General features: G+C 38.6%; 4 protein-coding genes and 1 long non-coding RNA gene across 11 annotated transcripts; 3 read left to right on the plus strand and 2 right to left on the minus strand.

Moving 5' to 3' along the window:
* The first annotated feature begins 13,842 nt into the window (after positions 1–13,842).
* On the plus strand, positions 13,843–23,065 carry LOC122014789 (serine/threonine-protein kinase STY46-like). 3 transcript variants are annotated; one of them, XM_042571218.1, is made up of 16 exons: positions 13,843–14,333; positions 14,867–14,981; positions 17,205–17,302; positions 17,453–17,569; positions 17,658–17,712; positions 18,824–18,934; positions 19,761–19,811; positions 20,700–20,878; positions 20,979–21,086; positions 21,232–21,302; positions 21,380–21,555; positions 21,962–22,057; positions 22,193–22,273; positions 22,367–22,420; positions 22,641–22,772; positions 22,850–23,065. In XM_042571218.1, exons 1-16 carry the CDS (start codon positions 14,122–14,124, stop codon positions 22,946–22,948), a joined length of 1,755 nt encoding a protein of 584 aa, XP_042427152.1. In that variant the 5' UTR covers positions 13,843–14,121; the 3' UTR covers positions 22,949–23,065. The 3 variants fall into 3 exon arrangements, with proteins under 3 accessions (XP_042427152.1, XP_042427154.1, XP_042427153.1); XM_042571220.1 differs by lacking the exon at positions 17,205–17,302 and having other exon boundaries at positions 14,194–14,333; XM_042571219.1 differs by lacking the exon at positions 13,843–14,333 and having other exon boundaries at positions 17,194–17,302.
* A 161-nt stretch (positions 23,066–23,226) lies between these two features.
* On the minus strand, positions 23,227–24,795 carry LOC122014791. 3 transcript variants are annotated; one of them, XR_006120769.1, is made up of 3 exons: positions 23,987–24,795; positions 23,392–23,920; positions 23,227–23,289 (listed from the first exon to the last, which is right to left on the minus strand). It is a non-coding gene; the product is annotated as an uncharacterized LOC122014791 (long non-coding RNA). The 3 variants fall into 3 exon arrangements; XR_006120767.1 differs by having other exon boundaries at positions 23,255–23,920; positions 23,987–24,153; positions 24,228–24,795; XR_006120768.1 differs by having other exon boundaries at positions 23,255–23,708; positions 23,799–23,920.
* Positions 24,796–24,991: 196 nt separating this feature from the next.
* On the plus strand, positions 24,992–26,905 carry LOC122014790. The gene is made up of 3 exons (XM_042571221.1): positions 24,992–25,136; positions 25,297–25,355; positions 25,656–26,905. Exon 3 carries the CDS (start codon positions 25,811–25,813, stop codon positions 26,642–26,644), a length of 834 nt encoding a protein of 277 aa, XP_042427155.1. The 5' UTR covers positions 24,992–25,136; positions 25,297–25,355; positions 25,656–25,810; the 3' UTR covers positions 26,645–26,905.
* Positions 26,906–31,441: 4,536 nt separating this feature from the next.
* Positions 31,442–35,668, plus strand: LOC122016434 (plant UBX domain-containing protein 7-like). Of its 2 annotated transcripts, none has more exons than XM_042573733.1 (10): positions 31,442–31,675; positions 31,908–32,014; positions 32,106–32,222; positions 32,375–32,546; positions 33,419–33,496; positions 33,573–33,641; positions 33,779–33,922; positions 34,335–34,437; positions 34,937–35,196; positions 35,275–35,668. In XM_042573733.1, exons 1-10 carry the CDS (start codon positions 31,574–31,576, stop codon positions 35,437–35,439), a joined length of 1,317 nt encoding a protein of 438 aa, XP_042429667.1. In that variant the 5' UTR covers positions 31,442–31,573; the 3' UTR covers positions 35,440–35,668. The 2 variants fall into 2 exon arrangements, with proteins under 2 accessions (XP_042429667.1, XP_042429668.1); XM_042573734.1 differs by having other exon boundaries at positions 34,937–35,076.
* Positions 35,669–37,356: 1,688 nt separating this feature from the next.
* Positions 37,357–47,386, minus strand: LOC122015343 (uncharacterized protein At2g02148-like). Of its 2 annotated transcripts, none has more exons than XM_042572181.1 (9): positions 47,226–47,386; positions 46,846–47,095; positions 46,646–46,772; positions 46,216–46,554; positions 45,964–46,126; positions 44,426–44,549; positions 44,128–44,193; positions 42,794–43,051; positions 37,357–37,657 (listed from the first exon to the last, which is right to left on the minus strand). In XM_042572181.1, the coding sequence occupies exons 2-9, from the start codon at positions 47,008–47,010 to the stop codon at positions 37,556–37,558; spliced, it is 1,344 nt and encodes a 447-aa protein (XP_042428115.1). In that variant the 5' UTR covers positions 47,011–47,095; positions 47,226–47,386; the 3' UTR covers positions 37,357–37,555. The 2 variants fall into 2 exon arrangements, with proteins under 2 accessions (XP_042428115.1, XP_042428114.1); XM_042572180.1 differs by having other exon boundaries at positions 46,843–47,095.
* Between the last annotated feature and the right edge of the window lie 23,897 nt (positions 47,387–71,283).

Consider the following 71,283-nt stretch of genomic DNA (forward strand, 5'->3'; position numbering starts at 1 on the left):
GAACTACCGTACCAATTCCAAATTACATTTTGGGCTCCTTCTTATCGTGAGTGTGTTAATCTCCCTGTGTTTAAGATACCGAATGTCTACTAATTAAATGAGTTACTGACAACCCACTTGATTAATATCTAGCTCCAAGAGTAGTATCACTCAACCTTATCGTCATGTCGGACTAAGTCCACCTGCAGGGTTTACATGACAATCCTTATGAGCTCCTCTTGGGGACATTATCAACCTAGATTCCTAGGACACAGTTTCCTTCTATAATCAACAATACACACTATAAATAATATCATTTCCCAACTTATTGAGCCTCTTGATTTATCGAGCTAAATATCACCCTTTGATAAGTCAAAGAAATAAATACTAAGTACACGTGCTTGTTACTATATCGGGATTAGAAGCACACACTTCCATAATAGCAAAGGTCTAGTTCTTTTATTAAGTCAGTATAAAAAGAACTTACCTTAAATGGTCCTGCTCAATATACTCAGAGTGTACTAGTGTAATTATATAGTTAAGATAAACTAATACCAAATTACACTACGACTATTACAATGGTTTATTCATTTCCATCTTAGTCGTGAGCTACTGTTTATAATTTATAAGGAATTGATAACATGATATTCTGTGTGTGACACCATACACCATATTATCTACAATATAAATTAATTTAACAACTACACTTAGCATATAAATGTAGACATATGACCAATGTGATTCTTTATTTCAAAATAAATGTTTCCAAAAAGCTAGGCTTTTAGTATACATTCTAACAACATCGACATGACTCTAATACCACTTTATTGGAAAAAAGAATTATGGGAGAATGATGTGGATATGACTTAGGGCAGAAGAGCAATTAAAGGAAACATGAAAGGCAAGATGGTCTTTTCACTGAATAGGGTTTTAAGGAGGAAGTGGGAGCACTGTAGATGGAGGCTGCTTCGGGTTTTTCTGCCGCCGCCGAGGAACTTCACGAGGATTCCGATCCTCACCGGTGCCGGTGACCGTTCCTCTCTTTCTCTTCTCCTCGACGCCATCTCCCCCTCCCCATCTAGTTTTTTCGCTGGCAGCCACCCAGAACGGACATGTTTCTATCGTCGTCGCCCTCTCCAGCGTCGCCGAGGACGCCTACGCAACTGTCGCCACCAGGGAGCTTGGGGGTTGGCTGGTTTTCTTCTCCGCCATCACCACAAAGCAGGAGATGCATAGCCGTCGCCGCTTTCTTTCTTGTCACCGGCGTGCCACCTCCCTCCTCTCTCCTCCTTCTCCTGTCGGCAACAACCTCTAGACACCACCACCCCCTCTTCTCCATGCTATCGCAACCAAGGAGACGACCAGCAGCCTTCTCTCCTCTCCCCGGCTAACGTCGCTGGACTCGTGCCGCTATCGGCGCCAGGCACGCCCGGCCATATCCCCTTCGTCGTGCCAACACTATCGACACCTTGGCGCCGCTGCCGCTGCCCCCTCCACATGATGGCTGGTTGTTGCCATCTTTGAGAGTCCGGCGCTGCTCCGGAGTGGATTTCTCGTCGTCTTATGATTCCGACCTACGGGCTACTATGGTGTCTCCGGCCTTCGTGCCATTATTGTGTTCGGGCATTCCGCCTATCTAGCTTGTGCATTGTGTTCCAGTTTATGTGTTGATCTCGTTTGTGTGTCATGTCCTGGTCTGCGTGCCAAGATCCTATTCCGGCCTGCGCGCCAATGTCCTATCCCGATCTGTGGGCTAGTGTCCTATTCCGGCCTGCGCCGATGTCCTATCCCAATCTGTGAGCTAGTGTCCTATTCCGGTCTGCTCGCCGATGTTCTATTTTCTATCCCAGTCTACGTGCCAATATTATATCCTGGCCTACGTGCCGATAGTGCCTCCCGACCTGCGTGCCGCTATTATCTCCTGACCTGCAGCTCATCTTCCGGCTCTGTGTCTCGTCCGGCTCCACGTCGTCAGATCCAGTTCTTCAGCCGACTCATAGTTATCTACTCTTCCAGATAACGACAACTCGAGCAGCATCCCATCCGAGGGCGCCCCCTGGGCCAGGGTACGTTCTTCGTACTCATCCCTTATTTATTTCATTATTATATTATTAACATGTTACTCATATATTCGTTGGGTCTGCCTCAAGCCTCGAGGTACTAGGGACCGGGGGGACCCGGTCACTAGCTGCAGGTAGCGTTGACCAAAGGACTTTTGAAGACTTAGTCAACACAGAAGTCATCTCAGCATACCCTCCTCTGGGACATCGCGACTCCGTCAACATTCCATCCACCTCACCTGACAGTCCGTCTGACTCAGATTCCATACAGGATCAGAGAAGAAATAAAAGGATTATAGAAAAAAATGTGGAAGAAGAGGAGAATTTTTACGTGAAAGAGGAGGAGAATAAAATAAAAAATTCAATTTACTTTATTCATGAAAAAAAAATATATTTATAGATTTATTGAATAAACATCCATCTCAAATATTATTTCCACAAAACTTTTGTTTTTAATCTCATTCATTCTATCTCTATTCACGATCATCCTATATATTCTATTCTACCTATAATTAAATTTACTTTTCAACATCATCAAGAAAACATTAAAAAAAAACTAAGAACGAAGAAAAGATAAAAGGGAGGTTAAGACGGTCGAGGTGTGGATCTAGGAGAGTAAGGAATCTATGTGGAAATAACGTCTTTCGAATGAAAGAAAAAACAAAGAAAAAAAAAAAAGCGACACCTTCCGCTCCAGTAATCTCCGGGATGATGTGCCCACCTTAATCAAAACCCCTCTCCCATCAACGCTCAATTAGAAATGACGAAGACGAAAATAGACAACAATCAAGTAGATCACGCGCACGTTACTTGAGATGTCGGCAGGTCCTCTCCATTGCCACCTCTTTCGACATCTCATATCTTCTCCTTGATTCTAAGCTCTCGCTAGCGATAATAAAGGTTCTGCAGGCGGGGTCCGACTGCTGAGTGCGCTAGACCTTCTTCCGGCGCTTGCAGCCTCGCCTGCTCAAGGTCCGTGAAGGTGCCGTGGCTGCTGCCCTGGGTCGGCCGTGCTGCATTTGCGCAGGGACAGGGAGGGTGGAACCGTGAATGGGAGCTAGTTGATTCACATGAAAATGAGACGCAGTCGATACAATGAAGAAATGCTTAATTGCAGGGAAGGAGAAGAGGAAGGGAGCTAATTGATTAACTAACATCAACGATGGTGGAGTGGATCAGAGGCGTGGAGACTCTTCGCTCGCTTTCGTGAAGTCAAGACTTTGCCGGAGCATCCGCGCCGCCGCACGCTGGAAGCCTGCAAGTTGAGTTTGGCTACATTCTCCTCCTCTCCGGCGGCCGCAGAGGGCGAGGAGAGAAGGAAGAGGAGGAGCAGAAACAGCGGAAGGGGAGCGGTAGGTGGAGAGGCGGTGGGCGCAGGTGAAGTAGCGGTGCTGCCCGTGTCATGGTGGCATGGTGCCGGTGGAGAGGTGGTCGTGTGTGCCGCGACAGAGGAAAAAGAGGAAGAGAAATGCTTTCCATCTGATTGAGCGTACGAAAATAAAATCCAAAAAGTGATCTGTAGATGGAAGAATGGATGATAAGTAAACAACAGAATGGAAGAATAGATGAGTAATTAATTATTCCTTCTTCAAAGGTAAACAGTTAGAAATTTTTTTAATTTCCTTAATTTGTTCAGTCCGTCTTTTCAAGTAAACGGATTCCCCCTCTATTGTTCAAATTAAGCCCCACAAGGCCACAAAGAAAAGATGACAAAATACAAAACACTCTGTATAAAAAAATATATCGTGCGCATATCTACGCTACAAGTACTTTTTTTATATAATAATAATTTAGGAGAGTGGGGTGACATACATCTTCAAAACACACGATTTCTCCCCATTTGCTTCCTCATTTGACCGAATCACCAGTAGAGCTTAACTCAAGTCTCTCCATCCTTTGGTCTGCCAGCTGGATCCGAGCTCGATTTTAAGTCGAGTTAACTTGAATTGAGCTTGGTCATATGTCCGATGATTTATAATATCTTTCAAATATCCCTTCCAAATAAATAAGTGAGATCATTCAATCCACTTGTCACTAAATTAGATCAAGGTCCTGACCCGTTAAATACGAACTAAAGGGCTTTTACTTCTCTGAATAGATGGGATCCTCTAGTTCTACCTGTCTTAATCCATACCTAGACCAAAGGTAATTATAAAGATGATTTAATGACCCTATTTGCAAGGCCGTCTCAAGATTCCTTGAGACCCTAGGTCAAAAAAATAAAAAAAACAAAATTTTTTAATATATTTTTAATTTTCTTTAACATGTTTCATTTAGATTTGGGACCGAAAATAATAATTTTAAAAATATTTTTAAAATTATTTATTAAAAAGAATTAAATATTATTTTTTTAAAAAATTAATTTTTGATATAAAATTTAATTTTCTGATCGCTATTTTGATAATAATTTTATTTTTTATTAATAAAATTATTAAATTATTTAATCTTTTTAAGTAGAATGTCAAATAGATTTTATTAATTTTAATTTTAAAAAATTTATTTTTGCTAATGCATTTTACTTTGTATTTTATGATAAAAAAATCTCTAATTCATATTATTATCGAGAAATAAAAAGAAAGAGCGAGAAAGAAATATTATCGGCAAAGGAAGAGAAAGACGTTCTCTCCGAGTATCATCGATGAGGAAGGAGAAACAAAATCGCTGATGAAAAAAAAAGAAAATGACACAATACATTGATGAGAGAACTATTAGGATTTTTAAGAAATATTGAGGAGAAAAGAATTCATTAGGTTTTATAAGAATAGTATTACTAATTGCAAAATAAAATGGGAATCGAGTAATAATAAAAAAAATAAAGAAATATGTCAATTTAAAAATGAATTATATTTAAGGCAGAATAAAATCTCATATAAAATTATAGTAGGCAATTAATGAGGAAATAAAGATAACTATAAGGTATAAATAGGAAGTGGAATGGATAATAAATTAATTGACAATGTGTCATTAATGAATTAGCAATACATTTATAATTAATTAATATTAATGATGCTAATTTAGTTTTTTTTAATATCTTTAATTAATTAATCAATGGGCCCCAATAAAATTGGGGCCCTAGGCATAGCCTTGAGCCGGGCTTGCCTATTTGTTAAATAGATGGAGACCATTGAATCTACTTATTATTATATTGGACTAGAGTCCTAATTCATTAAATACAGATCAAAAGATCTCTACTCTAAATAGATGGGATCGTCTAGTATGTTGGTGCAACATCCCTCAGGTCAAGGTTGACCTGGTTAACCAAGCTGAGTCTTGGTTTGGGTTTAGATGTTTGACAATAAGATATTGATCGAAGAAGAGTCGAGTAGGTCAAGGTTGACCGGATACTTGACTGGGAAGTCCTAACTGGCATGTTAGGCAGAAGGAAGTCCTAGTGAGTGAAGCTAGGCAGAAGGAAATCCTGGTGAGTGAAGCCAGGTGAAGAAAGTCCTAGTGAGTGAAGCTAGGGAGAAGGAAATCCTGGTGAGTGAAGCCAGGTGAAAGTCCTAGTGAGTGAAGCTAGGCAGATGGAAAACCCTAGTGAGTGAAGCTAGGTGAAAGTCCTGGTGAGTGAAGCCAGGCAAGGAAGGAAATCCAGATGGATCAAGGATGATCGGACATCTGGTGTTGGGAAGTCCAAGTAGGTCAAAGGATTGACTGGATACTTGGCAAGGAAGGAAGTCCAGATGGGTCAAGGTTGACCAGACATCTGGTGGAAGTCCAAGTAGGTCAATGGAGTGACCGGATACTTGGCACGACGAGTAAAAGTCCAAGTGGGTCAAAGGGATTGACCGGACACTTGGTGGGGAGTCCTAGCAGGTCAAGGGAGTGACCAGATGCGAGGCATGATGTACCAACAGGTCAAGGTTGACCGGATGTTGGTTAGGGAGGTTTGGGACTTGGTTTTGGGCAAAAACCAAGTTCTGGATCGATCCGTGGATCGATCCAGACTGTGGATCGATCCAGATTCTTCCCAGCGAACAGAAAGCTTCTGGATCGATCCGTGGATCGATCCAGAGGTCCCGATCGATCAGCCGATCGATCGGGACGATGCTGCTTCGCGCGATAAGCTCTGGATCGATCCGTGGATCGATCCAGGCGCGTTTCCTGAGCACAGAGGCGCTCTGGATCGATCCGTGGATCGATCCAAAGCCTCCCCGATCGATTCGGAACATTCGAATCGATCGGGATCCGACCGTTGCGTCGGGTTTAAAGCCGCAGGCGAGCATGGTCTTCGGCATAGTTTTACGAGCTCTTCTCAGATTCATTCCAGCTCCTCCACAGCTCTCTACAAGCACGTGATCGCCAGTTCTTGAAGGTTCTTGGAGGCTTTCCAAGTCAAGAGGCGGATCTATTGCAAGAGGAAGAAGTTAGGGTTAGGGTTTTTACTGCACATCTTGTAAGCTTTTGCTTAACTTGTATTTCCCTTTCTTCTTCTTGTACTGAGAGTCTTGTAGGGCTTCTCCGCCCTCGGTAGTTACCGAAAAGGAGTGTTTCATAGTGGAGGGTGCGTGCGTGGTGTGGATCCTTGGACTAGTCACCTCTTGTGAGGTGGATACCAAGTAAACCAACCTTGTTAGCGTTGTGTGATTTGTTTCTGTATTTTCCGCTGCATATCCTTGAAGAAACAAGCAACGCCAAGCGACGAGCTATTCACCCCCCCTCTAGCTATTTTTGGTCCTAACAAGTGGTATCAGAGCGAGGCCGCTCTTCACCGGAATCATCGCCGGAAGGGTCAAGCATATCAAGAAAAGCTAGAGGGTGAAGAAGTTGGAGCAAATTCTTCAAGTTCAAGACTTTATCAAGCTCAACTTTAAGATGCAATTCCAAGATGGGCTTGGATTTGACACAAGGGTGGCTCCACCATACACTTCTACGAGTTTCGATTCTTGGAAATCAAGAATCGAAAATTTTCTTATGATGGAGATAGAGCAATGGTTTGCTCTAATGGAAGGCTTCAAGGCTCCAAGAAATTCAAAGGGTAAAGTTCTCAAGAGGAGCAAGTGGAGCCAAGAGCAAGTCCAAAGGTGCGAGGCTAATGACAAAGTGACCAAGCTTTTGGTCAATTTATTGCCAAGCACCATCCTTTGCAAAATTGGAGAATTTGAAGATGCAAAGGAATTATGGAGCAAATTGGACAAGCTTCATAAAGAGATCCCCTCCACTGTACAAGATCATGAAGAATCCAGAGAGGGTGACTCTTTGGAGCAAGATCAAGAGGAGGACTCCGAGGTTGAGAGATGCTCAACCTCCGAAGAAGAGGAAATCCAAGAAGCTTCATCCTCAAGGGAATGCAACGAAGGGAACAAGGAGGGAGCATACTCCTTGTTTCATGTTCAAGATGATGAAGCCTCCACCTCTAGGATTGAGGGGGAGCAATCCTTGGTGACGCCGGATCAAGAAGAAGGAGAAGCTTCTACATCCGGGTCAAGTGAAGAAGAAGAAGATGGTGCCACCTCCGAAATTCAAGAAATATCAAATGGAGGAGCAAGTGCCATCCCTACACAAGAAGGTATAAACATTTCAATTAATAATAAAAATCATATCATATGTTTTGAGTGTAGGGAAAGTGGGCACTACAAGAGCAAGTGTCCCAACTTGGCCAAGAAGAAGGGTCAAGTGACGCAAAAGGGCAAGGAGAAGCCCGAGGAGACCATTCCCGGAACAAAGAAGAGCAAGGAGCATATCATATGCTTCTCTTGCAATCAAAAGGGGCATTATCGGAGTCAATGCCCTAAGGGGAAGAAGATGGTCAAGGCTCAAGGAGGAAGCTCAAGTCAAGGGGGAGCCTCTAAGGTAAAAAGGAAGGTAACATTTATTGAGCCTACCCCTTTACATTATGGTAAAAAGCATGATAGTTCTAACTTTTATCATTTTAATGCAATTTACCATAAGAATAGGAAGCATGAGGGCTTTAAGGAAAAGCATGTGGCCCTACATGCCAAAACTACTACATCTAAGGCTAGGAATGTAGGTAAAAGTCTAGGCAAGAACTCTAAGGATTGTAGCTACAAGCCTAGAAACAAAAATGCTCATGAACTTAATGGAAAAACAAAAACTAAGGACTTAGTGACGGAAAATCAAGTCTTGAGGTCAAGACTTGATAAAATGGAAAAGACCCTAAAAAGGATGGAAAATATTCTATTAGGGCAAAAAGAGCATAACCTAGGTTTAGGGGTACAAAAGCCATCCAATGGCCATAGAGGTTTGGGATACAAACCAAAGGCTAAGAAGGATGTGCCCTCTTACCATAGAGTTCCATATAGTTATGGAACAAACCCTAGGTCTAGTGGTCAAGCCAAAAATACTAGGGAAGTCATCCCTAAGAGTATTTTTGCAATAAATGTGACTAAGGCTTCTAAGAAGTCTAAGAAAGTCACAAACAAGGTCACAAGGGAGGCTATCCCTAGAGTTGACCTAGAAAGTGTGACCAAGGCCTCCAAGAAGCCAAACAAGGTCACTAGGAAGGTATCTAGGGAAGTTATCCCTAGTGAGTATCTAGAGCATCCAAGGAGCACCAATAGGTGTTGGGTTCCTAGGAGCATCTTCTCTACCCCATAGATGGGTTAGAGAGTGTCAACTCCGCTTAGAAGGGTAGTTAACCCAACTTTGAGGAAATTGACACTCAAGGAGCATTTTCAAGGTTTTTGTTAACCTTTGAAAATGAAATGGAACTATTATTTACTCCTTGAAAGAGTAAAATGTGCCTAGTGGTGAAAATTTGATTTTAATCTTAAAAGGCACATATTGGGAAATTCATAAGAGCTACCAAGTTGGGATTTTGGTATGTTCTTAGGAAATTTAAGGCAATCCGGGCCTTAACTTTAAAGTGCTACTCTTGTGGAAAAATGAAATATGCCAACATTTGAGGAATATGCTTAATTTCAATAGGCATAAATTAATCAAGGGAATTAGAAATGCCAATTTAGGTTTTGGCGTTTTCGTGACGCACTTAAGGGCAATCTAGGATTAAGTTGTAAGTTTAGCTAAGGTTTTAAGGATACTTAGATAGTTAATCTAGGTATATTTTATTTATGCTAAATCTTGCCATGATTGTTTGCCCATCATATGCCATGACATCATGTCTACTTTTGCATTCATGACTTATTATGAAAAATATAAAAATACCATGTCATGACATTCATACATCATGTAATTATAGGATATTTTCTTTTGAAAATTATTTCTTTTTGATGTATGTCATAACATTATCATGCATTAAGTTTAATTCCTTGTAATTAAGGACAAAAGGCATTTAACAACACTTATTAACAAGTGACATCCTAGGTGGGTGTCTAATATCTCCAAAATGCCTAGATAGATATGCATGATCCCTAGATTAGGGCAAAACCAAAATCTACATCTCACAAAGACCTATAAGATGACTTGTATGTGTTTTAGTGCACATTAGATACAAGTGAGATGTTAGGATGATGAACAAAACTCAAGATGTTGATTTAGTGCATTCTTTTGAGTTTTAGTTTCATCAAAACACATAGATATGTGTTTTCCCATCATTGGGAAAGCTAATGTACAAGTCATGTGCATTATGCCCAAGGAACATGGTGGGATATTGGTTTTGAAAAAGTTTTCAAAATGATTTTGGAAAACCTTGGTGAAGGCTATCTTTTGATAGTAATCACCATTGAATAGTTAGACACAAACTTGAAGAAAACACTAAAGTTTTTGCAAGTTTTCAAGTTTGTGTCGATCTTTGAAAAGATGATGTATTTTCATAGAAAACTATTTTTCCTTGATAATATATGCCCTAAACAATGTCTACACGAAATTTCATAATTTTTGGATTTTTGTAGAATTTTCTAGGGGTTTCTGAAGTTGACTGAAATGGAATTTCAGCAACTATCAGAGCTCCGATCGATCCATGGATCGATTGGAGTTCCTGAATCGATCCATGGATTGATTCAGAAGGCAAATCTCGCGAGCAGTAGCTCGCTGGATCGATCAGCCGATCGATCCAGGTATTCTGAATCGATCAGTGGATCGATTCAGAAAGGTTCAATCGATTGGAACCCAACTCCAATCGATCCAAGTTGCTGATTTTGGCTGGGAAAGCCTGATTTCAGCACTTTGAACCTATTTTAGTCTAGGTAACCATTCCAAACCCTTAAAATACATTTGTATACATAAAAAGGGTGTTTTCGTGTTGAAAACAAGGATGAAATGGTTAAGGAAGACTTCATTGAAGTTTAGGTTGAGGTTTGTTTCAAATTTTGAACATTTGAACCTCAAAACTTCTAAATCTGGGTTTCCTAAAGGTTTAGGGATTCCGGATCATTGTTGGTGCAATGACAGAAGTTACCACCATGTCTTTAGGGGGAGGGACTCTTTAAAGACATGAAAATTATTTTTCATAAACCTTGGAAGGTGGTTAACCTTCTGTTAAGAGAATGCTCATGGATGAGCAGTTGAACTTGAAATGGGAGTGGATATCCTCATTATTTCAAGGGGGAACTCAAGTGGTTAGAAAATGCTCAAGGTTGGGTATTTGTCTACATTGAGGGAGAAGTTAAGGATAAATGAAGGGTATGAGACCTTCATTATTGTGTTGATCACAATGAGTGAAGTTGTGATCACGATGAGCAACTCTTCAGGGGGAGAGTCTTCAACAGATGAAGTTGTTGAAGTGTGCCCAAAATTGGAGCATAGGTTGATGTGTGTCCAAAGACGGGTTGATGTGTTTTATGAGTAGGGGGTTGATGTGTGCCAATAGGGGGAGAATGAAAGGAAGTAAGTTAGGTTTTCATTACCTAGAGGGAGTTTGCCCTCTTAGGGGGAGAATGAAAAGCTTAACTTATGTGTTCATTGCCTAGTGGCATGAAGAAGGAGGCTATAGGATTAGCCTAACTTACATGTGGGATTGTAAGTGTTATTGTGGTATTGTCAAACATCAAAAAGGGGGAGATTGTTGGTGCAACATCCCTTAGGTCAAGGTTGACCTGGTTAACCAAGCTGAGTCTTGGTTTGGGTTTAGATGTTTGACAATAAGATATTGATCGAAGAAGAGTCGAGTAGGTCAAGGTTGACCGGATACTTGACTGGGAAGTCCTAACTGGCATGTTAGGCAGAAGGAAGTCCTAGTGAGTGAAGCTAGGCAGAAGGAAATCCTGGTGAGTGAAGCCAGGTGAAGAAAGTCCTAGTGAGTGAAGCTAGGGAGAAGGAAATCCTGGTGAGTGAAGCCAGGTGAAAGTCCTAGTGAGTGAAGCTAGGCAGATGGAAAACCCTAGTGAGTGAAGCTAGGTGAAAGTCCTGGTGAGTGAAGCCAGGCAAGGAAGGAAATCCAGATGGATCAAGGATGATCGGACATCTGGTGTTGGAAAGTCCAAGTAGGTCAAAGGATTGACTGGATATTTGGCAAGGAAGGAAGTCCAGATGGGTCAAGGTTGACCAGACATCTGGTGGAAGTCCAAGTAGGTCAATGGAGTGACCGGATACTTGGCACGACGAGTAAAAGTCCAAGTGGGTCAAAGGGATTGACCGGACACTTGGTGGGGAGTCCTGGCAGGTCAAGGGAGTGACCAGATGCGAGGCATGATGTACCAACAGTCAAGGTTGACCGGATGTTGGTTAGGAGGTTTGGGACTTGGTTTTGGGCAAAACCAGTTCGGATCGATCCGTGGATCGATCAGATCGTGGATCGATCGCTGGATCGATCCGCATTCTTCTCAGAAGCTCGGATCGATCCGTGGATCGATCAGGTCCTCGATCGACGGATCACGATCGGTCCTGGAAAGCTCGGATCGATCCGTGGATCGATCCAGCGCGCTTCTGAGCACGGGCGCCGGATCGATCCGTGGATCGATCCAGCCTCCCGATCGATTGAACATTCGAATCGATCGGGATCCGACCGCTACGTCGGGTTTAAGCAGCGAGCATGGTCTTCGGCATAGTTTTACGAGCTCTTCTCAGATTCATTCCAGCTCCTCCACAGCTCTCTACAAGCACGTGATCGCCAGTTCTTGAAGGTTCTTGGAGGCTTTCCAAGTCAAGAGGCGGATCTATTGCAAGAGGAAGAAGTTAGGGTTAGGGTTTTTACTGCACATCTTGTAAGCTTTTGCTTAACTTGTATTTCCCTTTCTTCTTCTTGTACTGAGAGTCTTGTAGGGCTTCTCCGCCCTCGGTAGTTACCGAAAAGGAGTGTTTCATAGTGGAGGGTGCGTGCGTGGTGTGGATCCTTGGACTAGTCACCTCTTGTGAGGTGGATACCAAGTAAACCAACCTTGTTAGCGTTGCGTGATTTGTTTCTGTATTTTCCGCTGCATATCCTTGAAGAAACAAGCAACGCCAAGCGACGAGCTATTCACCCCCCCTCTAGCTATTTTTGGTCCTAACATAGTAGACGATCTCACATATCCTGGTTTATCCTAAGAGCACTCACATCAATTATTCTATTCAAAGATTTTATCTTAAACTTTGGATTAGGTAGCTAAAAAACTTTTGCATGACCTATTTTATCCATTACTTAAATTTAGATTTGATGAATAGTAACTCTCTAAATTTAAAGAATGAAAACATTACCTTAAAAATAAAATAATATTTTTTTAAATCTTTTTCCTTCTACTCCATCTCTCCTTCCACTCATTTCATAAATATAATAATAAAAAAATAAAAGAAAGAGAAAAAATAATAAAAAATTAATAATATGGAATTTTTAAAATAGTTGGTGTAATATATAGTGAAAAATGATTATCTAAATTTAATAAAATAAATTATTTATCTTAAATTTTAGATATAATAATAAAAAAATTGATATGAATACTCTTATATTAAATCATTAAATCTATCAATCTATCTATCACTACATTGGACTTGATCCTGTGCGACCTTTAGTGGATCAGAATCTCTGCTCCTCTGAATATCCCTCGATCTGAGTCTGGTTTCGAATTTATCCGTAAATATAAAAGAAAGACAACTACCGTTTTTAATTTTTTTGGATTTATCCATCAAAATTAATGGGACAAACGTAATCGCGGACACCTGGATGAAAAATAAAAAGGTCAACTTCTACATTTTAATAAATAAAAGTTAAGTTATTACACTTTCGAGAAGGCGGCGGAAACGGCCGAAAGATCCGCTACCGGTTCGCGCGGCACCGGCACCGCCGCACCGGCCTCGTGGGAGCGGCCGAGGTATCTTCTTAGCGACGCGGTGGAGGAGGGTCGGGAGATTGGAGGCGGCTGCGGTCGACGTGGGCGTCGATTTCGGTGTGGAGCTTCTGCTTTGGATCCCCTGCCGGCGCCCGCGAATTCCATGCGCTTCTCATCCGTCACTCCCCTTAGCACCATGCCCAACTCCTTCTCCAACCTCTGCATTCGCTCCGTTATCCTTCTTCCACCACCACCCACCTCGGATACGGCAGGAACTCCTCCGGGCTCGCCTCTGCCAACGCCTTCTTTATCATCCTCGTTCGAAAGATAAACAGATAATTAAAAAGTTGAGGGCATATTTAGAAACAACTAAAACTTTAGGGGTAAAACAAAAGTATCTAAAAAGGAATGGATGTGTCGCCTTGAGAGTTACTGGTATATTTTTTTATTATCAATTTCCGGGCGCAATCTTATCTCTTGCCTCTCCACTTCCCTCCAATTCCATGTCCCTTTCTCCTCGAAAAAGCCACTTGTTTCTCCTCGAAAACACCTTCGACCGTCATGTCATCGCCGGGCCCGTATTCACCGTGATTTACTCCCTCTCATACTCGTGGGGCAGGGGTGAGGGGGCCGCTGGGCGGCGGGACCCGCCTTTTGCAACATGGGTGATGGCGATCCCAACCTTCTCCTTTTTCTTTCTGCACATAAAGGGAGCGTTGACGACCCAAAGTTTGCATTTTTTTTTCACCGTTGTTCAAATTGGTTATCCGTGGGTTTGGATGTTGAACTGATCAATCTGCTCTTCAACTGAATACTGGGAGTCGCTGGCCCCAATTTGATCTTTTAGCGAACGGAAGAGAGTGCTGACTACCCAAAATTTGGGCAAGCTCCCCCCGATCTCCTCCTACGTCTCTTCGCATAAAGAAGAGAGCGTTGACGGCCCAAAGTTTGGAATTTGGGCGGGTTTCTTGGATTCTCGAATGATGGCGGACGACACGAGCGGGAGCTCCAGTAGCGGGGCAGCGGTTGATTCGCCCCTTGTTCATTCTCTGCGGCAGAAGCTGAATCAACCTTCGAAATTGGAAGTGTACAATGAGATCCTCCGTCGGCTGAGGGAGGATGGGTTGGCGGAGGCGCAGTCCTCGTCTTTCAAGGATGCGTTGTGGAGTCATTTCAATCGTCTTCCTGCTCGGTCGGTCACCTTCCTCTCATCTTTTTTCATTTTGGTTTCAAGAACCTATGGCCTTTTGATCATTGCTTTGAGCTCTCAGTTATAGTTTTTGAACAGCTTAGCCTTTCCTGGAAAAATTCTGTTCCTGATGTTGGGTTGGTCGCTCAGTTTTCGTTATCTCTCTCTTCGTTGAATTGATATGAGATCTCACTAATAGCTCTATCAAATTAGTTTTTTTTTTGCAAGTGTATTGTAATTGTCATTTGCTTTTACTTGGATGATGCTTCCTTCTAATAATTCATGCAGTGTGATTAATTAGTTCCAATTTGCTCAATTAAATTTGAAGTCTTGTTCACTAGGATTATGCTTTTAGTGGTTTAAATTGTTACATCGAGATTCTGTAAATTGCTTATCCACGCACTGGGGCTTTTTCTGAAATATCCACATAATGCCGAAGTTGACAATTTTGTTATGCCAATTTGGTAAAAAATCAATTTTCACTTCCTAGTTCAAAGAAGGCCAGAGTGGTATTGACTTTGACTATATTGTTGCAGCTATGCCTTAGATATAAACCTGGAGAGGGCAGAGGATGTGTTGGCTCATAAGAAGTTGCTTGAACTGGCTCAAGGGCCTGCAGAGACGCTCGCATTTGCTATCCGTGTGGTGCAGGTAGAACTTTCAGCAACAATTGTTCGTTCTTCTTGATTCTAGATTTTTACTGCTGCTTTGAGATTGCTCGTTGCACAATATGAAGTGAATGTCGTTTATGGACTGCAAGCAACTGGGAATTCTACAAACATGGTTCATTGTGTCTACTTTTAGAAGTATTTGAAGAGTTAGGATAAAGTATTTTATCTCTAGTAGCAGATATAGATGTTCCTTTTGTGCACCTTATTATTTTCTACACATTTCAATTCAGTTACAAATTGAAAGTTCACATCAAACTATTAGCATATATATGCTTCAATATTTTCCAACTTTTCGAAAGAACTCATAACTCTCATTGGCCTTGAAATAAAAATTTGAAAATAACAAGAGGGTATCAATTGTTTTTTTTGGATAAAGGATTCAATGAATCATTGGCCATCAAAAATATAAATATAAGATGCACGAATAATGTACAATGAGTTTAGAAAACAACAAAACTATTCCAGTTTCTAGAATCTCATAGCAAAAAGGCTACATAGCAAAGAAAAAATTGCTTCAGCACAAAAGCAAAGAAATCAAGCTCAGGCAACCCTCTTTCCTGTAGGGAACGTCTAGAATATCGGTATCCCCACTTGACGAGCAAAGAATATATATCATTTAAGAAGTTTGGTAGGAATGCAAACTCTCCGTGACCAGACAAGGTCAATCCAATAAAGCAGTAAAGAGGGAGTATCCAAGATGATGTCATCATAGATAACATGCATTGATGTAACCATATGGCATACAACCAAGCATACTACAACCAAAGAGCATTCATGTCCCAACAAAACTGATAAATTTCATGTCTTTACGTTTCCATCACTATTACTGTGGGTGAAATGATCAGGCCATGCTTCTGCTTTTGATTGCATTCTTAAATTTTTGAAATTTTCTGAGATATATATCTTTGAAATTTTTTAACATGTGCAAATCTGGATCAGGATCAAATTTCCATGCTAATTTTGTAGTATGATGTGCTATAATTCCTGTATGTTTGAAGTTTGCATGTTTTACTAAATGGTCTTGCTGTGTTTAGTTGCACTTTTCAAAAGATAAATTTCCTTTTCAGATTGATTTGATGATATACAAATACAAATGTAAATATTTTTTTTTATGAATTGATTAGTGGTAAAGCATACCCAATCCTTATTTGAGTTGTGAACGAGCAGTTAAGGGTATTTTTCTGGTTTTTTTTAAAAGTTCATTTATCATAACTAAATATTTCAACCTAATTTTTGCTACTATGCTTACCCAAGGTGATTGATAAAAAAAATAAAATGCAATTAAACAAAACAGGATTTTGCTGATACAGCCACATTTTGTTCAGTAACAAACAATCTTAACTTCAGCAGAGGCAAAATTTCTGACCTTTCTTGTTTTGCATAGATTTCTAAAGTTCAAAACAAATTTTATCTTAGAGCTATTGGCTACTTTGAGCCTGTGTGGAAACTAAATAAACTATCTTCATTCAATTAGAGAAACATGTCTTATGGCTTACCTATTTTCTATTAGGTAACCAATTACATGTACTTTGATATTTCTATTAGGTAACCAATTACATCGACTTTGATACTATTGAAGTTATACTGTCATTTTTCTCTATGAACTGTGTGCTACTTATAATTATGTGGTACCTAAGATAGATATGATTGTAGTCAAATCATTTTATTAGTGATTTTCTAGAATGGCACTTTAGTTATTATAGATTGGCCTTAATCGTGTCTTCACCAAGCACATTTGAAGTTAATGTTTTCATACATAATGATATTAAGTGATTAGTTTTCATGCAACACTAATTTGGGAACAATTATCTCACTATGACAAAATGACCTACACACAGAAGTAGAAATTCTTATTGATTGAAAAATGATAATTACAAGAACAGAACTTTAAACTTCTGACCTTAATGAAAACTAGGAAATAAATAATTCAAATCAGAAAAACATTTTAAACTATAATTGGGAATACAATTATCTCCCCATTAATTACCAAAAGAGAAAAATGCAAACAATTCAACAATTGCCAAATGATAAAATTCTCCATTTAAATTAAATTGAAGATGTGCCAATCTTGAAATATACTCCAATTTACTTTTTACAAGAATCTCAATTATTCTCCAATTTACTTTCCTTTTTATTTTTTTCTTCTCTGCATCAGTTATACTATACTGGTGATCAACTAATAAATTGACCAGTTGTTTCTTAGGCTCCTTGGTTTATGGATGAAAACCATGCCGATTCTTCCAATGTAAATGCGCCAATAATAGGAGATGATCATGTTCCTTCAACCAACTTTAAGCATAGGTGCTATTTTCTCTATATTGTACCTCTGGAAATGTCAATTATGAAAATCTTCTATATGCATGTTTTTTTTTTCGTTTCACATGACCTTTATGTTTTCCAACTGTTATACTCACAATAAACTCTTGCTGACATTCTGAAACCATATTACAGTATTCATCCTCTTCCTGCCTTTAGTTCGTCGAAAAATCTTGTGGCTTTGGCTACCGAAGGTACTAGGCACCAAATTGAAGATGATGCCAGTACAGACAATTCAACACATTCCTCCAGGTTCTTTCTTAATCCTTTTCCTTTTCTTTATGTTGGTTCTTTGTACATCATTTTATAACCAATCAAGTAATGATTGATTTTGTTGCAGACCAATGCATGAGATCACGTTTGCCACACATGAGAAACCAAAGCTCCTAAGTTTGGTAAAATTGATAGTTATTTTTGTTTCTACACTTATTTACTGCATGTTTGTAAATTTTGGGACATTTAATCATCCTCAGTAATTATTGAAGTATTTTCTTGGATTTTCTCTGTAAATTCTTGGATATAATTTTCCAATGTCATATTCTATCCATGAATTGTTTCATTAAGTTGTGGAGCTTATCACTTATGAAATTCAAATGGTTATTCTTTGCCCCCGAGGCAATGGTGCAGTGGTTAGGCCCTTCAAGCGGTTAACAAACATCTAAGGGTTGAATCCGTGCAGTGGGGTTTTCCTCCGGTGGGATGACAACTCTAAGAATGTTAGCCGCTTGGATGGGTCTCCACGAGTGCTTCCCGATTTACTCTAGTGGCCGGTGGGAAACTTCTGTGGGGCCCGACCAGTCACCCACAGGATTAGTCGGTTCGAAGAGTTGGATGTCTGTATTACAAAAAAAAGAGTTATTCTTCATTCGTGACATAAGAATTACAAAATCATATATCTACAAATTGGGGTTTTTCCTAATAGCTTAAAACTTTAGGAAGGCCAGAGGCCATAATATATGTTCACGGAGGGTAGTATCTACAGTTCTTGCAACAAAATGACTCTACGCCATCTAGAGGCCATTTGGTTATCTATCCATCAAAATCTGTCTCTCAGTTTTCTGAAGCTATTTTGGAAATATGATTTATTCTGTATATTCCACATCCCTTTTTGTCGGGTACATATTCACCAAAATTCCACAATGGTGTTGCATCCACTATTCACAGTAAGCTTCCATCCTATTATTCTTCTCTTACCATCCTTGTTTAATGAATCATCTGCCTGTTTCTGTAAAGTCCAGCCTTTGGCATTCACTTTCCAGCAATTTGGTTCAGTATTCACTTGAGTGCCATTTGATAAGGAGAGGATGTTTAACTTCAATTTCTGGAAAAAGTGGTTCAAATATTTTAGTAAAGGTAATTAGTGCTTTATCTAGAAAAACAGGAAATGATATGCAACTCAGGTGGAGCATTTGCTTGTGAACTTAAGTTGTTTCATGTTCTTGGTTTCACTTATATTTCGTTTTGTGTCCTTATTTCATTTGTTAATTCATCTAATTTTGTACACAGCTGACTTCTTTGCTCGCTGAGCTTGGACTTAACATTCAAGAAGTACATGCATTTTCAACAAATGATGGTTACTTGTTGAATGTATTTGTTGTTGATGGTTGGCCTTACGAGGTAATTGATACTTTAATTATTTGGAATTAAATTTTTGGATGATCTCTATAAACTAATCTGTAGTATTGCACGTGTCTTGTATCTTTTCAGCATCTCGGCAACAGTTTGTTTATACATGCCTTTATATGACTACTACTGATCAATGTTTTGATGTCGATCAATTGGAATTTTAATTGCATTGTCATCAAGTCCTTCACAAATTGTTCACAATTCTCTAGAATGGATTAGGACATTCAATCATTATTTTGCTTAAACATTGGTCGACAACTATGAAATGATTGTTCTTTTACTTTACTACTTGAATATTGATACTAATTATGAAATTTGCATTATGATTCTGCAACCAGATTAGAGTTGCTTGATATTTAGTGATTTACTTGGAAATTATACTAAGTACTATATTAGTTGTTGGGATGATTTTGGAAATAATCAATAGTTGCAAAATTTTGCTGGATCACAATGAATCTCTTGGAATTTGTCTTTTTTTTTCCCTTTTTTCTGTTCCTACAAGATTTTAAAATGCATTGCCAACAAAAATATTATGGCGCAGTTTTCTTTCTTACAAATGTCAGTAATGGATTTTTTTATTTTATTAGGTTTTTGATAGGCGGACAATCTTGGCTAGGATTCCATCTCATGCAACATTTTTTGTTCGATCATGAGAGTACTCAGTTATTGCATTACGTTCAACTGCTTTTGGAATGTGTCTTCATTGGGTTATCTCCACATTTTTTTTAAAGTTTCCATGATTTAGTTGGCTAATTATATGACAGCACTTTCTGTCAAAGTTGAAGAATGATTGATTAGCTGCATTTAATACATGTAGGAAATCGAACAGCTTAGAGCTTCATTGGAGAACGAAGCTCACAAGATAGGGGTAAACTTCTTCTTTGCCTTATTTATTTATTTTTTTATATCATTCAAATATGATTACTTGAAGGGGAACTTGGTGCAACGGTAAAATTATTACTTTGTAACCAAAAGGTCATGAGTTTTAATTTTGGAAACAGCCTTTTGTAAAAAGTAGGGTAAATTGCATACAATGGATCCTTTCCCGAACCCGGACTATCCTTTTTTATTCAAATATGATTACTTGGTTAGTGATAGGCTCTTTTCCTTAATGTAAATATTAGTAATGGGCTGAAAGGAGGTTGGCTATAACTTACACACTTTCAAAGAAATCTACTTGATTCTCCAATTCTTTTTTTTTAATGAATTAGGTGACATAATTGATAGCAAGACTTGACATGTGTAATTAATCTCAACTTCCCTCATTAGACTACGTTCATATATCTATTTGACAACATATGAGACACAAAATCAATTCATCTAAACAACATCGATAATTGATATGCTTCTCAATAAAACCTTTGTACAAAGATGATGTGATCACTTGTTCAAGTCATGTTCTGAATGAAATAGTCAACTTTTTTTAGGGATTCATAATAGTTTCCTATTGATTTCTTAGGTACTCTGATACTTCAAAGAATTATAGATCCTTTTTAAGTATGTAGTAGACTTATCTGTTGTTCTTAATTTCTTAGAACACAAGCTTGTGAGACAGTCATACGTGTGTTCTCCATTGTCCCACTTCCCTTCCTTGTTAGATGCTCGGTTAGAGATTGAAACTCTGGCACGATTTGGATTTTAAAATCTTTCGCAGAGTTAGTTTTTTCTTCTTCTTTCTATTATGAATGCAATTCTATATCTTTGATACATCATGTCCTTCAATTTTATTTTGCTTTGGTGTATGACTCAAATGCAGAAAGAAGCTTGGTCAAGATCTTGCCTGTGGTCTTCTATCGATAATAATTTACAGTTTGGAGAAGAAGACTTTCAATCTGTCAATGTCGAATCACCAATAGATGGAAGTGATGCATGGAAGATTGATTTTCAGCTGTTGAAGTTTGGAAATAAAGTAGCATCTGGATCACATAGTGACCTGTAAGTTTCGGTATTTGGTCAAAACAAAAAAAAAATGAGGTTAAATAAATCTTTGTTTATCATATGATTAATGTGTAAGACCAATCTAATTATTTTCTAGTTATCAAGGAGCATATTGTAGTCAGGAGGTGGCAATTAAAGTACTGAAGACTGAGTGTGTGGACGAGAACATGCAGCGAGAATTCGCTCAGGAAGTGTTCATTATGAGGTTAGTGATTAACCTTCGAGCTATGAGTGCTATGTTCTTGCATCTCTTGGCCTGATCAAATACGCGTGCTTTCAAATTGCTTACAAGAATCTTTCTTTTGAGAAAATTTTCCATCACCTTCTTTCTGATGCTTATAATTTTGCAGGAAGGTTCATCATGAGAATGTGGTAAAGTTTATCGGTGCTTGTACTAAACCTAAATTATGCATTATTACAGGTACGAAGATATAATGAAACTCCATCATATATGGCTATTTATCTTCAGGATTGACAAGTTTTTTCTTCTGTTTTAAGAATTTATGACAGGGGGAAGTGTCTATGACTTTCTTCACAAAAAGAAAAAAACCTTGGACCTTCCAAGTTTACTCCGAGTAGCAATTGATGTATGTAATGGAATGAACTACTTGCACCAAAATAACATCATCCATCGGGATCTAAAGAGTGCCAATCTTCTGATGGATGAGAATGAGGCAAGTACCAATCTTTGAACGTTATCCATCGATGACACTTATGCATTGTTGCCGTCTTCCTTTCCTCTAGTCGTTACCGAATGTGGTTATGAGAAACCTCTAGCAATCACTGTACAACACACACACACATATGTATACTATGCATAGGTGAAGTAACTTATTTAATTTTCTACAACTAAGTTGTCCACTACAGATGATTAAAATCATTAAGCTATTTGGTTAAGTGATCACCCAATCTACTTAGCTGATGATTTCAAGCTCGTCGGCTCATTGGATTAAGTTCTATTCATATGTTCACTACATATGTGTTTTTGGGGCAACCCAAACGACTGCATTTATCGAGAGAGTTCAATTTCTCTTCGGTGCATTCCATTTTCGCTAACTCAACTAATAACTTATCCAGCAGGTTGTTAAGGTTGCAGATTTTGGTGTTGCGCGTGTTAAACCTATCTCTGGAGTTATGACTGCTGAAACAGGAACCTATCGCTGGATGGCGCCTGAGGTATCACCTGATTAATTAGTCTTAACCACATTTCGGTATGCTAAGTTTATCCCACTGTTCGTTAAATTTTAGATTTTCCACTCTCCAGATCTCCAATCGACATACAAAATTCTCATCATTTGACTCAAAATGTAGGTCATACAACACAAGCCCTACGATCAAAAGGCCGATATCTTCAGCTTTGGAATTGTAATTTGGGAGTTGCTAACAGCTAAGGTAACCTAAGCTTAAGCAGTATGCAACTGATTTGTTCTCCACATGAGTGAAGCTTACCGAGAAGCTTGTTGTTTCTATTTCATCGCTGTGCAGCTCCCATATCAATACTTGACGCCTATTCAAGCAGCAGTCGGCGTCGTTCAACAGGTATCTTATTTGGTTAGAATAATGCCCATGTCAAATCTTTCATTACCAAAACACCGGTCATGCTTAAATTGTCATTACACGACAAATGAAGTGAGGCATCAGTGGAAAAGGATCGAACATAATTTTATGGGATCACCGTGATCATGTATATGCTGTTTACGACATGTTATAGGAACATGTAAACTCTATGTTTCGTATTTCTTATAGTCACTACTTACAGGGTTTAAGACCTACCATCCCGAACACTCATCCAAAGCTTGCTAAGCTGCTAGAGAGATGCTGGAAGCAAGATCCAGCCGATAGACCTGATTTCTCGGAGATACTAGAGATCCTACAGCTTATCGCTGAAGAGGTTCACTCATCACATTTTCATGTGCCTGCATTCTCTTCACTTCTCTTTTTGATAAACCAGATTTGAATGTCGAACAGGTGGAAGGTGAATCCTACGACTCCCAAAAGGAAACATTTTCGGTCGGGTTGTTTTGGTTTCTTAGGTTCTGGCCTCTGAACCGATATTGTTGTGTATGAAAGAATTTTGCAAACTATCATCTTCCTAGTAGATATATACACCCTATAAACCTCTGAAGAAGTCCTCTACACTTGAATGCAACATTGTTACTTCATAAAACATATTTCTTTTGCTTAGTTCGTTTGGTGTATATTTTTGCAGCTGTAATCAATGAATGTACTTGGATCAAAAGAGTAGAGCATCAGAACCATCAATACAGATGGAATTCACCTAATGAGATTACAAAGATAAAGATGATTGCTTTAATTCATTTACTTTCCTCAAGCTGAGCAAGCTTCAACCTTTCCTTGTGTTCCTGTATTTCTTTCTTGTATCTCTCCTTGTCTTTGATTCCAAAATCCTGATGAACATGAATGAAAAGAATGGAGGAAAGCAAATCAGATTCACAGTGGCATCGTATCCAATTGGCTTTGTCAGATTCATCAACCTCCTCAGTCCTCACCATTCTGTCCTTTTCGTTGAGCTTGCTCCATGACTCTCCCTGTGAAGGTACAGAACTTTCAGCTTGGAATGCTTCTCGGCGAAGAAGAAATTGTGGGCCCTCCTGTTCGGCTTCGGGTGCGCAGGGTCGCGGCGGCGCTGCCGCCGCCTTGTCCTTAGCTCGAACTTTCAGGAGCTGCAGGTGTCGCAGCTGGTGACGGCTGCTCTGGACATGATACAGCACGCCTCTGAGTGTCTCGGTGCCGATCTTCACCGTCACCATGTAGCCGTACTCGAACTTGCCGTCGATCGATCCCGAGACCGTAAAGCTGTGAGGCCCTGCTGAAGGCGGGCGACGAGTTCGTGAATCAAGTCGATGCGGTCGCACACTGAAAAAGAAAGGTTCGGAAAGAGATCGGCAAGCGTCACCCTTGTTCGGCGGCTCATCCGAGGGCCTTTTGCGATATCTCGGAGTCCGCACGGCGCGGCGCCGGAGGCCACTTCACCGCGTTCGTCTCTATAGCTGGGAGGCGCTCTGGTTCGCGAGGAGGCTGCAACGACATCTCGAGATCTCGATCAACATGAGCAGAAACTCACAGCGTGAGAAAGAAGGGCACCTGCAGGAGGAACGAAGGCGCCGCTCGTCCGGAAGTAGCAGACCTGCTCGTAATGGTGGAGCAAGCTCAGGTAGTACCTGCGCAGCACGAAGGAGGCTCTGGTGGTGGGTGGTGGGCGGGAACTCGAACGCCGCCATCAGTTCCCGCCATTTCTTCTCCTCGATCACCTGCACTCCCCCATTGATCACAAAAACGATGCATTTACTCCTCAAATCGTAGACGAAGCAAACAAAAATCAGACCTTTGCGAGCCCTCCCCTTCGAGTCACCTCTACATACAAGAGATGCAGGTACAGCTCCTTCCCCCCGATCACCGGCACCCTCCTCCGCCAAGGAAGACTTTTGATGAAATCAATCGATTACAAAAGTGGAAACAAATACTCAGATCCGATAAAGGAAGGAGCTTTACACGAACTTAATGATCATTTCGGTCGGCGGAGTGGAAGCGGCGGAGGCTTTCCATGAACGCCGGGCTGTCTCTGGGCACTTCCTTATGCGCATGGAGCGGAGAATAGCCGGTGATCAAACTGCATCCGGCCTGGTTCCCAGGCTGAGCAACTTCCACCCAACCCGGCCCGTGGACCGGTTCGGACTGAACCCAACACGAGCCATCCCCTACCGGACCTTGCCTAATGCAGTCCAAATGCAACTGTGTCAGGCTGGATTGCCTCCATCCCGATCCGATAACGGCCATGAGGCCGTACTGCTTCTTCCCAACCGGCGCATGCAACTCCCGGTCGCCTCCCCTGTTCCTCCTGCCCTATACGCCGCCGCCGCAGGAGGCGAAGGCAGCGGCGACGCCTCCCGACTCCGTACCTTCGACTTGTTCCACAAAGATAGCGCCTTTCCCCTTCTTCCTGAAGATGCCGGCGAGGCAGAAACAGGGGAGACGCCGGCCGTCGCAGAAGCAATAGCTCCGCCTTCTCGCAGGCAGCGGCTCCGGAGGGACCACAGCAGTGCGGGACGGTGCTTCGAGGTATTCCCGTCCATCAAGGCCATGCACCGCCACCTGCAGAAGCACCGGACGTTCCGCCGCGGCCGCGATCTCTTTGGCCTTTGATCTTGCACTAAACTTCTTGAGCTTCATCTTTCACCTGGCCTTCGGATTTGAGTGTGTTCTACATGATTTCCAGAAATAAGAGCATGATTTAGTAAGTTTCTTCTTAATAAATTTCATTCTAAAATTTTAAACATCCTCGTTTAGGGGCTTCCTCGTAATTTGAATAATTTTTCTTCTTAATTGGTGATATTACATGTTCATATATATAGTCCTCTTTGCTCCTCCGCTAAAAATTCCATCTTTGTTGGTAGCTCTATGTCCGAATCTCCCATCCGGAAAACCCTAATTGACACTCGCGAGGAACAGCGAGGTATTTATGTCGATCCTTCTCCTGAATCTGCAATTTATTAGCTTCGTGATGCTTACACTGAGCTTGTGATCTATCGGTTTTGGGGAAATCCTTACCTGTAATTACGATTGGCTGAATCGCTTGTTTCCATTTCGGACGAGTCGTATTGTATTTAGGTTGATTTCAGCTCAAATCTTCTTACTTGATTTTGCTCGTGTGCCTACGATGAAAAGATCTGTCCGCTTGATTCGGTCAAATTTTATTTCTTTTATCCCCCGATTTTGAAGCTAATTTCTGTTTTTTACTTGTTTTTGTTGATAGAACGATTCTTGCCATTGGCGTATGCGATTAGTGGTCGATTTTCTGAGACCTAAATTTTTTGGCGGAGCTTCCAGTGAGCGATCAATCATCTGCGATTGAATTTTGATAGAATTGCCGGATCGATACGTTATCATTGAGCCGTAAGTGTTAATCGGATGGGGTCTTTCGATGCTAATAACTATCTGCCTCCTCGTAAGCGTCTGCTCGCTGAACTCAGGAGGGAGAATTCCGAGTTTGATTACCTGCCGCCAGTTCCTTTTCTTCCTGGTGATCTTGGCATCCTGCTTCGCGATGTTGTTAATTCCCCGGATTCGACTCCAGAAAAGATCATAGAGGTTTCCAAATCGGTGGCTTTGGCAGCAACTGAAATTGCTGCGGCAGCAAGAAAAACTGCAATCGAGAAAGCTGCTGCAGCCACAAAGGCTAAAGCTGATGCCAAGGATGCATTGTCGTTTCTGGATTCCATGAAAAGGAATTGCAGAAAAATGTGCCCAAGCAAAAATAAAGTGAGGAAAAAATGCATCCCAATAAAACTCCTATACAAGACTTGTCATCCTTCCGGAAGTCGAGAAATTGATGAAGAAGTTCTATGTAATGGCAATTCAGAAGGGCAAATTGTTGTCTATTCCAAAGCTGACAATTTTGAGGAGGAAGAAGAAGAATTCAGTCATCAAACAAAGAAACAACAAAATGAGTCTGTGTTCAGACCAGTAACTGGCAGTAGGAAAGTGAGAATTAAACGAAAGAAGTTGCCTTTGAGTCGATGCAATTTTAGAGATAAAGTAGAGCTAAAAAAATCTGACAATCTTTCTCCTTCCAAGAAAGAATCAAATTTAGATTCTGCAGAGAGTGATATGTCTTCAGATGATACAGAAGTGGTGGTTCCTGATGGTGGAGTCCCATCGAAGATTACTTCCTCTTGGAAATGCAAGAAGATCAGAGCATCACAGTGTTCTTCAGATAGCAATATGTTGAAAGCTTTATGTTAATGATCCTTCAGCAACCACTTTCTCTATCGGGTATTCGTACCGTAACTATGCCCACGAGATGAGTTTTTGGAGCATCTTCAGTATCTTCATCATTCGGAATCAGTCTTCACCCTTTTCTTCTACAAGATGCTTGCTTCATATCTTATGTGCAATAGCCACTTGCTTGTGTTTCTTCTAATGCTTCACTTCATGTTATTATTTCAAGTACAGTACGTTTGTGTTATTCATATTTCCAAATCAATGATATATCTATTACTAGTATCGATCGATGATGGCTTACTGAGAATCTGATATATGTTATGTTTTCTACAGTGTTAACTAATATTGATTGTGATACTCCATTGTATGGACAAATTTGATTGTATATCTTTAGTCATTTTTAACACTAATTGCATTTCCTTTGAAGGACTACTAATCGCTGATTATTTGATCCTGCAAAGTGTATCCATGCATCAACTGCAATCAGAGGCTTGCCGATCAGATATAAAACCAGGTGATACATATAACTTCCTTTATATCGATCTTGATTAAATTTGTCATCTAACTAATATTAACTTAAACATGACTTTTCATAAGTTAGAGATTGATTAGCCTGTACAGTCATTTTGTGCTCATAGATGATTCGATAAAGCCCCAATATACTGATTTGGTATTTTTGGTCGTTGTGTAATCGATAGTGTTCTATCTAGTTGATTTGAGAAACCTTCTAGTCCACAAAGAGTTGAAGGAATGATAGAATAGAAAGGATTGTTTTTTCGATTTTATCTTTTTTTTTTTCAAAAGACAAAAGAAATTTATTTTCTCCTGCTTTCTCATACTCTTTTTATGAATAAATAAAATACTTACAAATCTCAATATTTAACTCCATGAAAACTTATTCACGTTCATTTGATAGTATAAAATATAAAAACAAATAAATTTAATCAATTGTGAGTTTGGCTCGTTTATATAAATGTGCATGAATAGAATTTATAGTTTGGGGTGTCTTCTTAATTTTTTAGTAGGTAAAAATTGAGTTTCAATTTCGATGAATTATAACAGATATTTTTTTTAAAATTTTTTTTTTAATGAATAGTTAACATAGGAACATTGAGTTATCTATTGTAAATTAATGTTGATAATCGATAGAAAATTTTCGTGGAGCGATCACTAGATTAGTTAGTGTAAACTAAATATCTTCATAAACAAGTTATAAATATTTTTTTATTAGTTTATATAAATATTAATTTATGATTTTTTTTATTTTAATTAAATTATAAGGATAAAAATATCTCTACCCGAGTTAAAATTAATTGGGTTGAAGCTTAATTGTTTACTCACGAGCTTAAGCTTCATGAATACTTTAATAAATATTCTTTAAATTTTTAATTGAGCTATCAACGTTTATTCTTATAATTTATGCTAAAATTTTATCATTTGAAATTTATACTATTTCTTTATTTTTAATATATTATGAATATTCAATTTGAAATAACATAAAAATATATGAAAATATATTTATTTTTTAATAATTAACTTTTTTTTATAGGTTATTCATAAATTATTCACGAATATTCATGAAATTATTTTTTTTATAATCCAAATATTCAGGATCTTATTAATTTTGGAGGTGGCCGATTTGGCCAACGAAAATTTCCCGTCCACCATTTAAAAAAATCAAGAAGTATAGATGAGTCTTGATAGACAACCTAATATCATAGTTAATTCGAAGTCTTTAAGGGTATGTTTGATTCAAGTTATCATTCATAATCTTAGTTAAGTGATTATCAATTAATCACATAATTAAAATTATAGAGAATAAAATTTAACTTATGTCATTTGGTTCTATTCTAGATAATGTAATAAAAACTAGTTTGTCTAAAGATTTTAGTATATAATCTAGTTTTATATTTACTATTTTACCCCTAGTGGAATCATAGATATTTTTATAAGTAAATCAATTTAATATTTGGTTGATTTTAAAAAATTAAATTAAAATATTAATATTAATATTAATATTAATAATAGGTTGATGATATATTTAATAAATAAATAAAATTGATTTATAAATTTTTTTGATCGACAATCAAATAGCATTAATATATTTTTTTTTAAATAACAACACTAATTTCTATTAGATATCATAATGTCTAGAATACATGGTGTAGGAGTGGGAGGCCAAGCTCACATCTACAATATATGTAACTGCACCTTTTCCCATCAGTTAAAAGATGTGAACTCTTATATTTCTGAACAACAAAGGAATAAGAAAACATGTGTAAAAACATATAGGCCCCTATTCAACTGGTAGGCAACTCTCTCGCATCACGAAACCTTCACTTTGCACTTTTCACCAAACAAACATTAGCACATCAGTGTGAAGGACTTAAGGCAGCAAGAGCATTTCAGTATATGATAGTCAGGGATCATCTGGTCTCTCGAAATGACAAACTTTATATCGGGAGCATGTTTTCAAAACTCCGAGGCTTGCAAGTGAAGGGTTATCCGAAACCTCTTGAGGGCATATCTGCTGAATGAGCTTAGTCAAAGGAGACCGGCATAAATAGGCATAGCATAGGATCAACAAGTCCATTCGAAAGGACATCAAGCTTCAACAGGATCATGAATTCCATTCGGAAGGACATCAGGATTCAGATAGATTAATCTGTTATATCAGTTGAGACAAAGAGCTGGAGGTCTTACGGGGTCAAAAGTAGCTGGATGAGCCCGAGAGCAAATCAAACACGTCAATGGGTGTCAGCTAAGTTGTTCCACCAACAATCAACTCTATGCCAGATCTACCGTATTCTGCAACTGCTTCCATAGCCTCCCGAGCCTTAGACGTTTAAAAAAGTAGGTGTTAGCCTTGACAGTGTGCAAAACATCTTAAATTGCTGAACTCAATTTTCCTACATTGGTGCTAAAATGATGTATTGAAAAGCGACTTAGAATAGGATAATGCATCCACCAACAATGCCCAAATCTGCCATGCTCAAAGACCATAGAATGGCCCTAAGTCCAAGACAAAACTAAATAACCAGGTAGCTAAATTGATGCCAAAGAAGAAACAAAAAGGAAGCGACCGTACCTCAGACTTTTCATGCCACCCGCGACAAAAACGAAAAGAACACTTTGAACTAAATAACGAGTGATCTTATTCGAAAGTGGGAATGTGGAATGCTGGGATAGTGGGAGTATGGAACGCTGGGATGTGGTGACTTCGTTGATCTGTTATAGATCTCGTTCTATTCTATAAAGTAAGTCATGTCAGTGTCGAGTCAAAAAAGGGATCCTCGGCATTGGTCCTCCGACACTCAAGTCACTCATCGGAAATGTAGAACGAAAACGAAGCAACGATAACGTAGGCGCAAACAATGAATAACGCGTACCTTCGTCAATGATGGACCCCCTTTATATAGAGCCCTGATGAACGACATGCACGCTTCTCGAGATGTGAGCACATCTTTCAATATGTCTTATGAAAGGCCCCCGTCGGGAAAGTGCTTCTAGCACCATACCTTAACAAGACATGCATATCCCTGGCAAGATAATAGAAGCTTCCACCGTATGATCTGCCTATCGACCATGCCTCATGTCAGCGACACTATCTCCCAAAAAGATGTTGAGAGATACTATGGTGGCCCCGGTGTTTGACCGAGCGAGGTAGCCTCTCGGCTGGGACTCCTCCGCTCCGTCCATGGTCAGGTCCCGCTACTTGGCAGAGCGGAGTAGTCGCTCGGTCGGGACTCCACTCTGTCGTCCTCAGTTGTTCTTCCCTGCGGTGACTGTGTAGCAACATGCCCTCCCTCGTTCAAACAAGCTATCTGATCTCCTTTAGCGTTTTGCTCCGTACTGAGCGCCGACTGTCTTATATATTTTCCCGAGCTGAATGGGTGATCCGCTTGGGCATGTCTCTCGCCGGTCAGACCCTGACTGACCCGACCGATCGTTGCAATTATCTTCTGGTTGACCTTTTGACATCCTAACGTTGACCACCTTGACTTTGACATCCACCTTGACAGTTGACTTCGTAACAAGTGGACCTCCCTCTATCGTCACATCAACCAAGGGCAGATCCGGGGGGGGGGGGGCATGTGGTGGAACCCCTAGTATTATAGGCAGTTGCGAATCTAAGGGGGAGCGGGGGTGCGCTTCAGCACCCCCTTGCTTCCCAAAAATTTCACCAGTATGTTGCAGTCCGAGGGGCAGCGAGAAGAAAGACAAGCTCCAACTCTCTTCTTTGAGCACCCTCTTCTTTTTTTATCTGGATCCGCCACTGATTATAGGGTTCCACCGATAGAGATGAAAGATATCGCTCCTTGTTAATCATGATTATCCCTTCATACTTGAATTTTTTGATCAACCATTGACATCAACAAGCAAAAATTAAACAGAACCTAACTAAATGAAACTAAAGAAAACTACATGATCACCCAATCAAGGAAATTACATAAAATACATTCATTGTCTTAATCAATAGCTTTGGTGTAAGTACAAAAGGAAAAACGGGTAACAAGACAATGCTAAAATAAATAAGTTTAGACAGAAATTCATCAGATCCTCATTATCTAGGGAGTTCGTCCCATCATTTTAAAAAAAAAAAATTGAACGTTAACTAATCAAATGAATATAAATGAATTTTTATCAAACCTAACATCAAAGTTGTTCAAGAATAATATACTTTTTGGAGAAAAAAAAAAGTTTAGTGTTCAAGCCCATTTATCGCTCCTGTAACTCTCCGTCAATTAGGCCTATCGGGCTTTACGTTAATGGGCCCATCCATATCTGTATATCATGTACGAACGCTGGCCTGTAAACGCAAGGGTGGCGCACTCGCTCCTTGGCTGCATCAGATCACAGCAAGGGTTTCGTCTCCGGTCTCCACTTCCAATTACGCTCTCGACTTCGCCGATCGCATACCACATCGAGGCTTCTTGATCGGGCCGGCCAATGGAGACCCTCCCGTCGGCGGCGGAGCGACAGCAGCTCGTCTCCTCCTTCCTCGAGATCGCCGTCGGCCAGACCGCCGATACCGCTACGCAATTTCTTGAGGTTTTCTCTTGTGTTCGCTCGCTCTTGATCCATCCATGTATGCCAGGTGTTTTAGGGCGATGATTCCTCAAAATTGAGTTTTTAAAATCCTTTTCCTCTTGTTTTGATTGCATTCAACTCTAATTCGCCGACGATTGCTGCTGGATCTGGGCTAAGCCGAGATTCAAGTGTGGTTTGGGTTTTTGGGTGGTACTGTAAATAGTATGTTCTTAGTCGCGGATGTGTTCCTCAGGCTACAGGTTGGAAGCTTGACGACGCTGTACAACTCTTCTATGTCGGCAATGAAGGTGGTGGGGTGGAGTCAACTTTCCCACCTCGACAGAATAATGGAACTACGAGGTGGTCATGGGCCTAACCTGTCAAACTTTGAGCGCGTTTTTTGTTGGGTCTAGCTTGTGATGAGTTATTTTGAATTTTTTTGTGTTTTCAGTGAGCAGCAAAACGTTCTTGCTAGTGGTAGTTCAGTGAAAGGTGCCCTTGAAGATGAAGTGCGGGCACCATTACCTGTCAAAAGAGATACCCTTTATGGAGATCCTGCTTTTTTCAGGTTTCATTCTTTTTATGTCACTACACTTTGCAACAATTCTATTAGCTTAATTTGCAATATTCTATATAATGTTGTGTGCTAATGCATTTTCAAAGTTCAATTTTTGATGGTTCTTTTAGTGGATAACTTTTTTTTATTGTCCAACACCACAGGTTGCAACCAAGTTCAGTTGTTGCCTTCCGCAATTTTGATGAGGAATCAAAACGTTCTGCTGTTTGGGAATCAAGCGAAAGCAGTGCATCAACAGAAACTGGCACCCGTGACAATCTTGCTTCATTATATAGTCCACCTTTTGCCTTGATGTTCCAGGGCCCCTTTGACCAGGTGCTAAGATTATACAGATATCTCTTGTTGAAGTTACACAGTTATTCTTTGCTGATGTGTTATAGAACAAATTTGTAAACATGGGATTGATACCTCCTTTTTTATATTCATCTATCCTTACCTAGAGTTCAATGGCCTCAGGAGATCCACACTGTCCCCAAACAGTTAGGACTCATATCCTTTTTTACATTTTCCATTTGCTCATGGGCCACTTCATGACATTTCCCACTTGGAATTTCCTGTTGTAGAGCAAACTGTGCTAACTTATAAATAGAGCAATAGCTAATTCTACAATGCAACCTATAAGCTGGACCTTGTTTGGATATTGTCATTGTTCCATATGAATCTGAAGACTTGTTTTTCCTACTATGGTTGTAGTTTTTAATCCTATTATCTATTAATACTCAATCAGATTAGCATTTTATAGCCTATCAATTAGTTTCAATTATGATCAGATTACATTTGTGACCACAATTTCAATTTTGTAGAACCTTTCCGAGTAATATAATAGCACAAATGCTCAGAGGATTTTGTGGCAGCTGTCAAAATAATGAAGAAATCGTGCAGACAGTAATTCACTTAGCAAACATATGGAAGTGGAAAATATTGGAAGTATTGTTGCAAAACTGAATTTATAGTAACTAAAATTTCATTAACAAATGAGCTGAAATTTGTGCTCTGTGACATGAGTGGTTTAACTGTTTCCAAATTCATATGAGCAGTTTATTAAGTCATCTGAAGTTATATTAATGCCATGTCAGTTATAGCAAGCATTGAGATTATTCCACTATCTTATATTGAAAATATTAATTTTGGAAATTTGGGGAGTTTGCTTGTGCATTATCACTAACTCTGCTCAATTACTTGTGTAGGCAAAGGTTGAGGCATCCCTTCATCGCAAGTGGCTGCTAGTCAATTTGCAGTCTAATGAAGAATTTAGCTCACACATGGTAGTTGGGCATGAAATAGTTTTCTTTTATTCCACTTGTTCAAAATGGTAACTTTGGAAAGCTCTTGTTGTTAAAGCTCAATCGTGATACATGGGCAAATGAAGCCGTTGCAGAAACTATTCGTTCTAATTTCATTTTCTGGCAGGTTAGTCTACTATATCTTTGTTAGTTTATGTGCATTAATTGTTCTCACATTTCTTTAAGATTTTGAACACTTTTTATGTTTATTTTCTCATGGCAGTTTATTTTTTTTTATATGTCACACTGCTATGGCAATTTTAGGTATACCATGATACTAGTGAGGGGAAGAAGGTTTGCACTTACTACAGTTTGTTCACTCTTCCTGCTGTACTAATCATTGATCCCATCACTGGACAAAAGATGCGTGCATGGACTGGTATGGTTCATCCAGAGAGGTTGCTGGAGGTAATAGCAATATCAACCTTGACTAACATGGCTATGTTCTCTTTCGGTTTGATGGTACATGCATCCCATTCTTGAAAGAATTATTTGCTCGCAGTTACCTCCTTTGAGCATAGCATTGCCCTTCTATCCTTTTCCTAGTTTGCTGTGTAGAGTCAGCAGACCCATCACAGATAACAGTTCTTCAGTTTTAACCTTGTCAGTGTGGAGAATCTGGGGGAAACAATCTGTTTAGCTTGATTAGGATAAATCAATATTCCTTTACGGTAGACACTGATTAATGATGATGTTCGTGTTAGTGGATGTTGAATTTATTTCTAGTCGGAAACCTAGCCTATTTAGAAAGTACCCTCTGTTCAATGAATCTTTCTAAAATAAGTGATGGTGCGATTAGTTTGCCTTTTTCTCAATACAGGATTTACTTCCGTTCCTTGACAAAGGTCCAAATGAACAACATGCTTTTCTTCCTCAAAAACGGCCAAGAGTCGCACATGATTCTGCTATTGCTGATATAGCCGGTGAGTCAGAAGATGGTTAGTGAGGGATGCAACTAAAACTCTCATTTATGTTATGCATCTAAATCATTACATGTTCTGTGAAGGGATACAAATTTAAGTTATTGCAAGTTGTTGACATGGGAACTAATTAGTGATGCATACTAAACCAATGTCACAAGAACCTTGTCATCACGGGTTCGAGTTGCGGAAATAGCCTCTTGCAATGCAAGATAAGGCTGCGTACAATAAATCCAATGTTGTCCGACCCTTTCTAAGACTGTGTTCGTGCACTGGGCTATCCTTTTGATGCATACTGAACCAATTGTTTTACTTGCATCAAGAGCAAAGGAAGACAAAAACTTGTGCTAAAATACTGAGCTCCAATGCCAGCAGAACTTAGTAAAACATTGTAACGAACTGTATAAACTCAATGAACATTGTAGAAGATATGTACAAGTCAAATATGAAAATTGTAATGGAGGTCTATTATAATTTGTCTAATGGTATGGTTCTATTTTAGACAAAGAGTCTGTGGAGGATGATGTCGAGGTGATGCAAGCCATAGCAGCCTCCTTGGAGGACACTAAAGGTCCTACGCATCTTGCGACATGTGAGGGATCTGGATCCGAGATACCTCTTGAAACCAGTTCAAATGAAAAGGTAACTTATCTTCCTCTTCCTGAAGAACCACAAGGCAGCAAAGGACTATGTAGGGTTGGGATTCGCCTCCCTGATGGGCGCCGAATCCAGAGAAAGTTTCTCCTTGCTGATTCAATAAAGGTTTACCTTATGCAGTGCAATTTAATATTCTCAGCTAATTTTAGCTGGCACAAGCTCATGTCTGTGATTTCAATGCAGTTGTTATGGTCTTTCTGCTCTTTAAAATTGGAGGATGAACAACAACGGCCCTTCCATTTCACTCAAGCCATCCCCGGTGCATCAAAAAGTCTTGAATATGAGAGCGACTTGACTTTTGAAGCCGCCAGTTTGTCAAACTCAATGATCAGCTTGGTTTGGGACTGAAATTTCAGTAAGACCCCAAGTCCAGTTGTTTGGTTGGCTGGGGCACCGTATTTGGGCAGCTATTTTGTAGCCTAAGGTGATGTCTGCACAGGCAAAGTTATGCATTACTAATTTATCAGTTAGTATGACAATTCTATATTGGCGTCGAGTTCATATGGATGCTGTACAGTCGTGTAACCTTAAAACCACTGATATCTCCTAGTAACGACATTGTTATTGATTCTGGTAACATTTTCCTATTGCCCCTTCTAGATTTCCAGTGCGAGATTTGTTGGGTTGGAAAGAGATTCAGATCTTTCATTTATGGATGTGAGGTCTATACATTTGAGATTTTCTACTGACGGCTCTATTTAGCCGTCTGAAGTATTCAGGATTCAGATTGCTCGATGATAAAAAAATATCACCATGTTAGGCCAATCATCTGTGGGGGTTGCCCTCCCAGCGGCTCCTGCTGCTCTATAATGTGTGCTGCGGCTTGTTCGTCCGTCAGATTGGTCGATGATAAAAAATATCCGGTTTGACCAATCATCTGTCGGGCACTGGAGGGCTGCCCCCTGCTGCTCTATAATTGTGTGCTGTTAGCTTGTTCCTCCACCAAGTTGGTCGATACAAAAAAGTGTTATCATCCTATTTGGTCCCTTCGAACGCTCCACCTGGTATTGGAGGGTTGTCCGGTAGTTCGGTGTCATCAGAGGGCTGCCCCCTGCTGCTCTATAATTTGTCAATATGGATGCTGTACAGTCGTGTAACCTTAAAACCACTGATATCTCCTAGTAACGACATTGTTATTGATTCTGGTAACATTTCCTATTGCCCCTTCTAGATTTCCAGTGCGAGATTTGTTGGGTTGGAAAGAGATTCAGATCTTTCATTCATGGATGTGAGGTCTATACATTTGAGATTTTCTACTGACGGCTCTATTTAGCCGTCTGAAGTATTCAGGATTCAGATTGCTCGATGATAAAAAAATATCACCATGTTAGGCCAATCATCTGTGGGGGTTGCCCTCCCGGCGGCTCCTGCTGCTCTATAATTTGTGTGCTGCGGCTTGTTCGTCCGTCAGATTGGTCGATGATAAAAAATATCCGGTTTGACCAATCATCTGTCGGGCACTGGAGGGCTGCCCCCTGCTGCTCTATAATTGTGTGCTGTTAGCTTGTTCCTCCACCAAGTTGGTCGATACAAAAAAATGTTATCATCCTATTTGGTCCCTTCGAACGCTCCACCTGGTATTGGAGGGTTGTCCGGTAGTTCGGTGTCATCAGAGGGCTGCCCCCTGCTGCTCTATAATTTGTGTGCTGGTAGTTTGTTCCACCAAGCTGGTCGATACAAAAAATTGTTATCCTACTTGATCCCTTCGAACCATCCGCCTAGCTATCCTACTTGATCCCTTCGAACCATCCGCCTAGCAACCCCTGCTGCTCTATAATTTGTGGGCTGTTAGCTTGTTCCGCCAAGCTGGTCGATACAAAAAATTGTTATCCTATTTGATTCCTTCAAACCATCTGCCTAGCATCGGAGGATTGTCCGGCAGTTTGGCGTACGAAATTTCTATCAATGTAGGATTCTGATCAGTCTACCAATCATAGTCATTTATAATCACTTTGGTTGTGATTCGAAACTCCTATTAAATTCTGTTATACAGATTGGAGTAATTCGATAAATGTGTTAAACGGTTGCAGTATTAATCAAACTAGGCCCAACTCAGATTGATAAGAATAATAAAATCAATATTTTCATTAAATATTATTAAAAATGATAACAAAGAACATTGGTGTTGTGTGTATTTATATCCTGATATGAAAGCTAAATGACAGTGGAAAAACAGATTCAAAATTCTTGCAATTTTCTTTCTATCAATAATATCATCGTGATAATATTATGCACTAGAACATATTGACAAATTACGCGATAACATTAACTACAACCATATAGAAATATAAGCACTTCTTAATATGTCACTGCCCAAGCATAACTCCATTTAATATAGCATGTCAATTGCATAGCTTTCTCATAGGCTCGTATAACCATACCTGAGAAAAGCGTCTCATAGGCTATTTGTGCATTAAAATGCCATTAAAAACGACACAGGAGAAGAAACTATGGTGTTGATACATTACACCCCTAATCTCTTCGTGCCACATTCTGAGCAGAATTTTGATGTCTCTCTAAAGTAGGGGGTGCCACATTCATCGCAGAACTTTGCCGGGCTTGTCGGCTGCAACACGAAAAGAAATTAAATTCAAAGGCCAGAATAAACTAAAAAAAAACTACAGGCTAAAGGTCGAGCACAATTTTTTTGATTAGAAAGAATTAGGAAGAGAGAGAGAGGGTTTCCATTAGTGTAGGGAGAAGCACTCTAAACTCATTCATTAAGAAGCAAGTACTCTCATCAGAAAAAAAACAAAAAAAAAATGTGGAACCGCCACATCAGCGGCCCCCCTAGAGTCGGTCCCACGGATATGGAGGGAGGTAAATGCAGGTAGACAGGTGGAAAGTGCATGGCGGAGACGTTAACCCCAGACAGTGACACCCCGGGGATCGACCCCTGGACCTTTCAGCCACAGAACCATGCACTCCCCATCTGTGCTACGCCCTGGGGACGCAAGTACTCTCATCCGAGAGAGAGAGAGAGGGGGAGAGAGAGACAACTCGGCTGAGAATCACCAATTCAAGGCAACACCTTGAGCAAAAGTTTGAAATATGAAATAACAATAATGAAATGGAGTATGTTTGTTGGTTTAGAGCATGAGAAGATACCAGCACTCTGTGAACAAAGGGGCATGTTGTTGGTTAATTACGCAAAATAGTACAAAATGATATAATTAATTTCACAAAGATATGAAGCTATGTGATACCATGTCATAGTCTGCTTCAAGTTTTTTTTTTTACACACGTTTCCTTCATTTTGTTTCCTTTTCGCCCTGTCATTTCAGTGAGTTGCCAAAACTAGCACCACCTTATGACAGTCACCCTGTAACATGGTTCAGAGTTTGTTCCACCATGTGACATCTCTCTTCCTAAACTTATTCATCCAACAGAGCAGATGAGGTAAACACCTGGTGCAAGGTGCATGACTTGGTCATTAAGGTATTCGAATGAGTAAAACATTTGTGAACCAAGTGGTGTTCTCTCTTTACAATCATGAAAGAATTGATGATTCTCACAACCATCTTGTACATCTTTACACATCCCCTGTCTCTCATACAACACAACTAAGCTCAGCACATCAACCCGGCTGGGTTCATAAGCATTCTTGATTTTTAACGCCTAAAGCAAAACTATGCCCATAGATGATCTCCCCATTGCATTGGTTGTTGCCTATATTTTGTTTGTTGTGACCCTATAGAAATAGGATACATAAACAGATTTTCAGTTAGCCTGATGTCATTAAGGAGAGACCAACTGTTGCTGACATCTTTAAATTGCATTCAACCCACCAAAGTCATTGTTGCCCATGCAAACCTAGCACACAACTCCTTGACCAGGCCTACCTCCATGTGGTAATCTTCCATGGCACTACCTTCTCCACTAGATCACACATTCAGTTTGTCACCAATGAAATCACTCGTACATACTGCATTGTGTTGCATTTACCAAGCTTCATTCATCCAACTCCAAGGGCAAAATAACAACCTATTGAACCACTTCGAAAGATGTGGATATGACTCAAGATGAAAGGGGTATTGCATGCTCTCCATAGGGCATGTCAAGATAGTAGTTCGTCCAAGCATTATTGCCCATACAAAAGTAGCATGAAATGCTTTGACAAGGCCTCCCTCCATGTAAAAGTGGCTACCTTCTCCACTAGATCACACGAGCAATTTGGTCATGGCTGACTGCAGTTTATTTCAATCACCAAGCTTCCTTCATCCAACTCTTTAAACATATCAACCTACTAAACCTCTTTGAAAGATGTTGATACGACTCAAGATGGAGACATTGCATGCTCCAAACCTAGAAAAATAGGCATTGTAGGGAGACGTTGAAGTAGTAGCCCATCAAAGGGCAGAAAAGAGAAATAGAGACATTGAGGGAGTAGCCCATCAAACGAGGGGAAGAAGAAATAGAGACATTGAGGTAGTAGCCCATCAAAGGAGGGAGAGAGGTTAAATTTTGCAAAGTAGAAGAAAAAAATGACCAAAAAGAGTTAACTGGGTCACAATTAGCTTTTCATCTGTCCAAATACATTCAACAAGAACAAAAAACTTGATACATTTTTAGGAGCTTGAATACTATATTTGAAAGTTTTGTACCATAAATGCGGGGTGGTTTATGTATAAGTTTTGGTAATCAACCTTTCTCTGTTTGGGAGAAGGGAGCACATTTAATGGAGTAACTGATTTAATACAAAAATGTGAGCATGATTACGATATTTGAAAGGTTCTTGTGCAATATATGCGGGTGTGATTAGAGAATGATTTTGCTAAGTAACCTTTTCCCCTATGGGAGCATTTTAGCAAACTTTTTTTCCTTTCCGGGAGACGAGAGCATTTTGAAAATAATGAAACTTCCGAGGATATGTAGAAAATGGTCGACTCTGGGATGCAAGATGAAATTCTCTCATTTGATCAAGTCTCAGTAATGAACTTGAATCTGCACATGCATATGCATCTTATTGTAGTTTAGAGTTTGCATTAGTCATAAAAAAAACGTAGTGCATGCCCAAAATTTCTGGAAACGTCAACTTTCCTAATTGAAATAATTCAACACATCAACGGTGAAGCATAGAAGAAAACATAACAGTTGGGAAAGTGAAATAACCTTTGCATTTTAGCATGCTGTGTCAGAATTGGCTCTACAAGACTGATATATTTTAATTTCTAAATGTTACTGCAGATTTCATGTTAGTCAAGAACTTGAACTAACGCCTACCCCACAAGGTAACAAAACAATAGCACATAGTGCATCAAGGCATTCGTTCGCCTCAAATATTTTGGATTATGACAAATATACAATAACAACAAGCCCAACTTTATCCCACTAGATGGGTTTGGGTCTATATCCCCTACTATATTATCATTTATATTTAAATAAATTTTATCTTATTTTATTATTGCTAATAAGTCTCTTTCGATCTTCCTTGTTTGATATGGACATTTGTCATAGTTTCACCTCGCATAACTAGAGTTGTCTAAGTATATGCCCGTACCATCTTAAACGTATCTTCTGGAATTTGCCATCCATAAGTGCATTCCGACTTTCTCTCTAATATTTTCATTTCTTATCCTGTTTATTCTTGTATGTCCGCATGTCTACTTTAATAAGTCTTAGAGGTACTTTACGATTACAAAGAACACCTAATATTCTCCTCTATTTCAACCATCCCGCTGGTATTCTATGTAAGACATCTCTCAGCCCCTCCATCCTTTTGCAAAAAAAGGTGATAAATACTTAAAACTCTTAGTTACAAACAACTTGTTATATCTTATCTTAACAATTATCTGATTATATCTAATATTGCTAAAGTTGAATTCTATATATTCTGTCTTTACTTTACAAAGCCTAAAGCCGATCTCAACTAGTGGGATAAGGCTTGGTTGTTGCTGTAGTACTCTACTAAGTCTAAAATCTTTCACTTCTAGTGTTTCCCACTCAGATTCGAGTTTAGCGTTTATTCCTTCAGGTGTCTCATCTATCAAAATGATCTTATCTGCAAACAACATGCATCTATCTTTATAGGAAACACTTTGATTAATCCATCTGAAGTTTTCACTCTTATCATTACATCCTGGTATATATTCTTATTAGTTCAGTATACAACTAACACCTCTCTTTTCTAGCGTTCTCCATATAACTTTCCTTAGGACTCTATTATAAACTTTTTCTAGGCCGACGAATACCATATACAATCTTGCTTTTATCCTAGATACTTTTCAATTAGTTGTCCGAGAAGATATATGGCTTCTATTGTCGTCCTTCTAAGTATAAATCCAAATTGATTTTCAATCATTGTGATTTCCTTCCTTAGTCTTTTTTCTATTACTCTTTCCCGAAGTTTCATGGTATGACTTATGAATTTAATACCCCTATTGTTTGCACAATTTTGTACGTCTCGTTGATATAAGGGAATTAAAGTGTTTATCTTCTATTGATTGGACTTTTTTTTTAGTTTTTAAATATCAGGTTAAATAACTTTGTGAGTTATTCAAAACCTTATTACCTCTATCGGAATATCAATCAAACTATTTTCCATTTTGCATCCCATTTAAAACTTGCTATACTTCTGAATTTTGAATTCTAAAATAAAGGGCAGCCCGGTGCACGAAGCTCCCGCCATGCGGGATCCCGGGGAAGGATTCATTGTACTCAGCCTTACCCTGCTTTTTGCAAGAGGTTGTTTCCAGGATTTGAACCCGTGACCTTTTGGTCCCATGGCAACAACTTTACCATTGCGCCAAGGCTCCCCTTCTAAACCTATTTAAATTACCTAAATTAAGTTAGTCATCTAAACCTTCATTAAAAAATTAATGAAAATATCGCTTAATCGCTCTTTTATTTCATCATCATTTACTAGTACCTTATTGCATTTATCTTTAATACATCTTATTTGAATAAGATCTCTTGTCTTTCTCTCTCGTTTTAACTATTATGTAAATGTCTCTTTCCTCTTATTTTATATCCAATTTTTGATATTAGCATTCAAAAGCTTCATTCTTAGCTTCATTCACTACTTTCGTGGCTATATATTTTTTTTAAGTTTTTCCTGTTCTTAAAAGTATATAATTCCTTATATGTTATTCATTTTTTCTTTCACTTTCTCTTTTACCTTCTCATTCCACCACCAAGATTCTTTACTTGGCGGTGCGCGTCCCTTTAACTCACCGAGTCACTTTTGGTTACTATTTTCAACTTTGATAACATCTTATCCCATGTTATATTCAAGTCGTCGTATATTTCTCCTAATACTTATAATCATACCACATCCTTAAATATGTTTTGTTTTCCATCCTTTAACTTCCACTATTTAATTTTAGGAGTCATGCATATTTTCCTTCTATTGATATTATGCTTGAGGCGTATATCCAACACTACTAGCCTATGTTGGGTAGTTAAATTTTCTCTGGGAATAACTTTACAATTTTTACAAATTTTTTTATCATTTTTCTTAACCATACAAAAGTTAAATTATTTATTATTCTCACTTTTGGATGGGACCAACTATTTTCTCTTTTTTTAAAAAAAAAACATATTAGCTTAGTATAAGGTGATATGCTGTCACAAAATCCAATATAATTTTTCCGTCTTCATTTCTTGTTCAAAACTCATAACCCCAATGTACCCTGTCAGGATTATGACAAACATAATGAATAAAAAAGTAACACCAACATAGCAAATAATTGAAGTGACATACCAGCACATGCAAGCGTTCTCCAAGATTACCACCGGATAGTGACTGCATGCAAGCTAGCTGAGGAGTCATTGTCTGTGGCTGATGCTGGAGAGTTAGATCATGTACATGCGACGGGTGAGTGCACATATGGGAAAAGTGGGTAGAATGTTGATTTTGTTGAATGCTCTGATGATGAGCCTGGTGTAGAGGGAGAAATGGAGATGATTGTTGTGATTGTTGTAAGTGATGTTTTGATGACGGCTCATGATGATTCTGAGACTACAGTTACAAAATTCATGACGTCATTGCAAGCCATACTAAAAAGTACTAGAAAATAAATCTGACAACATGGATATATAGAACTAATCAATAAAAGTCGAATAAAACAGTAGAAAGAGTAATATAAATAAGTGATGCCAAGGCTTATCTATCATACGATAGGTATAAATGATTTTTCTCATGAAGTTTAGTGATATTAATTCCTTTTACAACTATAAAAAGGGCAGGTATCTACAATAAGTGTACTCTATCTTACCTTTCAAACCTGATACATAATTAATAAAAATAACTATCATCTTCTCCTGCAAGTCGACTTTAAAAAAAATATATACCAAAACCAACAAGATATAGTGATCAAATGTCAAATCAGGTAGTGTGTTGACAGCTGTAAGACTTTTGGTAACTTTATAACAATGAAAAAAATTTAAGTTATGCATATCAAGAAAGGGGAAACATCGCAAAGCTAAGGGTGCGTTTGGTTTGCCCCATTTTCATTTTCTGAAAAACGCGTATTTTTCGTTTTTTAGAAAATGACTTTTCCGCATTTTTCATTTTCTTAGAAAACGCTTTCTCATTTTCTTAAAAATGAACATGGAAAACGCAAACCAAACGCATTTTCCATTTTCTCAGAAAATGAAAACAGAAAATAGCGTGGAAAACGCAAACCAAACGCCCCCTAAGTTTTATGATTCCTTACCTAGAATGAATTTGTACACAAGACAATTGTAATTTCTCTGAGAGAAAATAACATTATACTGAAGTTAGTGAATGTGACATTAAAACTGAATAGGACCTATAAGCATTTACCATCTGTTATTACTTGCTAAAAGAAGAGTTCAGAAGTGCAGTGCATTAATTAAAACTTAAAAATAAAATTAAATCCTTCCCAGAAAGGACAGAATAAATGGTTCTTATTTAAGCTATTCCTACAAATCAGTTCAAAAGGCAAGGTAGAGTATCGGCAAAATAAAAAGCATATCTTGTTATCTTAACATGTAAAAACAAACTTCAAAAGTTGTGTGCAGTATAAATGTGAGGATAGAAATACTTCTCAAACATAAGTTTTCAAATCTTACCCCGGTCACTGGACGGAATCCAATAGCATTAGGCACCGGAGAAGAGCTCTCTGTGACTGACATCACCTAATCAAGTATGATTAAAATCATCACCAACATCAAAACGTGTTTCTCCCAACTATTTCGGTTTAGCACTATTTCAGTTTAGCTAAATTTACCCTCCATTGATTTCTATGCAAGGTTATACCATTAGAGTTATAAATATAGAGAAACAATAGTGGAAATAGAATGCACACTTATTTAAGCATGTTTACAAAGTTACAATGAGATTATATTATTACATTTGATACGGACTTACACTTAGCCCAGGAATATTGGACATAGGATGAGGAGCACCTCTCTTGTACTTATGGCGAGGGGAGTAAAATTTATAATCTCTTGCCGAAATAGCCACCTCATGCCGTCCAGTCAAACGCTTAAACCTAGTTCAATTTTGTCATCAAAGAACAAGATAAAATGATATAAACATTAGTTCTATATTCAAAATGGAATCTATCAAGTTAAATACACAAAACTGAAAATCATCTCTTGTCATGAGATTTTGCATTGATGGAAATTGAACCTTCGTAGTTGTCCTTTAGAATAGTAGGTTGTAAAATATTGGATGACTCAAACATGACATGAGGCAAATTAGAAACCATAATACAAAAGTGGCAATGCATGATAATCCAAAATCCACAAAAACTACAAAGATGGAAATTTTAAGTTGGTTAATCTTTATCATACAGATTAATTTTTAAGGAAACATAATTACTTTATGAGTTGCACACAATTTCTTTAAAACATATTAATTTGAAATTATTTACACCATCTCATATTGACAGAAAATGACATGAGACAATAATTACATTAATTTACAACTTAATAACATGAATTGGAAGCCATACAAAAGTCCAGACACACCAGTCTGGTAGCCATTTGCTATGCCTTGAAACAGAAGTTATCAACAAAATTATTACTCCAAGGCAAAAGCTACATATGATTGTGTGAATCGAACAAAGTTAACTTAATTTTCAAAGTGGACAACTATTCTCTTATGCAAAGCTACATACGAATGTCTAACAGGTTGTACTTTAAACCCCCCATAGATTTACCATGTGAGTGTGGTAATGTGCTCCTTCGAAGCCCTAGTGACCTTTATAAGAATCATAAGATAGCATACATTAAACTGTAGGCCTTGAAATTTCTATTAATCACGTGCAATTTAACAAACAATAGTAGTGTCAGACACTCGTATCCACACCCATATCAGACGTATATTTGAGACTAAGTAACATACTCCATTTCTGTCTTAGATATGAAAAACTCTGGCCATATTGATTTTATTAGCATGTGGTATGTATGCAAAGTACAACTAGTTTCTCAATTTAAACTTCAATTACCCCCAAATAAAATCCTCTTATTGACCTGTCCTTACCATATTTTAATGATCCTTAACATTTGTTTCCCATATACAATTTTATTCATTAATTTTAAGTAATTCATTGTGCTTCTAGCATTAATTATCATGTGTAGTTTTCTATTGTTGTTTAAAGTAGTTTTATTGTGATTCTTAGCATTTATTTATATTAGCAGTTTTGACTTGTCATTTTCAGCAATTTAATTGATTCTGAACCATCCATTATGAACTAACTTTCTCATTGTTCCATTTTGGCTACTAATTTACTAACAAAAAAACTCAACCTGCTGAACGAGTATGATATTGGATTTGATTTATGCTTGCTAACCAGAGATAGCATAGACATTTCTAAATAAGTAAACCATATACATGTGGTAAAAAAATTCACCAAGTGTAACAAAATCTTCTCGGTTAAACAAAAAAAAGTGCCATCATACCATTCAACATCATCTATGTTTATGCGGCTTGGTTTTTCAATGATTGATAAACCATTTACAACTACAAAGCGGACACGCTTTTCTTCTTGTACCACAAGCTCAGGAAACCGATTTCTTGTTGCAAGTGATGTAGCTAGTTCTCTTCTCCTAAAACTACAAGGACCTAAGAATTGCAAAAATTCCAAGTTAGACAACAGTATTTATGCATACACACACATATCAAAGCTTTTACCAAAAGCAAATGAAGACAACCTTTTGGAGGAAACTTTTTAGCCAATCTTCTATACAATCCACCAGCTGTTTCTAAAGCAATCCCAATATTCTTCTCACGGATACCATCCAAAGAAGCAAGACGTACATTGACATCATTAACTAAGGTCTCATACAAGTTGGCAACATACATCAACGGCAGGTCAAACCTTGGATCACCCTCATACTGAACTTCCCGTTCCTTCCTTTTACCAAGCTTCTCATTCCCCTGATAGCATGAAACATCTGAACTTTCTCCAGATTCAATCACATGCTCATCAATAAAATGATCAACTACAAACTGCAAAAACCTGGATCTTGCAGTTGCAATTGGTGAAATATCTTCACCAAATGCAGAAAATGAACAGTTAACGATCAATAAATTGAGAACCAACCATCAAAATCAGAAACTTCCATCTCAAAAAGCTAATACCTTCTTGGGTAAGTAAGTTATACGACGGACTTGGTGATCTTCCACTGTTCTCAAGTGCAGACCGATCGTCATCCACTCCAACACCGTGAAGTGGAATCGAACTTCTATAAGAGTCATGCACGCAAACCTAGACCAAGTAGTCAAAAGCATTAGGCGGCGAGAATCTTAAGTAACGCTCAATCTCCAGAAGCTTTTACCACGGAATTAGACTCGTCGTCGTTGTCGAGGCTATCCTCATCCACGGGGTCGCGATCCACATCTCTGATGCCATCTATCTCCCCGGGGTTCGAGTCGGCAGTGTTGAGGTCGTGGAGGGAGCCTCCAATAAAAGAATTGGTTGCCTGCCTCAAATTATAGTGCTGCATCCGGAACCCTAGCGCCCACCACTACTCCGTGAACCCAGAGAGGACGTATCGCGACTTCCTCCACCACCGACTTCTCCTCGATCTCCTGCGGGCAAACATTGAGAGAGGTCACGGAGCAAGAACCGTAGCGCCATTTCTTGAAGGTTCTCTGTGCCGAGAGAGAGAGAGAGAGAGAGAGAGGAGGAGGAGGAGGAGGAGGCGAGAGGAATAAATACGGGGGACTTGTGCCAAAAGTGTCCAGTCGGAGGCAGGTGGCGTGTTTCCGAGCCGCTCCCCTTCACCGGTGTGCCTCCGCACGGACCGCACCAGCCCAAGTTGCTTCGGAGCCGATAGACCGCTGCCTGCCACTGCCACCAGCGCCACCGCTTCGTTGCTGATAAACGGGGTTAATTTCACTTTACCGATAAAAAAAAAACTTGTTTGCGTTTACACCCTCAGAGTTTAAAAAACTATGGATCTCAATTTTTTTTTATTTTAATTTTTTTTTCCGAAAATACTTTCGCCAGTGCTTCGAGGTTTAAGGAGTTTAGCCTTAAAATATAGAATCTTCCATTGCCTCATTTAAAAGAGCTATTTATTAATAGGTTTGTAAAGGAATCCATGTTCGTGAGAACTTGATATTGGATTTGAAATCCAAAATATATAACTTGATATTGGATTTGAAATCCAATATATATATATATAAAGCTAGAATAATTTAATAAATTAAATGAATAAATTTGAACTCAATTCTCAAAATAAACAAACAAGTTCACTAATCAATTAAACAAGTTTAAGATATAAAATTTTTAAACAATCAAGTAAACTTAAATTGAAAGTTTGATAGCATCTAAATAAATTAAATTTAAGTTCATAAAAAAAGAAATCAAGTCAAACTTGAACAACTATTTCAACAACTTAATTCATTTTTATTAGGACCAATTGAGCTAGAGGGGGGATGAATTACTCATTTCAATTTCTTGGTTGCTTGACTTTGCGCAGCGAAAACTTGAAGCCAATGCTAACTCTTTGTATTTACTTAGCATCCACCTTCTTGAAGTGACTAATCCAAATATTCGCATCACAATCACACTTTTTACTATAAAATTTCTCTTTCTCGGATCAACCCTAAAGGTGGAGAAATCTTACAAAATTTACCGCTCTTTCTCTCAAAAGAAATAGTTCACAATAAGGAGGAAGAAGAAGAAGAAGAAGAAGAGAAGATTACAAACTTTTAAATAGCTTCTTCTTTTTTGAGTAGCTCGAAAATCTAGCAAGGAGGAGAGCTTGAGTTGATCTTGAGTAGTTGAGAGCAATAGAATAGTAGTTGTTCTCAGTGTCTGAATCACCCTTATTGAATGTACTTCGAAATCTAACCGGTTCTCAGCTTTTTTTGTCGCCTCTAATCAATTAGAAGGAAATCTTAATCGATTACAGATTTTCTGACTTTTCAGTTGAATGGTCACTGACTTCAAATCAATGGCTGAGATTACTGCATTTTGAATCTTAATCAATTGGTGGGAGTCTTCAGTCGATTGGTATCCTTAATCGATTGAGCAATCAATTTGGCACAGTTCTTTTCTTGTAAAGAAAGTCCTCTAATCGACTAAACTAATTGATTGGTCATGCCTAATTGATTAGCCAATCGATTTGGCAGCTTTCTGTGAGTTCGCAGATAGCTTCTAATTGATTGCGCAAGTGCCTAATTGATTGTTTAATCGATTAGACAAGCCTTCTGTGCGTGTAGAAAACCTCTAATCACCAATCGATTAGGATAGCCCTAATCGATTGGGCAATCGATTCGGCCCCTATTCTGTGTCACAGAAAATCCCTAATCGATTACACCAATCAATCAGAAACTCTTTGTGCATCACATCGTTCTAATCGACTGGTTATTCGATTTGGGACCATTGAGTGCATGCGATGATTAGTTACCAATCGATTGATCCCTGGACTTTGTGCCTGAAGTTTCCTCACCTCTGAGTCATCATCTACCCTAGCATTAAATCTGCTCAAGTTCCTACCGTTTGCCAAGAATCCAGTTCTCAATTTTCTTGGACTTCTCTTGCCTTACATCCAGTCTTCCAACCTGCAAAGACTTCATCTTACCAAGAATCCCGTCCTTGACTTTCTTGAACTTCTCTTACCTTGCATCCGATTTTCCAACCTGCAAGGACTTCATCTTGCCAAGAATCTGACCTTGACCTTCTTAAACTTCTCTTATCCCGCAAACTTGTAACTCAAGTTAGATCCAACATATTAACCTAAACTTAAATAATTGTCAATCATTGAAACTTTTCATTTAGGACATGATTGTACCAATAATCTTTTTCTTTTTGATGTTTGATAATCTATTTAAGTTTAGGCTAATTTCTAATATATAATATTACCAAGATGTATGATTAGGCATAAGAATTGTAATCAACATGAATTAATCAACAATCATCATGTCATAAGAACTAAGAATCGCGAACTTAAAAACATTAAGTCTTCCCCATTATCAAATATCAAAATGAAGTTAATACAAAGAAAGACAAAAATGATAAGGAACTCCCCCTCAATACATGTATCCAAAGAAAATTGCACACCCTAAAACAAATAGAAGCGCAAACATAATTAAAACAATGACACTACCCCAAACTAACGAACAATAGGATATACCTTACGTATCATGTAATTAAAATACTCAGTAATGGAATAACAAAATGAAGTACACCTTCATCACAACATAAATCCATAAACAGAATATATATCACATATAAATGTTGGTGCAACCTTAGGTCAAGGTTGACCTGGGTGACCCGACTCAAGTTGATCTGACTCGAGGTATATTTTGATGTTTGACAAGAATAGAGAAGTTGTATTTTGATGTTTGACAAGAATAGAGAAGTTGTATTTTGATGTTTGACAAGAATAGGAACTTGGGGGATTGTGGGTGCAACCTTTGGTCAAGGTTGATCTGGTTGACCCGACTTGAGTTGACCTGATTCGGGAAAAGTCCAAGTATGGAGACTTGGCATGGAAAAGTCCAAGCAGGGAGCTTGACACGGGAAAAATCCAAGTATGGAGACTTGGCACGGAAAAGTCCAAGCAGGGAGCTTGGCACGGGAAAAGTCCAAGTATGGAGACTTGGCACGGAAAAGTCCAAGCAGGGAGCTTGGCACGGGAAAAGTCCAAGCAGGGAGCTTGGCATGGGGAAAAGTCCAAGTATGGAAGCTTGGCATGGGAGGTCGGAGAGGGCTCGGTAGCTCGTTCTCTGGACTGGATGGAGTCGGAGAGGGCTCGGTAGCTCGTTCTCTGGACCGGATGAAGTCGGAGAGGGCTCGACAGCTCGTTCTCCGGACTAGGTCAGAGAGGGCTCGGTAGCTCGTTCTCTGGACCGGACGAAGTTGGAGAAGGCTCAGCAGCTCGTTCTCCAGACTAAGTCAGAGAGGGCTCGGTAGCTCGTTCTCTGACCCGGACGTGGAAGTCGGAGAGGGCCCGGTAGCTTGTTCTCCAGACTAGGTCAGAGAGGGCTCGGTAGCTCGTTCTCTGGACCAGGAAGGCATTAGGGTTTAGGGCTGGGAAGCTCTAAAATCAACAGAGGCATTGGATCGGTCTGTTGACCGATCCAGTGATACTTTGGTTTTCTGGATCGGTCTGTCGACCGATCCAGTGATACCTTAGTTATTTGATCGGTCTCGTGACCGATCAGTAACCACACAGTAACTCTCTATGGGTTATCTGATCGGTCTGGTGACCGATCGGTAACAACTATATGATGAGAGTTGGGATCGGTCTGTGGACCGATCCACCTATAGGCTGATTGGTCCACAGACCGATCAGGGATCGCAACCAACTCTCTGTGAGAGTTGGGATCGGTCTGGGGACCGATCAGCGTAGGGCCTGATTGGTCCCCTGACCGATCAGATCCGCCCTGGACCGATCAGGGTGGAGTCTGATCTGTCCAGGTCTAGCCGTTGAGTCACAACGGCTAGATTTCTGCTTCTTCTTTGTCTTCTTCGCAGGTTCATATAAGAAGGCCACTACAGGGAAGCTGACTACTGTTCTTGCTCCTGCCATCTGAGCTTTGTTGAGCTCTCCACTGCTGAAGCTTCGTGTGAGCTTCACTCGGCTGGACTCCAACTGATCAGTTGCTGCTGTGGTTAGCATCCGTGAAGTTGCTGCTTCATCACCAGTCGACAAGAAGGCAAGCAAACTAGTGTTTTTATATTCATATTGTTCTTGGCTTCTTGCTGCATTTCTTGTACGCTGATCTTGCTGTTGCAAGAGAGATTGTGGCGAGGTTTCTCCACCCAGAAGGAGTTTTTATTAGCCGATTTTCCGGGGTCTCATCCACCGACGGATTGATAGGATTTGTCCACCTTACGGACACGCCGAGGAGTAGGAGTATCATCTCCGAACCTCGTTATATCGTCGCATTTGAGGTTTGATATTCTCCTGTTTCGTTTCTATCTTTTATTTCCGCTGCGCTAACTCAAATTGTAGGAAGAAACGTGCATTTGGGGTCGGCTATTCACACCCCCCCTCTCTAGCCGCTATCCGAAGGTCCTAACAAGTGGTATCAGAGCGAGGTCGCTTTTCGTCGGATTAACACCCGAGGGAGCACGAGTTAGAGAATGGATCAACTTGGAGAAGACGTCACGATTCCACCCTTCTACGATCGCGACGACTTCGCGTTTTGGAAGGTAAGAATGAAGTATTTTCTTATGACTAACCTAGTAAATTGGAATTGTGTACAAGTAGGTTTTATTCCTCCGGTGGATAAAGAAGGAGAACCTCTCGAAAAGAAGAAGTGGACGAAGGAACAAATCCACCAATCCATAATCAACGACGAGGTAACGAAAATCTTTGAATTTTCATTACCTAATGATATCTTGTGTAAGATAGGTAGATACAACAATGCCAAGGAGTTGTGGAACAACTTGGCTAAGTTCCATGAGGAGAGCTCCAATTCAAGTCATGAAGAGGAGTCAAGTGAGCCAAGTAGCTCACATCATGGAGGTATGGAATTAGAAGTTGAGGGCTACTCAACATCTAAGGAAGAAGAGGAGGAGAGTTCTTCTTCAAGACTGGAGCAAGAAGAAGAAGTCTCTACCTCATGAAGGGATGAAGGAGAGAGCTTATATCCATCCTCAACCCTAGGTAACTCAAGCAACTTAATTTCAAGTAAATTACATATAATGTGCTTTGAGTGTAGGGAATATGGGTATTACAAAAGTAAATGTCCAGAGAGGATTAGGAAGACTCCACCGGCACCAAAAGTCAAGGAAGCCGGAGTTCCGATACGCAAGGGCAATGAGCACGTGGTGTGCTTCCAATGCAAGCAAAGGGGACATTATAGGAGTCAATGTCTAAGGGGGAGGCAACCTCACAAGGAAAAGAGACCAAGCACATCTATGGGGGGAGCTAAAGCAAACCCTAAGGTATCCTTTAAGGCACATTCTTGCAATTCTAATAAGACACATGCTAGTAGTTTTATTGTAATTGTCAATAATGATAAGCATGAGAACCATAGAAACCGATACATGTGCTTAGGTGCCAAACATGTTAGCATAGATAAGGACAATGCTAGAAATGCCAACCCTAGAGTTAACTCATCTAAGGTTAAGGAAAACCTAGATAGGAATCCCAAAACAACTAGACATATGCCTAGGAATACCTCAAAGAAAAATGGAAAATTAAAGCTTGAGGTATTAAAGAAGGAAAATCAAGTCTTGAGGTCAAGACTTGACACTTTAGAAAATACTCTTAAGAATTTGGAGAAGTCAACTCTAGGGTCTAAGGGTCAAAAATCAAAGCCCAAGGACATGAGAGGTTTGGGTCACAAACCTAAGTCTCAAGTGGTCAAGCCCGCTTATCATAATATTCCATTCGATTATGGAACAAGACCTAGGGCTAGGAAGACTATCACCAAGGTCACAAGGGGAGTCACCCCTAGAGTTGATCTTGATGAGTCCCAAATGACCAAGGCTTTAAAGCCTAGGAGGGTCATTAGGAGGGTTGCTAGGGAAGTCATCCCTAGTGAATATTTAGTGAACCCAATGAGCTCAAATAGGTATTGAGTTCCTAGGAGCGTGATTCCTTCACGCTAGATGGTTTAGGGTGTGCCAACCTTAATTGGATAGGTAGTTAACCTACTCATGGCAAAAGGTGACATTTTAGGAATTTTCAAGGTGTAATCAAGCCTTGAAAATGAAATTAAAAATTATTCCTAAGGTGATTAGGATGTGCCAACCACATTTGAGGAGTTTTCTAGGGTCAATCTAATTGGCACATAGTGATCTAAAAATCTTTAGTATATGATTTTAGGTCTATTACATTTAGGAATATAGAATTTATGGTAAAATGATCAAAATTATCAAAAATGGCAACTAAGGCTAGAATTAGGTATTTTCTATACCTTTATATGTTATTTGTCATACATTGTTTGTCATATGTCATGTCATGACATCATATTTAACTTATTATCATTTAAAATGTCATGATAATACTTAGGTTAGTTATATGTCATGTCTTATTTAAGTTTCATACTTTATGCCATGACATCATGACATTGGCACTTATTTCCACTTATGATATTATTTTATGTCATGTCATCATCTCTTACATTTATGATCAATTAAATTGATTTAAGGATAAAAACACAATTTGATATGAAGATCTAATTGTTGTTTAGAAAATGCATGAGAACTTAGCTTAAGATGACCTAAACTCATATCTCACATCAAAATTGACTTGGATGTGTTTGATACACCTTAGATGTGTATGAGATATTAGGATGATGAGTTAGGATCAAGGTGCATAGTTCTTGTACCTAGATGAGCCTAATTCGAAATTGAGGATCATAGGGAAAACTTGCGTACAAGTCATGTACATTTAGTCATAAGATTGTGGTCCTAAATTGAATGTTTTAAGATCATTTCAAAATTGATTTGAAAAACCTTGATGAAGCTTTTCTAGTGATAGCATTCATCATTGAGCAAGTTGATACAAAGATGGATTAACCTTGAGCTATTTCAAAGTCTTTCGAACTTTGTATCAAGATTTAAAAATGGAAGTTATTTTCATAGAAAACTATTTTCCATTATAATATATGTTATGAGGAATGTATCCTCAAAATTTTATAATTTTTGGAATTTTCTGTGATTTTTTAGGGGTTTCTGAATTTCGGAAGAAAAATCAGAAATCCTTATCAGAGAGTTGTGGACCGATCAGAGAAGATCCTGATCGGTCCAGGGAAGTCTGGATCGGTCAATGGACCGATCCAGGGCAGTGTGGATCGGTCTGGTGACTGATCCAGTGGAGTCCTGATCGGTCTGGTGACCGATCAGAGCGTGCCAAAATGCTGATTTTCAACTGTTGTCTGAAATTTCAGCTATGGAAGTTGGTGCTTTAGATTTCTAAAGGGTTGAAACTCTCCAAGACATTGTTGGTACAATGGTCAAGGAGGAGTTGACCTTTAGGGGGAGTTTTACCTAATGGTCAAGGGGGAGTTGACCTTTAGGGAGAATTTTTACTCGTCAAGATTTCTGAGGATGAGTGATATGGGATTATCACTAAGTTGACTGTGGATTTTAGTATCAAGGGAGAAATTAAGGGTTTCAATGAAAGGTATGAGATTTTCATTAGGAAGAAACTCTTGACCTTGATTCACTCTTTTTGATGTGTGTCAAAAAGGGGGAGAATGTCCAGAGAATGTTCAAGGAAGAACATTGGAGTTTGGGGAGAATGTTCAGAGAATGTTCAAGGAAGAACAGTGGAGAACTATTGGAAAACCTGAGTTAGGTTATCGGGTTAACCTAACTTGATTATGGTTTTTGTCGAACATCAAAAAGGGGGAGATTGTTGGTGCAACCTTAGGTCAAGGTTAACCTGGGTGACCCGACTCGAGTTGACCTGACTCGAGGTATATTTTGATGTTTGACAAGAATAGAGAAGTTGTATTTTGATGTTTGACAAAAATAGAGAAGTTGTATTTTGATGTTTGACAAGAATAGGAACTTGGGGGATTGTGGGTGCAACCTTTGGTCAAGGTTGATTTGGTTGACCCGACTTGAGTTGACCTGATTCGGGAAAAGTCGAAGTATGGAGACTTGGCACGGAAAAGTCCAAGCAGGGAGCTTGGCACGGGAAAAGTCCAAGTATGGAGACTTGGCACGGAAAAGTCCAAGCAGGGAGCTTGGCACTGGAAAAGTCCAAGCAGGGAGTTTGGCACGGGGAAAAGTCCAAGTATGGAAGCTTGGCATGGGAGGTCGGAGAGGGCTCGGTAGCTCGTTCTCCGGACTAGGTCAGAGAGGGCTCGGTAGCTCGTTCTCTGAACTGGATGAAGTCGGAGAGGGCTCGGTAGCTCGTTCTCTGGACCGGACGAAGTCGGAGAGGGCTCGGCAGCTTGTTCTCTTGACTAGGTCAAAGAGGGCTCGGTAGCTCATTCTCTGGACCGGACGAAGTTGGAGAAGGCTCGGCAGCTCGTTCTCCAGACTAGGTCAGAGATGGCCCGGTAGCTTGTTCTCCAGACTAGGTCAGAGAGGGCTCGGTAGCTCGTTCTCTGGACCAGGAAGACGTTAGGATTTAGGGTTGGGAAGCTCTAAAATCAACAGAGGCATTGGATCGGTCTGTTGACCGATCCAGTGATACTTTGGTTTTCTGGATCGGTCTGTCGACCGATCCAGTGATACCTTAGTTATCTGATCGGTCTCGTGACCGATCAGTAACCACACAGTAACTCTCTGTGGGTTATCTGATCGGTCTGGTGACCGATCAGTAAGAAGGCGATATGATTCAGACCTATAGGCTGATCGGTCCACAGACCGATCAGGGATCGCAACCAACTCTCTGTGAGAGTTGGGATCGGTCTGGGGACCGATCAGCGTAGGGCCTGATCGGTCCCCTGACCGATCAGATCCGCCCTGGACCGATCAGGGTGGAGCCTGATCGGTCCAGGTCTAGCCGTTGAGTCACAACGGCTAGATTTCTGCTTCTTCTTTGTCTTCTTCGCAGGTTCATATAAGAAGGCCACTACAGGGAAGCTGACTACTGTTCTTGCTCCTGCGATCTGAGCTTTGTTGAGCTCTCCACTGCTGAAGCTTCGTGTGAGCTTCACTCGGCTGGACTCCAACTGATCAGTTGCTGCTGTGGTTGGCATCCGTGAAGTTGCTGCTTCATCACCAGTCGACAAGAAGGCAAGCAAACTAGTGTTTTTACATTCATATTGTTCTTAGCTTCTTCCTGCATTTCTTGTACGCTGATCTTGCTGTTGCAAGAGAGATTGTGGCGAGGTTTCTCCACCCAGAAGGAGTTTTTATTAGCCGATTTTCCGGGGTCTCATCCACCGACGGATTGATAGGATTCGTCCACCTTACGGACACGTCGAGGAGTAGGAGTATCATCTCCGAACCTCGTTATATCGTCGCGTTTGAGGTTTGATATTCTCCTGTTTCGTTTCTATCTTTTATTTCCGCTGCGCTAACTCAAATTGTAGGAAGAAACATACATTTAGGGTCGGCTATTCACACCCCCCTCTCTAGCCGCTATCCGAAGGTCCTAACAATAAAGAGTAGCTACAATATAACAAAAATATCCAAATACAAAATAAACATCCATACAAGGAGCATAGACTACCAACACTCGAAGAAGCTGTTAGGGTTGCAAGGTTGCAAACATAGTCCCATATTGAAAACACATGGAAAAGATCATAGGTTTATAAGAGAAAAGATATCTTCATTGGAATGAGGCCTTTTGGGTAGAACCCAAGAGCAAAACCATGAGGGCTTAGGCCCAAAGTGGACAATATCATACCATTGTTGAGATATCTAAATTCTTTTCGAACCTACAATTGGTATCAGAGCCCGGACTGCCAGAAGGTTTAACCACCGACTGTGCACAAGAATTATAGTTTGATTGAGCCATATGGGTACAATATTGACCTCGAACAAAGAAAGTGGGGGCTCCTATGTTCAGATCAAGAGAATCAGACACCAGGCAGGAAGTCCTAGTTGCGACTAGGCAATGAAGTCCTAGTAGGTCGGGTGGACCGAGGGGCAGGAAGACCTAGTGGGTCGATGATCGGACGTGGGAAGCCTATGGTCCTTTGTTTGAGGGAGGAATTGTTAGGGTTGCAAGGTTGCAAACATAGTCCCATATTGAAAACACATGGGAAAGATCATGGGTTTCTAAAAGAAAAGATATCTCCATTGGAATAAGACCTTTTGGGTAGAATTCAAGAGCAAAACCATGAAAGTTTAGGCTCAAAGTGGACAATATCATACCATTGTGGAGATATCTAAATTCTTTCGAACCTACAGAAGCATCAACCACAGGAGGGATAACAATCGCTGGAGGAGGCGGCTGAGGAAGAGGATGACCTGACATCCATAAGCGTACTAGATCAGTCAAGGAATCAATGCTCATCTTCAAATCAATCTGTCGACGCCCTATGGTCGCAAGATCAGTGCGCAGCTCAGCCATCTCAAGAGCACGATCCATGTGCATCTCCTCGAAGCGGGTGCCCATAGTCTCTTCGAGCTCTAGAACATGAGATCGGAGACATCATCACTATACACGTCATCATCATCGTCGTCGTCTTGAGCTACTGTTGCCTGAGCCCCAGCGGGTGCTTACCCCGCAGCTCGTAGTCGTGGCCCATCACCCACGCGATAACCGTCAATCCATCTCACGGTACCCCCCTCAGTCTCAATGTCAGCTAATGAGAAGGATTGAGCCGAAACCCTTGAATACTTCTTCCTCATCTGTTGCACCCTGCCACGTGAGACATCGATGCCCAAAGATGCTAACCACTCCGTGATGATATGTCCAAAGGGTATAATAACAGTACTATGGGCAGGTGTGACAAAATGAGTGATGCAGTGGAAAACGTTCAATGCAATGTTGAGGTTAAGGTAATGACGGAGAGCGTATAGCATGAAAAGATGAGAGGGTTGAATAATAGCTAGGGCACAAGCCACAATAGGTAACAGACAATCGACAATAACTTTGAACAAAGCATTGTCCGACGTGGGATATCTCAAGTGCCGAAAAGCTGGTGATAGCGGCACTAGGGTCGTCTGGATGAGGCCGTCGATAGAAATGCTCATACATAGAAGACAAGGAGATATTGTCAAAAGGTGGAGGTAGGAAATATGGTAAGGTGGGATAAAAAAAAGAGCATGGACGACAATGTAGAAACTCTTGAAGAATGACGGGAGAAAAGTCGATATTTCATTTTGTAACACGAGCACGATATGTTGAGTCTACACTAGGATGCAAATTATTGTAAAATTCGCTAATGATTCATTGATAGGATGCTCACAATAGACAAACTTTTACAACTGATAGTGGGCAATGATCTAAACTACATCATCACAATGATGATGGAAGAAGGCCAGGTCAATTGACCGAGTCGGAATAAATTTGAACTTTTTTGAATTGAAAGCATGTTGAAGAAAAGCATTTGGAAAGCGAGAGTCAGTAGGTGGTTGATGGTGGCGGGATGAACCTATTGGTTGGTCCTAGGAAGATCGTACCAGTTCCACTGTACAAAAATTTTGTACAAGTATTGAACCTTTCCTAAACAACCTATTGTGTTCTTTAGAAATTAAATTAGGAATCGCAAACGGAACTTAACATTATTGATTCCAAATTTAACTTATCTGTTCTTAATGGTTTAGATTTGGATCACAAGCGGAACTTAACACTATTGATCCAAATCCACCTATGTTATAAAGTTGATTAAATATTTATTTCTAAAATCGGCTCCCAGGTCAAACATGGTGAGACACTAGGCCTTCTTGGGTATGGGATCATCCACCACTTCCTCGACAAAGCCTTAATTTAATAGAAATTCAATATTTAATTTTCTAAAATAGCATTAGGTTTAACCGAAAAGAACAATCGAATCACAAATCTGAAAAATAAAACAAAAGAAACACAACTTCGAAACAAATCCGAAACTCTAGAATCATATGCCTCTTGTGTTTGAAATTCATATAAAGAAGAACTAGCATGATGCGGAAAATAATTACTAGTTATACCTTTCTTTGTATACAATGACCTCTTGATCTTCTACCGTATTCCTCTTCTTATCTCGGACGTTGTGTGGGCAATGATCTACCGAGATGAGAACCACTCAAGCCCTTCTTCTCCCTCACCAAGTTTCAGCCACCAAGACTCCTCCAAGGATGTAGAGGTTCGGCCACCACCATCAAGCTCCAAGGGATGCAAAAAACAAAGTATCCTTTCTCTTCTTCTTCTCCTAGCTAGAACCGGCCACCAACAAAAGCTCCAAGAGAGGGATGAAACCGAACACTAAAGAAGAAGAGAAGAGGAGAAAAAGAAGCTCTAGGGCCGGCCACCACCAAGGAAGAGAGGGAGGAAAATAAAATAGAGTTGTCACCCATGAAGGCACCTCTACCCCCTCTTTTATAATCCTTGGTCTTGGCAAATAAGGAAATTTAAATAAAAACTTCCTTAATTCCTTTGTCATGAAAAGAAAATTTTTAATTAATTAAAATCAAATTCCTTTTCTTAAATCATATGGTCGACCACCTTAAGAGCTTCCGAAATAGGCAAGTTTTAAACAAAAATTAAAACTTCCTTATTTGTTTCCGAAAATTTTAAAAATAAAATTTCTTTAATAATTTATCCTTTCATGGTTGGTTATAAAAGGAAATATATAAATTAAAATTTCTCTATTAAAATATGTGGATGATTTCCAAAAAGGAAAGTTATCTTTAAAATTAAAATCTCTTTACAATCTACAAATAAAGAAAGATATCAAATCTTTTCTTAATCTTTTGTAGAAACTTATAAAAGGAAATATTTAATTTTAAACTTTCTTTTTAAATCATGAACATCGTTACAAAAAAGGAAAGTTTTATCAAAATTAAAATCTTCCTTTCAATCTACAAATAAGGAAAGATATCAAATCTTTTCTTAATCTTTTATAGAAAGCTATAAAAGGAAAGATTTAAATTTTAAACTCTCTTTTAAAACCATGGAATCCACATAAGAAAAATTTTAAAAAATAAAATTCTTTTAATTTTATTGTGGCCGGCCACCTAAGCTTGGACTCAAGCTAGGGTCGGCCACCACTTGGTTCATCCAAGGATTAACTTGGCCGACCCCTTGCTTGGGCTCCAAGTAAGGCTTGGTCGGCCACCTTAGGATGGATATAAAGGTGGGTATAGGTGGATATAATACTTTATAAATAAGAGGCTACGATAGGGACCGAGAGGAGGAATTAGTTTTGGTCTTCCGATGAAATTAAGCTTCCCGTGTTCGCCCCGAACACCCAACTTAATTTCATCAATAATAATTCATTCCACTAAAGAATTATTATTGAACTACCGCACCAATCCCAAATTACGTTTTAAGCTCCTTCTTATTATGAGTGTGTTAGTCTCCCTGTGTTTAAGATATCGAATGCCCACTAATTAAATGAGTCACTGACAACTCACTTAATTAATATCTCAATCCAAGAGTAGTATCACTCAACCTTATCGTCATGTCGGACTAAGTCCACTTGCAGGGTTTAACATAACAATTCTTATGAGCTCCCCTTGGGGACATTATCAACCTAGATTACTAGGGCATAGTTTCCTTCTATAATCAATAACACACACTATAAGTAATGTAATTTCCCAACTTATCGGGCCTTTTGATTTATCGAGCTAAATCTCACCCTTTGATAAGTTAAAGAAATAAATACTAGATATATGTGCTTGTTGTTATATTAGGATTAAGAGCACACACTTCCATAATAACTAAGGTCTTGTTCTTTTATTAAGTCAGTATAAAAAGAACTTACCTTAAATGATCCTGCTCAATACACTCAGAGTATACTAGTGTAATTTATCAGTCAAGATAAACTAACACCTAATTACACTACGACTATTCTAATGGTTTGTTCCTTTCCATCTTAGTCGCGAGCTACTGTTTATAATTTATAAAGAACCGATAACATGATCTTCTGTGTGTGACACCACACACCATGTTATCTATAATATAAATTAATTGAACAACTACACTTAACATAAATGTAGACATTTTTGACCAATATGGTTCTTTATTTCAAAATAAATGTTTACAAAAGCTAGGCTTTTAGTATACATTCTAATGGTTTGTTCCTTTCCATCTTAGTCGCGAACTACTGTTTATAATTTATAAAGAACCGATAACATGATCTTCTGTGTGTGACACCACACACCATGCTATCTATAATATAAATTAATTGAACAACTATACTTAACATAAATGTAGACATTTTTGACCAATGTGGTTCTTTATTTCAAAATAAATGTTTACAAAAGCTAGGCTTTTAGTATACATTCTAATAGAACCCTCACTCGACTCTACATGCTTTTATTTCTTCCTAATGTTAGGGAAGGGATACACCAAAAATGCACGAGAAATGATAGCAATGAGATGATGCATGCATGAGATGCCAAACAAACTGATTAGTAAAGCAGCAAAGTGGACACGAAGACCTAAATAACAAGGGTTTTAGGGTGTTACCTTGGTGGCGGCATTATTTTCCCAACAAAGTGAATGGCGAAGAGAGAAGGACTTAGCTAGCACCACACCAGTGAAGGTAGTCGTCGGAACTACACCGACACCAAAAACCTAGGTTTGAGTACCAGAGAGGCTATAATCAATAGATTGAAAGAGAAAAACAAGAGCACAAGAGAAGCTTGTACCTATCGGAGTGACCTAAAATGACATAGACACCGCCGGAGAGACGTCAAAGACTAGAGACGACACTGGCAAAAGTTTCAGGGTTTTATGGCTCGAGAGAAAGAGAGAAAATAAAATGACCAAATGAATAGAGCAGTTAGGGCACAGGGTTTAAGTCGAGATTTTGAATCGATTTCACCAATCAATTAAATGAGGTGTAATCGATTGTCTAATGATTTAGATCGATTCTGTGCGTGGAAAAATAAACCCTAATCAATTGATTCAATCGATTTGTATGATCGTAATTGATTAGGTGATCGATTCAAAGAGTTTCTGTTCATACGACAAAATGACTCCTAATCGATTAACCAATTGATTGGTCATCACTAATCAATTCAATTGATTTATGTGTTGTAATCGATTGATTCAATCGATTAGTCTTAGGTAATTGATTGATCGAATCAATCACCGTTTCTGAATATCTGATTTCAATTTCCGTCTGAAATTTAAAAAAAAAACATAGATAATTCTACAAGTATTGGAAAATCATGAAATTTTATGTAGACATTACGTATGTCATATACTATCAGGAAAAAATAGTTTCCTATAAAAATACATCTCATTGTCAAAGATAGATACAAAATTTAAAACCATAAAAAAACTTCAATGTTCCGCTCTATTGTGTATCTAACTAATTAATGGCGACTTCTATCGGAAAATAGACTTCACCAAGGTTCTCAAAAATCATTTTGAAATGTTTTTCAAAACATAATTTTCAACTATAATCTTTGGACTAAATGCACATGATTTGTACACTTAGGGGTGTTTGGTTGATGGATTTGGGAATAAAGGAATGGAATAATAGTACAAGATAGTGTTTGGATTGTGGGTTTGGGAATGACATTTTGAGAATGATTACTAGATTTATGGGAATCAACTAAACCCATATAACTTGATGGGTTTCATTTCCATTCCTATTCTCATTCCATCCTACTATCAAACTCATACCCATAGTCATTCCCATCATTTAACCAAACACCCCCTTACTTTCCCGATGATTGGACAAATGAATGATCCATGAGAAATTTAATCTTCTTGACCAATGTAATGCATCATAACAAGCATTATGACCAAGAGAATTGTCCTTAACCTCTCAATCCCATCTAAACATATCAAGAGAATACACAAGGAAAATCCTATGTTTTGTGATAGGAAGGTTAAGAAAACATCAAAAATTTTATCCTTGAAATGATCATGGAGAATTGTGATCTAGTCAACACAACACATTCCTAATTCCCTACGAAGAAAACTAAATTCAACTTTGGAAAGAAGTTTAGTGAAAATGTCAGCTAAGTTGGATTTTGACTCAATATAATTTAGAACAATATCACCTCGAGTCACATGATCACGAATAAAATGATGATTGACTTATATGTGTTTTGTTCTTGAATAATGGATGAGATTTTTTTTGTCAAATTTATTGTACTCACATTATCATAAAAAACTTGGACATTTTTATAAGTGAGTTTATAGTCTTCTAGAGTATGAGTCATCCACAATAATTGTGATACACACTCTCGCATAGAATATATTCTGTTTCGGTTGTAGAAAGAGCTATACAATATTGTTTACTACTTGACCAACTTATTAGAGAGGACCCTAGAAATTGACATTCACCACTAGTACTTTTGTGATCTAATTGGCATCTGGCATAATCAGAATTGGTATATCCACTAGATTAAAAGTTTTGGTTAGAGGATACCAAAGGCCTACATTTTAAGTACCCTTGAGATATTGAAGAATTCGCTTAACGACACTCAAATGTGACTCCTTGACACACGATTGATACTTTGCACACATACCCATGTCAAACAGTATATCAGGTTTACTAGCCGTGAGATAAAGGAGACCCCCTATAGCACTACGATACACCTTAGAGTCAACTTTTTTTCCTCCAAGATCACTATCTAATTCAGTGCTAGTGGTCATGGGAGTAGATATATGTTTGGTATTTTCATTTCAAATTTCTTAAATAACTCTTTTGCATATTTAGATTGATGAATGTAGATTTTCTCTTTTGTTTGTTTAATTTGTAAACCTAAGAAAAATGTGAACTTACCAACCAAACTTATTTCAAACTCACTCTCCATGTGATTGATGAACTCATTTAAAAATTTATATTTATGGAACCACAAATAATGTCATCTACATATACTTGGGCCACAAATATATCATTACTACTATTTTTTAAAAATAAGGTGAGATCAATTTGCCCTCTTTAAAACTCTTTTCATACTAGAAACGTTGACAATCATTCATACCAAGCCCAGGGAGCTTATTTTTAGCCCATATAAGGCCTTTTAAGTTTATATATGTGATTCGGACACTCCAAATTTTCATACCCCGGTGGTTGCTCAACATATACCTCTTCTTTTATAACACCATTTACAAACACTGATTTTGCATCCATTTGCTACAATTTAAATTCCTTATGAGTGACAAAAGCCAATATTATCTTAATAGACTCCAATCTAACTACGAATGTATAAGTTTCATTATAATCCAACCCTTCTACTTGATTGAAGCCTCTAGCAACTAATCTAATTTTGTTTCTTACAACCACTCCCTTATCATCAAGTTTGTTCCTAAAAACCTATTTTATATCAATAATTGATTTTTCTTTAGGCCTAAGAACTAAATTCTAAACTTGACTTCTCTCAAATTGAGATAATTCATCTTGCATTGCTAAAATCCAATCCGAATCAAGTAAGGCGTCATCAATGATTTTTGGTTAAATTTGAGAGATTAGGGCTACTTGACTTCCTTCATTTCTAAAATAAGATCGAGTTCTCACTCCTTGTGTGATATCTCCTACTACTTGATCCAAATGATGATTTACATGAATCCTAGTAGGTCTTGATTCTTGATTTGTTGTAATTTTGGGTTCAAGTGGTAAGGTTTTAATTTTCTCACCATCACTCTCTTGATTTTCTCCCCCTTGATCATTTTCTTCGTTTAATGTTAATTTCTCTAACTCAAAATATAATTTTTCATCATTTGTTCTAGTAGGAGTTGAGGGAGGATTTTCTTCAAACAAATTATTTAATGGTTCTTCAACTAATTTAGATCTTTTATTGCAATTTTGATACACTTTGCTATGACTTGAGTAACTTACAAGGATGCCCTCCTCTGCCTTAGCGAAGAATTTATCTAATTGATCTTTGGTGTTTAGAATGTAAACCTTATATACAAAACACTCTAAGATGTTTACTTATAGGTGGTTTATCAAACCACAACTCATGAGGTGTTTTTCCTAGAAATCTATTTATTAATGTTCAATTTTGTACATAATAAACCGTATTAATTGTTTCAGCCTAGGTAGCTATGAAGTGAATATTCATTTATCATGTTCCTAGTGGCCTCTTGCAAAATCTTATTTTTCCTCTCAACAACTACATTTTGTTGAGGAGTCCTAGGGGTGAAAAATTCATGTTTATAACCTTTTTCTAAACAAAAACTTATGCACTTATCATTTTCAAATTCACCTCCATGATCACTTCTTATTTTGTTTATCTTGTTATTCTTTTTATTTTCTACCCTTTTATAAAAAGTAATCAAGGTATCTAAAGTTTGATCCTTATGTTTCAAGAAAAATACTCATGTATATCTAGTGTAATCATCTACAATCACAAAGCAATACCTACTACCATTTAAAAAAATATATCTACTACTATCAAACAAATCCATGTGAATGAGTTCCAATGCATTTGAAGTGTTTACAACATTTTTACCTTTATGGGTAGTTTTAATTTGCTTACCCATTTGATATGCATCACATATTTTGTCCTTTTGAAACTTCAACTTTGGCAATCTTTGCACCAACTCTTTCTTTGAAAGCCTTTTGATATTTCTCATGTTGGTGTGAGCAAGTCTCTAAAGCCAAAACCAAGTCTCCTCTTCTTTAGACACGAGACACTTAGTAAACACATTAGTAGTACCAAATAATTCAACTTGATAAATATTTTCTTTTTTGTGGCCTATGAGCATAATGTTGCTTAGTTCACTATGCTTAGTTAGACATTGAGATAAGTTAAACTCAGTTCTATAACCCAAATCATATAGTTGAGTAACACTTAGAAGATTAAAAGTCACACCTGTCACTAATAAAATATTTTTTATCATAATTTTTTCAGAAATTCTAATATACCTAATTCCTATGACTTTTAATTCACCACTATTACCAAAAGAAACGGTACTTTTACTTTTGTGACTAAATGATGAGAATTTTGATGAATCTCTCGTTATGTGCCTAGAGCATCTACTATCTATAAATCATGTTGTTGGATGCTCCCCTTGGCGCATGCCTATTCAAACACGATAAATCAAATATTTTGGTACCTAAATTTTGGGTTTGATAGCATCAACAACAAATTATTTAGGTACCCAAGCTTGCACAATCTTAACCCTTGAAGCATAATTTCTACTAACTAAAGACATGAATTTGATTTCTTTATGTTGTGATTTAAACCCTAAATCCGTTTTGTTATAAACACCCCCTTTAAGTTTCTAGAATCATGTCCAAATATTTAGAGCTTGAAGTAAACTTTTCTAAAGCACGTCTAAGATCATCAACTTGTAATTTCAAAGATGCATTCTCATTCTTAAGGTCATCAAATTCAATCATGTCACCATTTCATTCTTAAATGATTTCAATTCATTTTGTAACTTTCTAACCTTATCTTTTGATTTTGCTAGAGCATTAGTTAAAGATGCAATGGCAGCATACATCTTATCAAGCTTGGGAGAAATTATCTCATCATCACTAGATGATGACTCATTTGAAGATTCCGCATTCTCCCCATGACTATCTTCATCTTCACTATCTTCCACATGGCTTAAGACCATGAGTGTTATGTGCCTCGAGCTTTTCCTTTCATCTTCTTCCGATGAGCTTGAAGATGATTCATCTCATGTGGCTTTCAAGGTCTTCTTCTTTTTCTTAATCTTTTCTTCTTGCTTCTTCAATTTTGGACACTCCGTTTTGTAGTGTCCTTTTTTTTGCATTCATAACAAATTACATCAGTTTTAGACTTTTAATCCACAAGAGATTTACCTTTTATTTGGTCATCATTGAAGATTCTTGACATCCATTTTGTCAAACTTCCTTGAGCGTCTCATCATTCTTCGAACAAAATTTACTATTTTACTTAATGATAGCTCTTCATCACTATCATTATCTTATTCAGATTCTGAAGATGACTCCTCCTTCTTTTCTTTATGGTTCTTCTTGCTCTTTTCACCTACAACTAATGTTATATTTTTCTCTTTATTCTTGTGTTAGCTTGCTCATGCAATTCAAGTTCACAAAATAATTCATCTAACTTTACTATTGACAAGTCCCTTGAAATCTTATAGGCATCCACCATGGATGACCATAATGAATCTCTTGGGAAAGATTTTAGTGCATACCTTATGAGATCTTAGTTCTCCACACTTTCTTCAACTGAATGGAGACCGTTTAGGAGTTCCTTGAATCTCTCATGTAGTGAACTTACTATTTCTCCATTCTTTATTATGAAATTTTGATGTTAATTTATTAAGAGATCTCTCTTTACAATTCTTGAATCATTGGTGCCTTCATTTAGCTCAATGAGTTTATCCCACAAATCCTTAGCACTCTTGAAGGGTACAACCTTATTGAGTTGCTCCAAGCTCAACCCACATTGAAGAGTCACAATGCCTTAGCATTTGCTTGAGCCTTCATCTTTTGTTCAATAGTCCACTTTGATGATTTAATCAATTTTCCATCCTCGGTTAGTGTCGTGAATACCTCCATGATTGAGAACCATAAAAAGTCATGAGATAGTGCTCTATGCGACTTTTCCAGTAAGTAAAGTTGTTGCCTTCATAGAATGGTGGTCATGAAGTGTTGTGTCCTTCTTTTAGTAGCATCTTGTAGCTCTAAACTTGGGCTTCCTTGGAGGTGAATCCTGAAAAGTCACCAAGCTCTAATATCACTTGTTAGGACTGGTTGAGCTAGAGGAGGGGAGGGGGGGGGGACTCACTTCAATTTCTTGGTTGACTTGACTTTACGCAGCGAAAACTTGAAGGGAATGCTAACTTCTTGTATTTACTTAGTATCCACCTTTTTGAGGTGACTAATCCAAGGATCCATACCACGGTCACAGTTTTCATTATGAAACTTCTCCTTAGATCAATACCGAAGGTGGATAAACCTTACAAAATTTATAGCTCTCTCTCTCTCTCAAAAGAAATAGCTCACAACAAGGAAGAAGAAAAAAAAGAAGATTACAAACATTAAAATAGCTTTTTCATTTTTTGAGTAGCTTGAAAATCTAGCAAGGAGGAGAGCTTGAGTTGATCTTGAGCAGTTGAGAGCAATAGAATAGTAGTTGTTCAGTGTCTGAATTGCCCTTTTTGAATGCTTCAAAATCTAGCCGTTTCTCAGCTTTTTATCGCCTCTAATCAATTAGAAGGAAAGCTTACTCAATTATAGATTTTCTAACTTTTCTGTTGAACGACCACTAACTTCAGATCAATGGCTGAGATTACTCTATTTTAAATCTTAATCGATTGGTGGGAGTCTTCAGTCAATTGGTATCCTTAATCAATTAAGCAATCAATTTGGCACAGTTCTTTTCTCGTAAAGAAAGTCCTCTAATCGACTGAACTAATTGATTGGTCATGCCTAATCGATTAGCCAATTGATTTGGCAGCTTTCTATGAGTTCACAGATAGCCTCTAATTGATAGTACCTAATCGATTGTTTAATCAATTAGACAAGTCTTCTATGTGTCGTAGAAAACCTCTAATCGATTGTACGATTGGGCAATCGATTCGGCCCCTATTTCGTGAGTCACAGAAAGTCCCTGATCAATTGCACCAATCTATCATAAACTCTTTGTGCATCACATCGTTCTAATCGATTTCACTAATCAATTAGGCTTATGCCTAATTGATTGGTTAATCGATTTGGGGCCATTGAGTGATTGCGATGATTAGTTACCAATCGATTGATCCCTAGACTTTGTGCCTAGAGTTTCCTCACCTCTAAGTCATCGTCTACCCTAGCATCAAATCTGCTCGAGTTCCTACCGTTTGCCAAGAATTTGACCCTCAACCTTATTGGACTTCTTTTGCCTTGCATTTAGTATTCCAACCTGCAAGGACTTCATCTTGCCAAGAATCTGGCCATTGACCTTCTTAGACTTCTCTTGCCTTGCATTCAATTTTCCAACCTGCACGGACTTCATCTTGACAAAAATCTGGTGCTTGACCTTCTTGGACTTCTCTTATCCTGCAAACTTGTAACTCAAGTTAGATCCAACGTATTAACCTAAACTTAAATAATTATCAATCATTGAAACTTCTCATTTAGGATATAATTGCACCAACAATTTTTCGATTAGCATTTTACTGAACCACGTATGTAAGGTTTTGTAATTACCAAATCGCATAGGATAGTTTATAAATTACCAAATTATATATGATGTACCAATTTTACCCCTCATCCACGTCGCCTGCTCATCCACGTCATTGTCCACCTTGACAAGGAAAAATGTATCCCGAATCACTTTTAGTTTTCCCATAAAAATTTTTAGATGAAGTCCTTCATCTTCAAAAACGCAAAACCCTAACTCCCCCTCCCAAATCATGTCGTCTACTTGTTCTCGACGTTCAATGTTTCACCAACAAAGTCCTATATCACCGATCCTCCTAATATTTAGCTTCTTCACCTCTATCGACATCTTTATTGGCCTCTTTGTTGTCTGGCAATTTTGAAGTCCAAATTGTTTCCTTCACAGCCAGTTTTGAAGTACAAATTGTATCCTGTTGGAGCAATCTTACTCCAAGTATCATTTACTTTTGATGTTTAGCTAAATAAGTTTAAGTTAAGCAATGTTGGTGATTTAACATGAATGTTGAGTAACAGGTACAAAAGAAAATCCAAGTATGAAGACTTAGCAAGGAAAGTCCAAGAAGATAGTCTTGGCCAATGAAGTCTCAGAGCGTGGCTTTTGATGGTGAAGTCCCGGAGATGTGGTCTCTTGGCAAAAAAAAGACTTAGGATGACATAAACGAAGGAAGCACTTGAAGGCAAGTGCAAGGATGAGGAGTCGTGGGATCGGAAGCATCCTAAGGGCATGAGGCTAATGGAAGATGCTTGAAGGTGTAAGTCTAGGCTAAGGGTAAACTTTAAGTATGAAAGGATCATACTTGAGTTGTTTAAAACTCAGCTTGAGACGTATCAGTCAACTAGTGGTTATATTAGTCAAATGATGCTTGATCCCGAACTCATAGAGAGTTTACAGCAGCCTATCAGTCGACTATTTCATGAGGACAGTTGACTGGTAGAATACTGTTGGATTAATGACGTATAGAATCCTTGAAGATCTTAATAGGAATAGTAATCATTACTTGTTACCAGTCGATTGATATTCTCACCAATCGACTGGTGATCAGGGTTTTAGAAACCAGCCTCAAATATAAAATACTTGAGAGCTTGGAGAGAATAACAACATTTCATACAAAAACATCCTTAAGCTCTCCAAGTGATCTCTAAACTTCCATACTCTAAATCTCTTCCTCCTAAACTCATCTTTCATCTTGTAAGAGGAAGAGATCATCTTATAAAGGTTTCTCCGCCTTTGAGCTTGGTTTGAGAAGGAGAATTTCATAGTGGAAGTGTGCTCATCGGTGTGGATCCTTGAATTAGTCATCTATAGGAGGTGTAGACCAAGTAAATCTAGGAGTTAGCATTGTATTTCCTTGTATTTCTTTCTAGCTTTCCATTGTTTTTGTTTCAGCTAACAAAGTTGTAGGAAGAAGTCGAAGAAATGCTATTCACCTCCCTCTAGCCAAAAACAAAGGTTCCAACATATACTTCACCGGTACTATGTTTTCGAAAGCTTCTAGGTCAAACTTCGACTTCACCACCTTCACTGCGTTAGCTCCTTGTCCTATCGCATCTCATTAGCATATCTATGAGAATGCCGAAGCATATATCATCATCTCCAAAGGTATAAATTCATAAAGTATAAGTTTTTTTAAATTGTTTATTTATTTCTCATTATAGCTTTATTTATGAAAACATATTTTTTATATTTAACTTTGTTAATACTCTTTGTCTCTCCTTTTGTGGAAGTTTAGAATAAAAATCTATTAAATGCCCCAATTTACTCATCTGATATAACTTGTCCTTTAAAGTTGATAAATGAATCTCACTTGCTGAAGTTGATGTAATTCTTTTACTTTCCTGTCATATAACAAAGCAACAATAAAGTTTTATAAAATTCAATTAAATATCTTTAGTGACACAAATTAAATTTAATTTAGTCACTAACTCTATACCACGAATGAAAAATATAAACAATAATTATGGAATTAGAATGACAGCAAACATAAATAACATATAATATAAAAAATATTAAATTTACTAATAAGTTAAATTAAGTTGATGAACTAAGAAAAACAAGACAATGAGATCTATACACATAAGGGATAGGTTAGAGATGATATAACTTATTTAGATTAAAAGATCCTTAACATATTTTAGATAGGAAGTATGACATAGAAAAAAAAAATCAAAATGCACTTTGTACT

Source organism: Zingiber officinale, chromosome 8B (genome assembly GCF_018446385.1).
Source record: "Zingiber officinale cultivar Zhangliang chromosome 8B, Zo_v1.1, whole genome shotgun sequence".
NCBI classification, from domain to species: domain Eukaryota; kingdom Viridiplantae; phylum Streptophyta; class Magnoliopsida; order Zingiberales; family Zingiberaceae; genus Zingiber; species Zingiber officinale.

Coding starts and splice junctions, on each gene's coding strand:
- LOC122016434 (XM_042573733.1), top strand. CDS start 31,574: ATGGAGACCCTCCCGTCGGCGGCGGAGCGACAGCAGCTCGTCTCCTCC. Junction 31,676..31,907: donor CCGCTACGCAATTTCTTGAG/GTTTTCTCTTGT, acceptor TGTGTTCCTCAG/GCTACAGGTTGGAAGCTTGA. Junction 32,547..33,418: donor TCCAGGGCCCCTTTGACCAG/GTGCTAAGATTA, acceptor TTACTTGTGTAG/GCAAAGGTTGAGGCATCCCT.
- LOC122014789 (XM_042571218.1), top strand. CDS start 14,122: ATGATGGCGGACGACACGAGCGGGAGCTCCAGTAGCGGGGCAGCGGTT. Junction 14,334..14,866: donor TTCAATCGTCTTCCTGCTCG/GTCGGTCACCTT, acceptor ATATTGTTGCAG/CTATGCCTTAGATATAAACC. Junction 21,556..21,961: donor TTCTGATGGATGAGAATGAG/GCAAGTACCAAT, acceptor CTTATCCAGCAG/GTTGTTAAGGTTGCAGATTT.
- LOC122014790 (XM_042571221.1), top strand. CDS start 25,811: ATGGGGTCTTTCGATGCTAATAACTATCTGCCTCCTCGTAAGCGTCTG.
- LOC122015343 (XM_042572180.1), bottom strand. CDS start 47,010: ATGCAGCACTATAATTTGAGGCAGGCAACCAATTCTTTTATTGGAGGC. Junction 46,773..46,842: donor ACGACGAGTCTAATTCCGTG/GTAAAAGCTTCT, acceptor TACTTGGTCTAG/GTTTGCGTGCATGACTCTTA. Junction 37,658..42,793: donor GAGAACGCTTGCATGTGCTG/GTATGTCACTTC, acceptor TTCGTGTTGCAG/CCGACAAGCCCGGCAAAGTT.